General features: G+C 55.8%; 1 protein-coding gene and 1 non-coding gene across 2 annotated transcripts; both read right to left on the reverse strand.

Moving 5' to 3' along the window:
- Nucleotides 1–6,584: 6,584 nt before the first annotated feature.
- TRNAT-CGU lies at nt 6,585–6,656 on the reverse strand. Its single transcript has one exon. It is a non-coding gene; the product is annotated as a tRNA-Thr (tRNA).
- A 10,012-nt stretch (nt 6,657–16,668) lies between these two features.
- Nucleotides 16,669–54,019, reverse strand: RAB11FIP4 (RAB11 family interacting protein 4). The gene is made up of 13 exons (XM_040641024.1): nt 53,770–54,019; nt 33,209–33,429; nt 31,425–31,619; nt 30,739–30,873; nt 30,369–30,404; nt 29,015–29,114; nt 28,625–28,728; nt 27,376–27,516; nt 25,799–25,880; nt 25,136–25,273; nt 24,897–25,055; nt 23,645–23,788; nt 16,669–22,538 (listed from the first exon to the last, which is right to left on the reverse strand). The coding sequence occupies exons 1-13, from the start codon at nt 53,944–53,946 to the stop codon at nt 22,422–22,424; spliced, it is 1,749 nt and encodes a 582-aa protein (XP_040496958.1). The 5' UTR covers nt 53,947–54,019; the 3' UTR covers nt 16,669–22,421.
- Between the last annotated feature and the right edge of the window lie 15,843 nt (nt 54,020–69,862).

Genomic DNA, 69,862 nt, shown 5'->3' on the forward strand with positions numbered 1-69,862 from the left:
CGCATGGCCGTGGGGGGCACCTAATCCCATCAATGGAATCAAAGCTGGACTAGAAAGGAGATTCTGCAGAGCTGGGAGTTGGCGCAGCTCACAAGACCAAGTTAGATGCTGGGCCCTGGCCTCGTCCACTGGGGGTGACATCCCCCAAAAAGATCCCGAGCCAGTCCACAAGCAGACAGGGGCTGTCCTTGAGGGGGCCACGGTGGGAGGGTCAACCCAAGGACTGGGGAAGCTGGGCGGTGGGCTGGGGCTGGTCTGCATCTCACAGTTCCTCCAAGCTGTACTTGGAGCAAGGGCTTTCACCGCAACGCACCGGTGGCCCCAAGCCCGGCGCTCGTGTGTGTGAGACGGTTTCAGGTTGAAAAAAAAAAAAATGTGATGTGTATTTTTCAATGTCAGTGTCATGAATATTGTTGTCACAACAAAGCAGAAGATGGTTAAAGTGAACCAGCTCACAGCCAAGTATTCAGTCTAGACTCCTACAAGTGGTATCTGATACGGCCCAAACAGGGACAGCGGCATGCAAGTTAGTAAGTTAGAAAAACATCGCTTCCAGCCATCTTTACAGAAACACTGTCTATAGGCAGCGCCTTTCAAACTTCCAGTCATGCCCCGTGGTAGGAAATATCTATACCTACGTATGTATATAAAATGTCTCATGAAACAATTCTTACGCACTTGAAACAATTTTGTTATCCTTTTCTGTTCCACTTAAAAAAATTCTGCTCGCAAGCTGTTAAAATTTCTTTCACAATCCACTCATGGTTACCTCCTGCAATTTGAAAAATACTGCCTTCGAGAATGTGCCAAGATGAGAGAGCTCTCAGTGAGAAATTTCTAGGTGCCGAGACCCTGTGCTCCTCCTTACGTTCTCACACTGACACTCAGATGGGTATTATTATTGCCCATATTTTGCAGGTGAGATTACTTGTCAGGGTCACTACAGTAAGTACAGGCCTGAGACCAGCCCCTCTCCGCCCAATTCCTGCCTGGTCTGGCGCACTTTCCATCAGCTGCTCTGGGGAAACAGCTCAGAAAAGTCCAGCATCGGAGGCCATTCACACCACCTTTGCTCTTCTCCCAGTGTAGTCAGCCTCTCCAAGTCTGTTCGGTGTTTCCGCCCTTTTTGCCCCCCCCCCCCCAAACGACTCCTAGGAGTCAGGCTCTTTAGCAAGCCAGCCTCAGAGCCCTTGAGGGGCGTGGGGAGGGGAGGGCGTGATGTGACGTGGACAATCTTAAGGTCCCGGACTCTGACAGACTCCTGCGCACGATCTCTGTGGCTGGGCGGGATTAAACTGCCTTGCGGGCAAAATCCTGTAGAGCTGGAGACACCGCCCTTGTTCTCTCCCTCCTTCCCCATTCTAGATTCTTCCCAAGGTCTTCCTTAGCTGCCCTATTTTAAACCGCAGGCCCCTTCCCCATCACATGTTATCCCCCAACCTAGCTTTTTTCCCTTCCCATAGCCCTTTTCCCTCTAATGTGCCACATATTTTGCTCATTTGAGTATATATTCTGTCTCCCTGCTGATCTTTGCCTCCAACTTCCAGAATGTAAGCTCCACAGGGCTAGGAATTTCTGTCTCTTTCATACATTACTGTGTCCCAGTGCCGGGCACGTTATGCACACTCAGTAAATATTTGCCGAATGCCTTTCAGTCCTGCCTACACTGCCCTGAGAACCCGGCTTTGCTATTATTGGATGGGCTTGACTGCCCCAAACCCTCCCCAGGGGCCCCCTAGGGCCGAGCCACACAGAGTCACTCCACCCAACACTTACTGATTTCCCCAGTTTCCTCTCAAAGGGTGACGACATCCCCCAGGGGCAGGAGGGCCAACATTGACCGAGGCCTCCAATGCCCAAACCAGGCAAGGTATTTACTATCCACCTCATGTTGCAGTACTGATTCTCTGCTGAGAACACGAACACATGAACACTGGCCGGGTCCCCAGCAACACATAAAGCACTGTGACGTGGCAGGACCGGGGGGAAAAACCCCAATTTACTGATACAGAAACTGGGCTAGCAGAGAGGAAATGATTTACCCAAGGTCACTCTGTGCTGCGTTCTTTCTGCTCAGCTTCCTCCTCTGGACCATCCAGCCTATCAGATGCGACGTCCACAGTCCGGACAGCGCTGGCTTCTTTCCGGCTTCCTGCCATCAGTCAGAAAGAGCTCCGACACAAGGCACGGCCTATTTCGTTCAGGTGGCAATCTCCATGCATTTTGTTTTCCAGCCCAGAGGGCTCGGCCAGAGGGGAGAGACCCAGAGCTCAGGAGAAAGACAGGCTGGGCATCAAATCCTTACTGCTGAGAAGCCACCCTGGGGATCACTGGGCCTGTCAACATCTGGGGTCTGTTTCAGTTCCTTGTGCCTGTGCCACCTTCGATCAGTTATTCTCTGCCCCTGGGCCTCTGTGTCATCGCTAACAGAACTGGAGTGGGATTTTTTCTGGGGTTTCTCCCAGCTTGCCTATTCCTTAACTTTTTTCTTTTTTTTTTAATGTTGTTGACTTTCATTCATTCAGCCAACATATAAAGAGCCCCTTTATCTATCTAGGTCACTTGAGAAGACACAACGCTTGCCCACGAACAGCAGCAGAAGGGGAGATTCCCCAGAAAGGAGTCAATTCTTTCCAGGTGTAATAATAGGGCAGCAACGCCAAAGCAGTGCTTCAAGCTGGATTCGGTTTTCCCACGTGACCAGGTAGGGCAGAGGCAGGTGGTCGGACCCTCTGCTTGGGTTATACCTTCTGAACGTGACCCGAGGAGTGAAGCGGAGAGGGTGGGAAGTCAGGTTATGCAAGGAGCCCTACTGGCCCAGAGTCCCAGCCATCCCCCCACCCAGGGCTCTCTGAAAGGCTTTCAAAGCTAAGTGCCTAGACAATGTTAGAGCCCTTGGTCCAGAAGAGCTAGTAGTCGGTCTCCCGGGGATTCCAGCCATTGGCAGGGTGGGTTGGTGTCCTTCTTCTGCCTCTACAGCCTGAGTAGTCCGGTCAAGCCTCTGATTTTGTCCCTATGTGCTTTTCCTATTGATGGGGGTGAATATTAGACAGTGCAGTACCGGCTTGGCTCACAGGCCGGCAAAGAGACAGGCCATCTCCTGGGTACAGGTCAGGTAATAACGGAGATGACGTTTCCAAACGGATTTGTGCTCATTCTGTCGAAGAGCCTAATCTGTCTTATAAAGGTAGAGCTTTCTGGATGACCTCGAACAGATCACTGCCCTCTCTCTACCTGCTTCTGTGGCTATGAAATTAGAGGAGTGGATGTCATTTTCATTCCTAGCAGTCTGTGATTCCACATCGGTAACCTCTGTCTCCAAGAGTGGGGCTGGACAAGTGTTTGCTTATAAATACGGTTTTGTTTCTTAATTTGCAATTTCATTTTATGTGCAAGGTTGGAGGGGCCACAAGGGAAAGAAAAGTACCTACCCCTGCCTGGTTAGCTTCAGCCTAAATCATGGTATGGGAGTGTCAAAGGTGACTAAACGAGGACAGAAATACCCACGATCTTGCAGTGCTCTGGCAAACTCCTATTCATCCTCCAGAGCCCAGCCACAACGGCACCCTTCAGGGAAGACTTCCCCAACTCTCCAAATAGGGACCTCTCTTATGCCGGGCTCCATCTCTGTCCCAGGTGCTAAAAACCAAGATAGGAGTGAGGCACTGGACCAGCCCTCAGGGGCCTTCCAGCCATGGTGCGAGATATACAGAGAGGTCCCAGACAAGCAGCTGAGTCACTTATTACCTGGGAGAATCAGAGGGGTCTCAGAAGAGGGGATACCTGAGTCTCGCCAAAGAGCTGGAACCTGACTCTGATCCAGTGTCTGGATGTCGCTGCTCATTTGCAGGACACACCAAGGACGGAGGGGCGTGTTTAACGGCACCAAAAGTTTGCAGTTAGCAAAGTCCAGACTATGGGAAACCCTTCAAGTCAAACAGGCCAGCTTCCTCCTCTGATACATTTTAAGGAAACGAAAGGGAAGATAATACTAGTGATTGAAAAGCAAAAAGAGCTTAAGAGATACATCAATTTTAAAGATGAACAAAGTTAAACTATAGGGTATAAAGAGGCACAACTAGGTGATAGGTAAAAATGCAAGGAAGTGAATTCTATACAAGCGGGGAGTATGGTGACTTCTGGCTGTGGGGGCTGTGATTGAGTGAGGGCACAAAAATGAGGTTTCTGGGGTGCCTGGCAACATTCTCTGACCTGAGCGGTATTCTTCTTATAATTCATTAAGACATTGACCTGACGTGTGTGGCTTTCGAATCTGTGCTTTATTGTGCAGCAAAAGATGTAAAAATATCTCTCTCTAGGCTAGAATATTGGATTCAAACTGACAGCAGAAGGCAAAATAGATATACTTGCCAAATTCTGCTGTTAAGTTAAATTACATTCACGTACAGGGAGGAAGAGGCCTGACCTAAAGTAGTGTATATTTTTAAAATATCCTGGAGGTTTTAACTGCCCACAAATGGCCGTCTGCCTGCATGCCTCTCAAAGTGGAGAGAGCCAGAGGCCCTGTGTTCTGTTCTAGACCCTGGGGGGAGGATATAGGAGGAGGTCTGAGCAAGGGGAAACTGGCAGGCAATGAAACTGTCTCTGGACTAGTCTCTTCTGTGCTGCTTGTCACAATTAAAGAAGGGGACAGACAGACTAAAGTGTATCAAGAACGGAGGCCTTTGCAGCTCTCGTCCTGCCCATCAGGGGGGACTGACTGTAACTCTCTGGATGGGGGAGCCAGAGTCAGCTAGATCTCCTCATGAGGTCATGATGACCAACCCCACTGGGAAAGGGACTACTATTTTCCACCACGTTGGCAGCCATGAGAAAGATGGGTGGGACAGCCTTGAGGTCCCCTTGCTTCTGCAAGGTCTGGGCTCTGAGGCAGAAACCGTATTTCAGGCCACGAGGTATTTCGGAAACATCTCTTTCAAATTTCCAATTTTGCAACAAAGGAAGTTGAAGTATAGGGTATATCAGTGATTTAATAGAGGTCATGCCATAAACTCAACATAGGTATCTCTTTCTGCCTCGGCCCTCACGCTTTAAGCCAATGACTTACCCGCAGCCCACAGAGGTGGGTGTAGATACCCGTGGGCCTTCAAGGTAACCACAAGACCTCTGCTCCCATGCTCACCCTGGTACTTGGATCGGCCCCTCCTTCACTTCCATCTCCCCTCACCCACCTTAACCTGGGATCCGTACTTGACTCTTGCCTCTGTCCCTTTACCTTTAGGGGCCCATGTTTCTTCCAACATCTGTATGTTGATTTCTTCTGAACCTTGACCCTCTTTTATTGATTTCGGCTTGGTTCATCGCCCGCACCTGCAAGGGTGAAATTCTCCACTCCAGTGACTACAGAAAACCCAATGTCTAATCTTGGAGTTTCTTCTCATTACAAATCCAATTTAAGGGATAAGATTCAAGGCAATATCCAGTAATTTGGGACCTTTCCTCTTCCTATTTCTGAATATCTGGGATCTGTCTCAATTTGCATTTACTAACAATTCCATGATAACACTGAGTCCCTAGCTCAGCATTCCTTTCAAAAGCCAAGAGCATTTCTTCCACTTATTGGCATCTTAGGGAAAAGATCACTATATTTCCCTGCTCCCTGAGCCCTGCATCCCGTCTTCTGATAACTCTAGACATTACCTCAGAGGCTCTGCTGACATTCAATCCACCTGAACCTCCCCATGGTCAACTGTGTTGTGGGGCCTCTGAAAAGGTAATGTGATTTGGGGTCACATTCATAGAAGTATGGGATGCAGAATGAGGGAGGCGAAGTTCCAGTCATGAAACTATCTCTGGAGTAGTATTTTCAGTGCTGAGGATCACAATTAAAGAAGGGTTCAGACGGACTAGAGTGATTCGGGAATGAGAGGTCTCAACATCACGTCATATTAAATTGGGCTGTTTATCCTAGAGATGACTAGGGGAATGTCATAACCGGCTAGGGGCCAGGTTGAGAGGATCACACGGGCAGGCACCAGACTCAAACGGTCAGTTCACAAGGGCTGGGAAAGGACTAAGCGCCCACCCGTTGAGCGATGTGTTCGCTTCCTAAACAAGAAAGCAGGAGGTAAGCACCGGTGGATACCTCACCTTTCATGGAACACACAGAAGCCAGAAAACACTGCTCCAGAAATTCCAACGTCCTTTCTGGAAAGTTCTCCCACCCTTAAGACACGCAAACCCAGAGACACCGGAGCGCCCCTCCCCCGCTGGCGACATCACTGCCTAGCGTGGGCCCTCCCCTGGGGCCTCGGTGTCCCCACCGCTATCACAGGGATCCCAGAAGCGTCTCGGCCGGCGTCGTGCGGCGGGGCAAGAGGGCTGCGCGGGGCGGGGGCACGAAACGCGGGTCCTGACAGCGAAGCGCGGCGTGGAGGGGACCGAGCGCTGTGGCGAGCCACCGCGCTCTGGCCCGGCCTGCGCTCCTGACTGCGCAGCCTGGGGGAGGGGAAGGCCCGAGGACGGCCGAACTGAAGCTGGAAAAGTAAAAAATGCCTCGCAGTTAAGGGACGGCGCACGTGAGGACCACGGAGCCCCACAGCAAAGCCCCAACCTCAAGCCCCAGGCACGGACGGGGTTCGAACCCGCGATCTTCGGTTTACGAGACCGACGCCTTACCACTTGGCCACCGCGCCTGACAGCCGAGCGAGCGGTGGAAGCTCTCAGTGGAGGGTAGGCGGCGCAGGCGCGGGAAGGGCGGCGCCCCGCCTCCGGCCCCGCCCCCGCCCGCCCCTCCAGACCCGCCTTCCGAGACCCCGCTCTGCCCGACGCCCGGTCGGGTTCAGGGCGGGCCCAGGGCAGAGGCTAGGCGTCCGCTTCCTGCCGGAGGCTGGACCCGAACTCGCGGCACGCCGGCCCGGTCCCGCCCTCCTCCCGGGTCCCCGGGAGAACGGGGCAGAGGCCCGCCTGGGATTCGCTAGGGGCGGCTGCGACGGCGGGGCCGGGAGCCCAGACGGAGAAGAACCACGACCGGCGCCTGCCACGACGCGAGCCGAGGCGTAGACCGCGGCCGCGAGCGGGCCAGGGCCGGGCGGCCGCGCGCCGCCGTGTGCCCTTGGCCGGGTCTTTTCCGTGCGGTCTGCAGATTACGCGGGCAGCGGCGGAGGTTCGGGCCGAGCCCACCGGGAGCCGAGGGGGCAAGAAGGGCGGTGCAGGCATGGACGGGACTGGCCTTGGAGAAACGTGCAGGGAGCCGGGAGGGAGGAGGGCCAGGCTCCCGGGGCGAGGGGAGAGGACCCTCCCTCGCTGACTCCGCAGGAGCGGCGGCCTGCGCGAGGAAAACCTCCCCGGCCTGTTCACGCTCCGCCCTTGCCCTTCCACCCCTGGCACGGGAGACTCCGCGTAAGTATCTGTTTAGACGAGATGGCCTTGCTCCGGAGGAACCGACGGGGGCGCACCAGGAGATGCCCCCAGGGATATTCGTGGCGACAGTGCTCATGGGAGTGAACGGGAGGCCACCTGGACGGAGGAAGCTGATTGTGCCATGGAACAGTGGGTCACTTATTAAAAGGAATGACCTAGATTCAAAGGAATGATGGTCAGCGTAGGTAGTGCGCAGAAGCACATACGATTTTTAAAAAAGCAGGATATAGGACAATACTAACCATTTATTAAAGGGAAAGACGTACAAAGTAGGTAAGAGTAAAATATAAAGGAGACTGGCTGGGGATAGGGGACAAAAGGAACTTTGTTGGTGATGTTTGGTTTCTGTTCTATGAAAAGCCAAGAAGCTGAAATGGTGGGAATATGGGTGCTTATTATGATACTGTATACTTTTTTGTAGATCTTGCGTTTTGTTTAAATTAAAAGAAAAAAAGGAAATTAGGCCCCTTTGTCCTTGTTTGGCCTGTGGCCACAGCGTCTGTTTGGGAGAGGTGTGTGGGAGAAGAGCCCTTTTCCCAGGGCAGGACGGGGCCAACTGCCAGCCCCCGGGGTGTGGGGGGGGGGGACACAAATCAGGCTAATGGCAAGTTATAAGTTTGGTGTAGTCATTCCCATTGCTCACCCCACCACCGCCATTGCCAAAGTCATTCTTGCTTATTTATAGAACTTTTAAAAAAGTATAGATTGTGGCGATTTGGGGAAACCTAGGAAAGCTGTTTTTGTGTGTGCTAAAAAACATAGTTTACCATCTTGACCATTTAAAAATGTAGTGTCTACTCTCTGGACGTCGTTGTGCAACAAATGGAAGTTTCACGGAAACCCTACCCACTCACTGAACTCCCCTTCCCCAGCCTCTGCCCAGCCCCTGGCAACCACCATTCTAGGTACTGTGTTTCAGAGAGAAGCTGCTCCGGGTAGCTCGCCCAGGTGCAGTCCTACAGTATTTGTCTTTTTGTTCCTGGCTTATTTCACTTAGCATAATGCGCTCAAGTTTTACCCATGTTGTCACATGATATGATTTCCTTTTTTTTTTTTTAAGCTCGATATTTCGTTGTATTTTTTTTAATCCGTTCATCCCTCAATGAACATGTAATTTACTTTGACCTCTTTGCTTTTGTGAATTGTGCTGCAGTGGATACGGGTTTGCAAATAGGTCTTCAATTCTTTTGATATATAACCTAGAAGTGGGATTGCTGGATCCTATGGTAATTCTATTTTTAATTTTTCCAAGGAAACTCCATACTGTTTTCCATAGTGGCTGCACGGTGTTACATTCCCACCAGGAGTGCACGAGGGTTCAAATTTCTTCACATCTGTGCCAGTACTATTTTTTAACACTGGTCATCCTGGTGGGCATGTCGTACGTAGTATCTCATTGTGGTCGGATTTGCATTTTCCTGATCGTGATGTTGAGCATATTTTCATATGCTGGTTGCATATTTGTGTATCTTCTTTGAAGAAATGTCTATTCAAGTCCTTTGCCAATTTTTTTATTCTGGTTATTTTTTTTTTAATTGATGGGTTGTAGGAGTTCTTTGTATATCCTAGATATTAACCTCTTATCAGATACATGGTTGACTAATATTTTCTCCCATTCTGTAGGTTGATTTTTCACTCTGTTGATTGTTTCCTTTATGGTGCAGAAGTTTTAAGTTTGGTATAGTCATTCCTATTGGTCCGTTTTTGTTTTCATTGCCTGTGCTTTGATATCATATCCGAGAAGTCATTGCCAGCTCTGATGTCATGAAGCTTTTCCCCTGTTTTTTTTTTCCCCCAAGAGCTAGATCAATTCAGGTCATGTGTTTAGGTCTTTAATCCATTTTGAGTTAATTTTTGTATGTGGCATAAGGAAGCATCCAGCTTTCCCAACACCATTTGTTGAAGAAGCAGGAAAGTGTTTAAAAGCATCAAGAGGAGAATATAAAGGATCCGTAGTCACCACCAGAGAGAAGCACAGGGCCCACATTCTTGTGTGTATAGTACACACCGGAATTTACTTATTCTCGGATGCAGGTTTTTTTCTCACATTTTAACAAATTAGAAATTAGGATGACAACTGATTAGTTGATAGAGTCTTATAATTAATTGGTAGTATTTTTTCCCTTTTTAATGGCACATAAAATAGCTTTTTAAGTGGTGAATTGGATGCAATCAAGTATATAGAACCCAGAAGAGTCAGACTCCTGTTTTCACATTTGTAGATTTCATGGTGTCCTGGTTTTTCTCACTTACCGCTGTAGGATGAGCGTTTCCCATGTCCTTAGAAGTGGATCACTTTATCAACTCTGGTGCGAGATGTTGATCGTGAGGGAACCTGTGCATGGGGGAGGGGGTAATACGGGAACTCTCACTCACTTTTGCCGTGGATCTAAAACTGCTCTAAAAAGTAAAGTCTGGTTTATAAAAGTACCTTAAAAACAAAAAAGCCTAACCCCCTCTCTCACCCCCTACTCTGAGTCACAGCCAACCCTGGGCTGCCCTGGGGTTGCTCCTTGGTGGGGTCACTGTGGGTCTGTCCGGATCCACTTCTTAGCCGGCAGGCCTAGGAGCCTGGTTCTGTCTCCTTCCAGGAGCGAGCATCCGTAAGGACATGGTCTAACTTCTGTTTTCTAAACTTATGTACCATTTTTAAGACTGAGCTCTTGCATTGGCAGATATGCTGTGAAACTTAACCAAAAGGTTGAGAGCTGGCTCCAGAAACACAGAGCTCCTTAGCGGCAAAGATCAGGTCATCCCCACCTCCATATAGCACAACAGTAAAGGCATCCCGTCATTCATTCCTTTAACAAATCCTCACTGAGCACCTACTATGTGCTAGACCCTGTTCTCGGTGCTGGAGCTATTGCGGGAACTCAGCAGCACAGCCCTCTGCCCTCCTGGAGCTTCTATTCTTAAATAAGCAAACCATATACTCTATCAGACGGGGATAAGTACTAGGGAGAAAAATCAGCAGGGAAGAGGGATAGAATGTTCTGGAGGTGGGAGGGAGGGTTGTAATTTTAAATAGACGGGCATGATAGATTAAATGAAGTCTCCCATGCTTTGCTGCTTTCCCTTTCCAGAGGCAGAGTCTATGCCCCACCCCCTTTGGACATGCGCAGGCCGTCTGGCTTGCCTTGACTTGTAGAACATGGCAAAAGTGATGTTGAGTAAATACCCAAGCCTGGGTCTCAAGAGACCTTGCAGCTTCCTCCTGTGATATCTTAGAGCCCACCGGGGAAGGAAGGCAGTCTAGCTGATGGAGGAGGAGAGGCCATGACAGGTCTCCCCGCTGAAAGCCAGCACCCCCTGCTACAACATCAGTGCGGCCATCTGGGACCTTCCAGCCCAGCCGACCCTTCAGCTGAATGCAGCTCCGTGCACACCCAGCAGAGAAACTGCCACCCGAGCCACAGAATGGTGAAAATGATGACTGGCTCCTGCTGCAAGCCACCACGTTCTGAGGGGGCCTTGTTACCTAGCAGTGACAGTTCATTGATGCAACAGGTTACGTACAAGTAGGGTTGTGGGTTCTCGGTGTGTGGGCTGGTGCTTATTTGCATGGAGGAATTACAACTTGTAAGATGCTGGATGAATGTGGGAGGGGCCATGCCCAGGGTCCCCTCAGTGGGTAGTTAACCTGTTTCCTTAGTTACAAAATGGAAGAGTTCAGAGGCCCGCGTTAATTAAAACTTGAACACCTTCTTCATTATTCACTGCTGAAGTTAGCAGGGGGGTGAGATGCCACTTCATCTTCTTTCTTCACAGCAGCCTGACACTTCCCCTGGGTCAGGTTTCCTGCTCCCTTTGCCAGCACGAAAGCTCTAAATTTAAGGCTGCCGTTGATAGAGAAAGTCAACACGACTTGAAACCTTTTTAGAGAGAATAAGGCCACACGTGTAGACATTTAAATTAAGGCTGCTTTTCATACTTAGGGTTAGTGCGGTTGGGTCTTTTCCTCTCTCTCTCTTCACCTTCTCGGGGGTTAGTTCAATTCCCTTTCCCCGACTCCTCCACGTGTTAGTGGAACATTCGCTCAACAAGAGGTTTCAAGGGGCCTGTGGACTTTAAAGGAGCCAGGAGGGCTCACAGGTGGGTCATGGGCTGAAAACAAAACGCAGGCCCCCTCAGAAGCCCTAAAATGAGGCAGGAGCTGTAGTGAGTACCACTGGCCAGGCAGCTCCGGCCCCTGGGACCCGTTCTTTCCCTGAAGGTGAGCCTGCTGTCAGGGACACCCCGGCTCCTCCGTGGGACTCCTGCACATTAGAGATCTGCTTGGGGGAGGTCAGAGGACTGGCGGACCGAGTCATTCCCCAAGATGCTTGTGTGGATGCCTTTCGGGGAAGATGGATCCTGTGAGAAGGGGCCTGAGAGAGCGCAACCTCCCAAAGACCCGCTGTGTACTCCCCTACCTCAACCCAGGAGGCTGCAGATAAGACCCTTTTCGGGTTCTGGGGGCTGGCCGGGCAGTCCTGTGTCTCTGTGGTTAGATCGGGTGCTGGGATGGCTGGAAGGCCCACCGTGGCTCCCTCCCATGACAAGCACTTAGCCGGAGCTGCTGGGTTGGACCTCTATCCACCATGTGGCTTCTTGGGCTTCCTTATAGCATGGCAGCGGGGGGTGGGGTGGGGAGGCGCCCAAGAGGGTGCATCGGAGAAGAAGGAGACCGAAGTTTCCATGCAGCCTCGCAGGGCTAGCGCTGAGAAGCCCCAGGATACCACTTCTGCCACAAATGATGCATTTTTACACCGATTGATCAAAGTAGTCATAGGGACAGCCCAAAGTTGGGGGGAGGGGAAATCAACTCCACCTCTCAATAGGGGAGAGGCCTGCACGCAGGGAGGAAGTAAATCCATGGTGACTGTCTTTGGAGCCTTGACCACCCCTGTCATTCACTGACTGTGACTCTGAGTATAAACACTGATGGGCGCTCAGCCCTGGGGCTGGATCCTGCCGAGACGCAGAGAGATAGGAGGTGGATATCCTTTGCCTCCACCCCAGCCTCAAAAATCAGACTCATCTTGAGGGGTCTCTGCTGGGACAGATTGGACTCGATGCTCTCCCCATCTCCTTCCAGCTTGACTGCCTCCGGAGTGGACATTCACAACATGCCTCTCCCCTCACTCCGCCGAAACACACTCCCACCCACAACTTTGCAGGCCGGGGTACTGAGGTCTGGCCCAGACTGTGCCAGGGGCCAGCAGATGCCCGCTCTCAGTCCAGGGGTAGCCCGCTGGGCTGGATAAGCTGGGAAAGCCGGGCGCGGGCAGAGGGGCCAGTGGGGCTAGAATGCAGGGATGAGGATCTCACAGGCCCCCCGGGGCTTAGTGCCATCACACAGGCTGGAGAAAGTGTGCTCAGACTTCAGCGCCTTTGCCCTCTGGGTTTGGGCCTTTGAGGGGCTGTAGCATTTTTTTTTTTTTAACCCAGAGACCACACCAGTATCATGGAGCCCAAGTCAGAACCCATTATCAAGGAGCTGGGAGAGAAAGTGAGGGCCACACCAGGGATGGCAGGGGAGTGAGGGGAACTTCCTGCAGCCCCAGCCCAGCCATCTGGTTAGTTCCTGGAAGGACTGGTTTGAAGCCGACTTCCTGGCCCTCGAGGCCATAACCGTGCCCTATGGGGCTTGAGGCATCAGTGACCGTCAGCCCACTGTAAGGTAGGGCCCGGCTAGCCCGGCCGAGCCGCAGGGAGACGGGCATCCTTCCGTATACAAGCTCCCACCTCCGTGCACCTGCTCCCACGGCGCCCTTCACAGCCCCTCTGCTCCGAAGAGCTGGCGCCGGCTCCAGGGCTCCGCACCTATCCTTTCTTCCCGAAGCCCTTCCAGCCTGAAGCGACGCCTCCCTGCTCTGAGCAACCCGCTCCTCGGGCTAGTCGTGGAGTCCCGCTCTGGGAAGACTCTTCCCCTTACCAGCTGCCTGGGTGTAAACCCTGGGTGACTTGTGGCGAGTTAGGTCACCCGTGGTGGCTCAATTTCCTCATCTGTAAAATGGGGCTCACACTACCACCCCCCTCGCGGTGGCGGGGAGGATTCCATGCCCCAGAGCGCACCAATCACTTGGCACGCTTCCTGGCACACGGTAAGCCCCAAGCGCACGGAAGCCGGCAGGCACTACGTCGCCGTTGCCTCCTGCGGGCCGCGCACTGCATTAGGCACAGCGACGGGGAGAGATGATGCCAAATCCCGCTTCCCCAGGGCTGGAAAAACAGACGACCGCCGCCGCTGGCTAGCCGGCCCGACCCAACGAGAGCCCGCCTCCTCCTGCAGCGAGCGCCCCCTGCTGGCCGCAGGTCTCCGGGCTGCCGGCAGTGGCTGGCCTTGCACCTGCCGCCGGAGGGCCCCGGGCCGGCGGCGTGAAAGTGAGGAGCAGCGGGACTAGCTTTGCCCACCTTTGCACGTAGCTTAGTCATTTTCTGGAGAGAGGTTGGCTGGAGTAGACCCTCCCGGCCGTGAGGAGCCTGGCTCCCTTGCCCAAACGACCACGGACATCTGGCAATTCCACCTCGTCATCCCACTCAGCAAATAACAACCCAGGTCTTACCTGAGTCCTGGCTGCCTTCATCTCGCTCTTCCTCTCTCAGGCTGCTGCCTAGTCCCGCCGCTGTCCTCTGAAACTGGGCTCTGAGCAGCCCACTCCCCGGCTTAAGATCCTTCTGTAGTCGAGGCGGCCCTGTGCTCTGCTCGCTAGGTCTCTTCACCTGCTGTTCCCTCCCCGTGTTCCCCCCAGTCTCCCTCACCTGGCCTCCACTTCCTCCTCCTGGCCTCAATTGACTCCTCAAATGATCTCTGGGGGGGAGGGGGATTACACACCAGTGACCCTCACACCTGCCTGCCTGCCAGAATCACCTGGTGGGGGCTTTGGAAAAACGCTGGTGTCCAGCCCACGCCTTACCCCCTGAATCCAAACTGTTGGGCTGGGGCCTCTATCTGTGGGGTTTTCAACTCCCCCAGGTTATTCCAATATGCAGCCAGGATTGAGAACCTCCCATCCTCACATGCTGGAGGCTCCTGTGCCCTGAGGGTGAAGAGAGCAGATCTGTTTTGCTCAGTGTCCAAGTGCTGCCCCTGGGCCTACACCGTGTATCTGTCAGGTGCTAATGAAACCATTGGTTCACGGATTGACGAGATCCACCCTTGACCCCCCAGGCTCTGCACTGCCTCACCAGTCCCACCTCCCAGCCGGAGTACCCTGCAAGGGCTGTGCTTTCTACCCGCCTCCCCCACATGTGGTTCCTGGGTCCTGCAATCCTCCAGGGCTCCTCTAAAATACCCCTTCCTCAGGGAAGCCGGCCCTGATCCCCAACTGCCCACAATTCCCTTGCCCCTGATCCTGCAGCGCCCCCAGACCTTTCCCAGGTGCAGCTCATCGCCTGGGAGTCAGCTATGGCTGCCCTTCCCCACGAGGACGTAGGCCTCTGCTGTCTTTTCTATACCAACCCCTAGTGCCTAAATTGGTTGGTTGAGTGATTTCAGACCCAGATATTTTTTACCTCTTCAGGAGACTTTGGTCTGGGCCCAGACCACTCTAAAAGGTTCTAAATGAGGGCGCCTGGGTGACTCAGATGGTTGGGTGTGTGCCTTCGGCTCAGGTCATGATCCAGGGTTCCTGGGATCGACCCCCATGTCAGGCTCCCTGCTCATCGGGGAGTCTGCTTCTCCCTCTGCCCCTGCCCCCTGCTCATGCTCTCTCTCTCGCTCTCTCTCAAATGAATAAATAAAATCTTTAAAAAAAATTTTTTTTAAAGACTCTAAATGTGAGGGCCTAGTGAGTTTGGGATCGGACAACAATCCCTTTGCAGGAACTGTGTGACCTCTAGGGGGCGTAGGGCTGATGTTGTCTGAAATAGCGAAGACTGTCAGGAATGGTTCTCCAGGACAGCTGAGCAGGGACCCGTGAGGAGGGCATGACCAGTACACACAGCAGTGCTTGCTTCCACCTCTCTCCAGAAGAGCAAACGGAGTGGAATTGTGTCCCCCTAAAAGATGCAGCAGTCCTAAGCCCTGGTACCTGTGAATGTAGCTTTATTAGGAAATAGACTGTTTACAGATACGCGCATGTTAAGATGAGGTCTTCCTGGGTTAGGGTGGAGCCTAACCCAATGTCTGGTGTCCTTCTGTCTGGTGAAATTTGGACAGAGATACACAGAGGCAAGATGGACAGATGCTCAAGGGGGCTACCAGCTTCTGGAAAGGCCAGTGGTTGCTTCTGGATGGCTGGGTGGGAAAGGCAGAACCAGTCTCAAAAAAAAAAAAAAAAAAAGTAATGGCAAATAAGAAGGAATCTATTTCCGAAACTGGGGTGCAAGGCAAGCACTCGGGAATTGAAGACACCTGCCTGGCAGCAGAAGGGTCCTGGAAAGGGTTGAGAATAGGGTCGCCAGATAAAATGCAAGATGCCCAGTTAAATGTGAACTTCAGATATGGAATGAATACGTTTTTATTGTGTGGGACATATTTAAGCTGAAAAATTATCTGAAATTCAAATTTAATCGGGCATCCTGTATTTTTATTCACAGAATCTGGCAACTAAATTGGGAAGGAAAAAGGCACATTAGGAAGACGGAGGGAACAGAGATCCAGGACAAATTCCCAGTGTTGGGAAGGGACTTCCCTGTGGGCCCAGGAGGCCACGTAAATCCACTGAGTGGGGAGCTGCCTGCCGCCCAGGCAGACCCACCACACAAGGGGCTGTGTGGGGACGTGAAGGGACCTGGTCCTGCCTGTCCTGATGGCCAACAGGGACAGTAGGCTCCTCTCCAGGTGCTGGACCTGGGCAACCTGTGAATCCCTTCCCCACCCCTGGAATCCCATAGTCAGAGGAAGGGGCAGACAAAGAGAGGGCAGAAAGTTGGGGGGCTGGGCCACTCAACCTGGAGCCCCCTTGATGCTCCCAGGCTTAGCAGGACTCATGCTGTCAGGTTGGTCCGAAACCAAGCTTGAGGGGAGGACTTAGGCCTGTGACCCAGGGGAGTCACCGTGGCAGACATGGAGGAAGATGGCCCTGGGGCCGCATTAGAGTGACCAGAGCAAGCTGAGGCCCCCCCAGGAGGCCCTTGCTGGGAAAGGGAACATGGTCACGGCGAAGAACACGAAGATTTTGAACATCGTAGCCCTGGGGTGGAAATGGTGGTGCTACAGGGGCTTCGGGGATCGGCATCTCCTCCCTAGGGACCACAGGCCAAAACGAGGGTCTGCAGGGTGACCCCTGCTCTTCCCGAAGACGACGGTCTCCCCCTTTTCCACTCTCCCTCCCCCAACCACAGAAACTCACCATCAAGTCAGGCAAGAAAAGCAAACGGTTTATTTACACCTCGGTCTGTACATGAGAGCTCCTGAAGGAGCCTGCCTCGGACAGCCTGCTCCTTGGCTAGAAGCAGGGAGGAGGCGGAGAGCTCGAGGCCCTGGGACACAGCCTTGGGCCTCCCCCCTCTCCCTCCCCTGGGGCCTGGAGGTGGGTGGCGGTCTCACCCCAGCCTCGAAGCCCCTGGGGTGAGACTCAAGGAGACTCCCACAGAGTCAAAGCCGTCTAACCCACCCTTGGGCATGAGGCCACAGGTGTGGCTTAGCCAATCAGGGCCCCGGGGGACCCAGCCCGGCAAGCAGGAAGAGCTGGAATGAAGGGAGCTGGTAGGGTCCCGCGGAGGCCCAGGCTGCAGTCGGGGAATTAACGGCACTCGGGCCTGAGCACCTTGGGTGGAGGAGGAAGAGCTCGGCAGTTGTTCATGACGTGCTGGGGCAGCACCCGAAGCCTCTTCTTTCTGCCCAGTTGGAGACCAAGGCTTTTCGTTCGAGACACCAGGCAGCGGTGGTCCTGAAGGCAGCCCACTGCCAAGCGCTCGGAAGCCCCACTGCTGGAGCTTGCCCCGGGGCCAGGGCGCTGCTGCAGACCCATGCGTCCCTGCCCGGGCCGGGCCCGCAGCGAGGAAGGCGAGCCCAGCTTTCCAGAAATATTGACACCAATACGGGAAGAGGTTGGTGGGAGAAGGTGCTTTCCTTTCCTTTCCTGGTGTGCGAGGCTTCTAAACTAGCTGCAGGCTGCACGAGGGGCCAAGTGGGTCTGATCCCCCCAAGCCTAAGACCATAATGCAGACAGTTCTGTACAAAGTCACCAAATCTGCAAGGCTGAGGGAGCAGAGGGGAGGCAGAGCCTCTCCCAGTGGATCAACGTGCGGGAGGCCTGGCCTGGGAGCACACTGGGCGTGGCGGTGGAGGCACGCAGACACCAAGAGGGACACTATGTACACATTTACAGGGCTCGGGAAGGACCAGGGGAGACGAGAGGATGTAGAAATGGGGCCGTGGGGACATGGAAACTCCTGTACAATGGTGACAGGGAAGAAAAAAGGCACAAGGACAAGGACCCCAAACCATGCAGACAAAACACGGCCTGTGCAGCACAGCAAAGCAGAGGGCGCCCCCACCAGGCAGGAGATGCGACCCCTCCCAGGGGCCAGCAACAGGTGCAGTCTCCTCCTCACCCCCAGGGGCCCGGCAGGAGGCGCCGTCTCCCTCAGGCCGCAGCACTCAGGTCCTGTGAGGGCGGCCGTGGCATGCCATTCTCAGCCCCCCTCCTGCTGGGGGCTCAGGGCAGACAGCCCTCCCCCACAGCCCCAGGGAGAGAGGAGGAGCCTACAAGACCGGAGTGCTGAACGGCATCCCACTTCAGGGTCTATGCTTTTAGAAACCTTTCCAGAAGGTGGCTCATTTTCTCAGGTAGGCAGCAGAGTGCGGCAGAAGGGCCTTAGAGCTGTTCTGCCACGAGGCTAGGGCAGGCCCAGAAGGTCCCTAAGGTCAGTGGGTCAAGGGAAGGAACTGGCTTGAAGTCACCTGGGGGAACGTGGCCCCTCTGGCTTACGGCCCCTCAGCAGGCATGTCTCCGTCTCCACCAGCCTGAAGCATCGCCCTACAGGGGCGGCCCTAGTCCCAAAGGAGGAACAGCCAGGGAGGATGCCAACACTGAGTCCTCAACCTAAAACCCTCCTTAGTGCTTTCGGAGAGTCGCTGTGGACCTGCCAGGCAAACAGTCATTTCCTTGGCATGGAGACCCTCCCCAAACCTCCCCTGCTTTCAGGTTCGAATTTGCTAATGCATTGCACACACACAGCCACAGAGCACGAAAAGTGGGCTTAATTTCTCCCTAAGCCTCCAGGCCCCACTGGCCCCTGCGGGTTTCTGCTGGTTATGAAGCCCCTCACGGGAACAAAAGCACCAAAACGGTGCCCTCCTGACCACCGGACCCAGACCTGCCAGCAGACTAGTGCCCGGAGCCTCCGGGACCTGGGCCGGGATGCTGGTTTGCCTACTAACAGTGGAGGAGCTGGGGTGATGCTCCTCCGACCAGCCTGAAAACAGCTCAGAGGCAAAACCCACAAAGCCCAAGTCCCCCCCTGCTCAGCTGTGCAAGTAGAGGACTATTTCTGGGGCTGCCTCAGGGGGATGGCCCTTCCCCAACCCTTGACTCCGTCCTACTCTCACTCCAGAATGGGCCTGTGTGCGACGCCATGGGCACCAGGTGGAGACGTGCCCACTCAGGGCTGGGGGGGGAGGGGAACAGGTGGATATACCAGTTCCTGAAGGCATCTGGCCTCCCATCCTGGGGTGAGGGATCTGCTCACTTCTCACCATCCATCAAAGCCACCAGCACCCCCACTTAAAAGGTAGCACCTGGCTTAACCAACCAACAGCCATTTCCACCCCTGCTTTCTTCCATCCCTGACTAGGAACCTTCTAGTCTCCACCTTGGGCTCCACATCAGCGTGGCCTGGGGAGCTCTTTAAACATCTGGATGCCTGGGCCACACCCACACCAATTAAACTGGAATCTTGGGGTGGGGCGGCGCGGCGCGGCTCAGCCCAGTCAGCAGAATTTCAAAAATCTCCCCAGGTTATTCCAATGCACAGCCCAAGTGGAAAACCACTGTTTCGGATCCACGTGCCTTGGGAGGGTTCTCGAGCTGTGTGTGTAGTAAGGGAGAAATAAAAGGCAAAATAAAGGAATTTCCCTCTGACAATTCTCAGAATCTACAAACTTAAAATAATTTGTCTAACTGGGCCAATTCGAAGTTTAAAATACATGCCTTTTTTTTTTTACTAGAACTTTATAAAGCTCACTCACTGATTCGGCAGTTTGGCTCCCCGTTGAATGTAAGGATAGCCAAGTGCTGCATAAAATGTGGGTCTATTGTAGAAACCCCTCCGCGTGCCCCCAAAACACCTCTCGGCTTTGGAAGAGTTAATACCAATCCCCACTGGGTAGAGTCGCCAGGTTTAGCCACAACAAACACAAAACCAAACACACCCAGTTCTATTACAATCACCTGGGGAGTTCTTCGAACATTCCAGTAGCCGGGCCACACCCCGCACCAACAAAATCGGAACCTCTGGGGATTCCGCCCAGGTATCAGAACTTTTAAAATCTCTCCATTTTGAATGTGTCGCGAGTACTGCATGGAACATAACTTCTACTAGGAGTTAATGTTTTGTCTCTCTGACATGCACACCGTGCTCGGCATCCTGTGTACCCACCTGACAGCGGCAGGTAGACCAGACAACAGACAAAGGAGGGGGAAGCCCAGGAAGGGCGCGGGGTCTGCCCCACCTGCTCCCGTTAGGACCGCTCTGGAACCTTCACTGGGGCCATGGGGCTGGGACCCTGGCAGCAGGGGCCTCCCGCAGGCTAGCTTTCACGCGTGGAAGAGCAGTTAAAAACGCATGATCTTTAAAAGCCAACTAGAATGAACGCCTAGGTTTTAGAAGACGATTTTGGCCGAAGAAGGCTGGATTTCCCTTGAGCCCTGCGTGACATGGAGTTTAGTGTCATTTTAAAGTCAGCCCTCTCCCAGAGTCCCCAGGGACAGCACCAGGTCCCTAGGGGGGACTCAGGCTCAGACTCAGGCTTCCTGGGGGAGGCCGCTCCCGTGGCGCCCCCTTCAGGAAGGGGGCAGCAAAATATGGCAAGCTGACCCGTTTTTCCACCCCTTTTCAACAAAAGCAGAAATTCCTTCCCACAGTGACTGTGTAACCCAGGCCTCTGGGGCCTTCTCTGGAATTCCATATCAATGCAGCCAGAGAGCACAGAAAGTTTTACATATAAAATGCGCACTCCTGGGGCGAGTCCCCCACGGACCAGGACCTTGATCTGGCTGGCCTCCACAGGACTCCTTCCAATGTAAAATCCAGACCAAGGCCAAGTCATGATATGTCTTCTTTCTCTTCCTTTAATTCGGGGCCATTCCTGCCTATTAGCAAATCTTCAAGAGACCCACTCCTGCCTTCTTTCTACTGCTGCTGCTTCTCAGACGCCAGAGGAGCCCAAGGACACCAGCATCTTAGGGGCTTGAGACACTCTCAGAAGACCGACCCCTTGGCCCTCGTCTTCCTGGGGTGGGTGACCCCAAAGCCCTGGGTTGGACCAACACAGCCCCATTATCTGCAGCACGACACAAATCCCACACATAGGCTGAGAGAGAAATCACGCGATCCAACAACAGCAGAAGTTAACTGGCCTGGAGTGAAGCCTGGTCCCGGCCACAGCCCTGCCTTGGTGAACAGGCAACATGCATCCCAAGCCCCCAAGCCCCTCCTCACCTCCTACTGTCCTCTCTTCTCTGCGAACGCCCCCCCAGGCCCCTCCCCAACATGCCCAAACTTTCCTTTTTACACCAGAATTGCTCAAGGCAAGAGAAACTGCAGGGGGAAAAATAAGACCATACATGTTTATATATATTTGGATTGAAGAAATGAGTTGTAAGCCATGTACCACTGAGAGAAACTGGAAAACTCAAAGTACCCTATCTACTCCCAGCTGCCGAGAACAAAGGATCACATTAAAAATCCAAAATATGCATTTCCGCCACGTGCCACTGAGGATGGGGACTACGGTTTCCCGACAACGTCCCCAGCTCGGTCTCTCACCAGCACACATCGCTGGGCCCGAGAACGGAATGCAAGAGTGTTTTTAAAAGTTGGAACCCGGAGGCCTCGCCCACCCCCCCCACCCCGAGCCAAGCCCAGAGCTCAGACTCCCCAGGCCGTGCAGAGAATGGGCCTTGCTGCCCACTCCCTGCCGGCTGATGCCATGGAAACAGTCCCTCCGTGCTTCTCTTCTTGTAAAATGTAGCCAGAGGGAAGGAAACGAACCGGGATGGGAGCGCGCTCCTCTCTCAGAGCAGGTCTCTGGAGGCCCAATGCCAACATGTACTTTAGACACCCCTGGCCCCCCGTCTCCCTCCTTTGAATTCCTTCATTGTACACCCAAGTTAAATGCTGCTTATTTTTCACGGTCTTAAAACAGAAAGAGGTAGGTAAGCGGGGATGGAGAAGTGTACAGAGAACGCTAAAAATACCAAGAACTCTTAGAATAAAGGTGCCCCATGCCAGCTCCTCTGTGAGCCCGAGTCCTTTGGACACACAGTGCACGAGGATCGCGGGGCGGGGGGAGTGCTGCCAGCCGGGGAGGGGCTCCGGGACGGCCCCTTCGTCCTTTCAGAGCCTGAGCACCTAGGCTTCCAAGGTGGCCAGAGAGGTTGGGGAGGATGCAGCTGCCGCGCATTCGAGCTCCTGGGCAAGATCAGAAATTGGCTCCCACTCCCAGAGGGAACGGGGTGGGGTGAAAGAGCCCATCTCCCTAGAGCGTGTTTTCATCCTTCTCCCCAGAGGTAGAATCAGTTTTATCCAGTCTCTGAAACACAATCTTCCAGTTCTTGTTATTACAGGAACCTTGCCCCTCCCACCTCCAGGACCACCCGCCCTTGCACGAGGGCCACCCAGAGCGTGGACAGGAACGGGACAGATGTCATCCACCCCCACAGCCCCACGCTCACCCCTTGCTGCGTGCACGGCTTCCCCCACATACACACCAGTACACACGACATGGTGGCCAGGGATACATTTACAGTGTGTGTGTGTGTGTGTGTGTGTGTGTATGTGTGTGTGGCCCGGCTTGGGCGGCATCCTTAAGCAGGGTCTGCCCCTTGGTCCCAGGGTCCAGGGGTCTGAGGGTCCCTGAGGCCGCTCTGCAGCCAGCCCTCGTCTCAGTGTTTGATCTCGAGGATGGAGGGGTTGTGGTCCAGGATGGCAAGGATTATCTTGTCCATGTACTGCCTCAGCCGGAAGTTGATCTCCTCCTGCTCCTTCAGGGCTTCCATGAGCTGGAGGGAATAGGAGAGGCAGGTCAGAGGCCGGGCCCAGGCTCCGGTGCAGAGGGAGCCCAGACTCCCAGCTGTGAGCCGGTGCCCGACAACCGAGGGGCTCAGGAGACAATAGGCAAGGCAGGCCCCAGGACCAACCTCAGCACTCGGCTGCCAGAAACAAGCCAAAGCAGCGACAGCTCACACCTAAGGAGTGTGAGCTGTGCACACACCTGGGCCTCACCCCCAGGCATGTGGATTCAACTGGCCTGTGGAGGGACCCATGCAGGAGCAATTACTTGGTACAGGCTGTGAACACTGGCCAAAGACGTTTATGATCAAGATGACACCGAAACTCCCCCGGCCCTAAGACTCCTAAGGCTTCTAGCGGTTTCCTTTACCTGAAATGGCCCCCTCTCCGCCCCCGCCCCTGGCCCTGCCACTCCCCCTGTGCGGGTCCATTCCTGATGTGTCCTTTAGGATGAAATGCTGGCCCTGCCCCCAGGCTGGAGCCCTTTGAGACTAGGGGCCAGCTCTTATCTCTGTGTCCCAAGCACAGGAAAAGGGGTTCAGGGACTCGTTATGATTCATGTTAAAATGTTGCCAGGGCATCTTGGAGGCCTGGTCTTTCATAACCATACCCTGATGGGGCAGAAAGAATGGACTTTGGTTCTGGAGACCTGGGTGCTTCACTCCCCACAAGTTGGGTGATCTTGTGTCCTAGTTTCCCAATCTGTAATGGAAGCGTCCAGGAAGCCTTCCATCTGTCAGAAGATATACTCCAAGCAGGTGCTCAAGAAAGGCTGGGGTCCTTCCCCTCTCGGCTTGAGGGAGAGGAGCTCTAGCCTCTCCTGCCTACCTACTGATGGCAGCACGGCAGAAACACTGGCATGTTTCTGGCAGAGTGAAGACTCAAACTCCACTCCGTTCCCAAAGCCAGGCTTCCCCCGGCACATGCAGGAAATCAGAACGGATGGAAGTCCACCCACAGCCAGAGTCCCTCACGGCTCTGGTCTGCTCTTCCCGCTCGGGGTGGCCTGGGGCTTGTCATCACCGCACATGGGAGCGGGACAGGACTCACAGACGAGGGGCCGAGGCTCCAAAGCAAGAAGGACCGGGCACGTTACCTCATCGCGCGAGGCTGTGTCTATTTCTGCAGCCAGAGACTGGGCTTTGGTCTGGGTGGCAAAGAGGTTCTTTGCTTCATAAAGGCTGAGGCTCAGAATCTGTCCATTCAAGTCATCATTCTGGTCCCGCAGTTTGTGATTCTCCTGTGGAGCAGGACAAAGGCAACCTCAGCTCCCAGAAGCGTCCAGAACCCACCAGAACCCACTTCTTGGCATTCACTGTCTCCTGACTCCCACCAGTACCCTCCCCTCGTGTGTGCCATGGCCAACTCAAGATGCCCATAGATGACGTGGCCTCTGCCAGGCTTAGGGGGAAGGCCTGGGCCTAGGGAGGCCATGGGGTCCTGAGAAGGAGTTACAGGCCTGCTCAGGGGAAGTGAGTTTCCAGACAGGTGCAGGGCTCCTGGCTACCCTTCCTCCCCGGGGGTGGGTGAGCCCAAAAGGAGCTCCTGAGGCCCCATGTGGGGACACGGCCCATCGGGTGGCTCCTTTTCCAACACCAGCCCTCCATGCAGAGTGATGCTCTGGGGTCTCTGGGCTGGCAGGCGGGATCCAGGCTCCTCCCGGAGCTACGTTCAGGAATCCTGCTCCAGGAAAACTCTTTCCAGAGGCGTCTTTGCTCCTGAGTACAGGTGGCCCCCAGGTGGCCTGCCCAGACCCCACAGGCCAGCACCATGTGTTAGTGCTTGCCTCGAGTCTAACTAACTGCTCACACCTGGGACTTTGGGCACCCCGTCATGCATGAGGAAGGGCTGGGCTTTGGGGACTGCTGTGGGATGCTGATGAAGCCGACTCAGGGCTCTAACTTATGTAGCAGTTTCCCGCCCCCGGGGCCAGGCCAGGCTGCATGGGGGCTTCCCTCCCCAGCACTCCCTCGCTCGGTCTCTGCCCCGCCTGACCTCATTTCCCCCAACTGGTCTCCGATCATGGGGGTGCTCCCGGAAACCATTTGAAATGGAACCTTGGGCTCAGGGTCTGCTTCTGGGAGAACCCAACACAGCAAGACACCAATTTGCAACGGGGTAGGGTCTCGCTCTCCGCCCGATCACCAAGGAGAGCAGAGCGGGGTCTGTCTTTGTAAGGACTCCAAGGAAAGGCCCTGGGGTCTGCATCGGACGCAGCCCAGAGGAAGCCGCCTTGCTGAGCGGCGAGGTGGGGGCCGAGCAGCCCCGCTGGTCAGCGAAGGTGGCGCCGCAGCTCTTGGTCCCCAGAGGAGACCCACCCCGTGGGGACGGAGGCTCCGGGGGCCCACCTGCTTGAGCCGCTTGACCTCGTGCTCCAGCTCCACCTCGCGGGCCCTGGCGCTGAACTCGCCCAGGCTAGAGGACGAGCTGCGACCCCTGCCGGGCCGCTCGCAGTCCAGCTTGTACATCTGCAGGTGTTCCAGCTCCTTCCGCAAGTCCTCGATGAGCTGCGTGGGAGAGAGGCAGGCTGGTGGCGGCGGGGCTGCGGGAGGGAGCCCTGGTGCCCCCGTCTCTGGCCGGGACCCACCTCCTGCGTCGCCTCCCGTTCCTTCTGGAACTCCAGGCGGTTCTGCCGCAGCTTATCCATCATGCGCTTGTACAGGTCTGTCTCATCCTTCAGCCGCAGGCTTGTGTCCTCCAGCCGGTCGGACATGCGCTGCCGCTCCTGGGGGGTGGGGGAGGGACCGGTCAGGGCAGAGAGCTCCCAGAGAGGCTCGCTACGCCCTGGGGACTCGGAGGGGGTCTGCATTAGCCGCCTCGACCAAGGGGCAATCCGGCCAGCCCCCTGGACAAAGCCCCCTGAGTCACGGCTTAAAGAAACAGCCAGGTCCCTTAGGATTCTAGAAAGAAACACAGCTGAAAAATGGCCGGCCTCTGAGGTCCTTCAGTGGTGCTGGATGAAACCTGAATCAGGTGCAGCCGAACGGAAGCCAACCTCCTTCTCTCTTTTTTAGTATTGTTTTCCCCCATTATATAAGAAAATACATTCGCTCTAAAAAATTTTGGAAAATCAGAAATATAGGAAGACAAATTACTATTCATACTTTAGTCCCTGTGGTTGTTGCTGCTGTGAGGGCAATTCTATTAGAATTCCAGAAACTAGCAGCTAAAGGCCTTTGTGGCCAACATGGCCTCTCTGTGGATTCAGCTCAAGATTCGAGTCTGAGAGACGCCCAGACCTGCTGCTCACCTCATCCAGCTTCTCCGTCTGCGCCTTGAGCCGGGCCACTGTTGTTCTGAGCTCGGCATTTTCCTCCTCTAGCTGCTGCACCCTGGGGAAAGGAGAAAGACAAAAATGTCAGCAACCGAGGTGATCTTACGATAGACGGACAATTTGCAGCGATTCCCTGCTGCCTGGAGGAGGGAAGGGAGAAAGCAACAGAGAGAGAGCGAGAGAATATGAATAGTTATTTCAGATGATAGTACAGCTTTGAGCTTCCTGTCATCCCAGGCGAAATGGTAAAGACGCTGAACGATCATCCTTATGTTTTTGATAAAAGAAAACACTCATCTGTGAGCAAGAACATAGGATTCTTTTTGCACACATCCTTCGAGTCTGAAACAACACGGGGGATGTTTTTCTGCTAAACAGAGAGGAAGTCCTCCTGTGGCTGGCTGCGGCTGGCTGCGGCTGGCTGTGGCTGGCTGTGGCTGGCTGTGGCCGGGCCCTCCTGTTAGAACTCATACTCAGAAAGCGATGACAATATTTGCTTGTCTTTTTCCCCTCGGCATCTCCTCCAGGCTCTTCGCTCGGCTTGCCTGGCAGCCGCCTCAGACACATCTGTAGGCTCTGGTTCTGACGGTCCCAATCCTCTGTGTTAGTGTTCACAGGGGGCTATACCAACAGGATTCCACGAGCAGACAAAGCCCAGGTGCCCAGGTCATCATAAATGACCTGAGAAGAGGGCAGGGGAGCCGGGCTGTCAGTGGCACGAGAACAGCACAGGGCCATTTCTGCCACTGATGCCTACAGAACATTCCCTCTCCTTCGCACTTGTTACTTTCTTCCTGGAGCAATGGCCTCCTGGCCTCCACTGGGCAGCGGTCCTCTCTGCCAGGGACCCAGGTGGCCTCCAGGGGGCCTCGCTGGCCTGGGTCATTAGTGAGGGCAGGCCTAGGACGTCATCGCGGTCTTTACCTGCCTTCACGGTAGGTCACTCGGGGGCAGGAAGGGAGGGACGACAGATGAGGAAACGGAGATCCAGGAAGGGACACAGTAGGTCCAAAGTCATGGAGCTAAAGGGTAACAAACCCAGATTCCCAGGTCAATGCTCCTCTCTCTGCCGGCCTCAGCTTCCAACAGCTGTCCCTGCGGCCCAGAAGCCTGAAGAAAACCAGGCTCCGCTTTTCCATTTACCTTGGCCCCTGGGGCCCAGGGTCAGTGCACCCAGGTGTTCAGGGTCAGGGAGCATCTGACAGCAGGGGGAGCTCTGAGCTCGGACAGTAGGCCCAGCCCAGGAACAGGGGCAAGACCAGTTTTTCCACCTGTTCCCTTGTGGACAGACATGTGTGTTGTTTCCAGTTGCACCTAGTATGAACAACGCTACCAAGGTTCTGTTACGTCCTTCCTGGCACACAAGTCCAGGTGCTCAGGTACCAAGTGGAGAACTGTCAGAACAGGGGGCTTTCCTTCAGGCTCCGTGTTCCAGTCTGTACAGTGGGGATAGTGCCGCAGGCCTGGACAAGGAGTGGAGGGTGTGTCCCAGGGCAGATGGCTCTGGGCAGAGGCCCTGTCCCGCCGCCCAGCCATCCCTGGCAGGGGCCCACCTGGCGTTGAGCAGCTCGATCTCCGTGCTCTTCTCTCTCTCCAGCTTGCTGTAGGCCTCACGGTGCCGCCGCGCCTCCTCCTCCAGGGCCTGCTCAGCCACGGTCTCCTGATCTTTCACCATCTCCTCCAGCTCATGCACCCTGCGGAGAGGGGTATGCGTTCTGGTCCAGGGCCGGCTCTCGTGGCTGCTGTCTGCCCACCCCAACCTTGGCTGTGACTACGGGAGCCCCTGGCCCCAAGACCCCGGCTCAGTAACAGCCCCACTGGGGGAAGTGGCAGCCTGTTTGCCAGGCCTGGGGGTCAGCAGCTCCGCTGATGTGACTTCGGGGCACCATGGTATGTAAAGGGAGGTGGACCAGCCAAGCTCACCACCCAGGGGAGGACCTGGAGGTTGGTCCAGAAGGGAGCAAGGCTGCCCCGAGAAGGTGGCATTCCCAGGCCAGGCACGGGGAAGGATGGCAGGCCTCACCGTGGCCGCATGAAGCAGCCCTCGGGCCTCTGCTTCGCTTTCTGCTCTCCTCTTCCCTGGCCACTACCCTCTGGCCAGCAATTCAGCGACTGGCCACCTTGATTCCAAAAACAGGCAAGTGCTTAGATAATGGCCCTGAGCATGCCAGACCCAGGAAAGAGCGAGGTCCCACTGACAGCCTAGCTGGCAGAGCAGTGTGGGCACACTTCACTGGTAATAGTCCCTCCAGGAGGCTGACCTTCTGGGGGTGTCCAAGAGAACCCGTGTTTGGGCCCTACGAGGCTGAGGACCAGACCCCGGCTGGGGATCAGTTTAGCAAGCGTTATGCCGTCCCATAAGGACCACTACACTCTACGTCCGCTACGTCGCCACAGTCACGTTCAGCAGGCCTCCGCCTAGACCCTTCCACCAGCCTCTCCCTCTGCAGACCTTGTCCCCAGAAAGCGGAGGCAGTGTGTGTGGGGGGGTGTCAGACTCTCACCCTTGTTGGTGAGAGAAATAGGAGAGTGGATCCCACCTCCTGCCTTAGACCCACCCCCCTTAGGGCTGCAGACCTGTAGGTCAAGGTCAAGCTCCAACCCATTTCTGAGTCTCCAGAGACCAGTTCTGGGTGTCATGCAGGGGCAGGGCCACGCAGCAAGGGGCTGATGTATCAGAGCCTCTAGAGGGGAGGGACAAGACGTGTGGATGACCTCTCCCAGCTTTTCTCAGGGGCCCTCCCAACAGAGACCATCAGCTGTTCCCGAGCCACAGCTGGGGCCCTCCAAGCCAGCCCCAACCTGTGCACCAGCTGCGTGTTCTCCTGCTTCAGCTTGCTTTTCAGGTCCCCGTTGGTCAGGCTGTCATTCTCCAGTTCGGTCACCTTTTTTTCCAGGAAGCTCACCTGCAAGAGGGAGGCAGAGGTGGGGGTGGAGGAAACCTCTGAGTCCACAGGGCGGAGAAGCAGAAACCATGGGATGGATGGCCAGGCCCCCCAAGTGACTGTGCATGAAGGGTGGTGAGGGCGGGGGTGTGTGTGCCCACGTCATCGGGGCCGCCTACCCCCACCTCATCAGCAGCAAGGATAGGGTCTCCGCCTCCCAGGCCCCCAGATAGCTACTGGCGCGCTTCCCACGACCCCCAGGGGGCACGCACACATGAAGCCCGTCCTCCGGCCTCCCAGGCCCCACCTTCTCAGTGATGTCGTTGTCACAGGAGTCGATGCTGTCGCGGAACAGGTCCTCGGTGCTGCCGTCACTGCTACTGAAGTTACTGCTATGCATGAGCTGCCTGCACGGGGGTGGGGGAGCGGGGGGCTGCAGAGGCCAGCCCCCTGGGGACCGGGGTCCAGAGCAGCCTATGGGCTGAGAGGGGGCACCCCACCCACTACACTGGGGAGGGGGCCAGGAACCCATCCCAGGAGGCAGTCCGCATCCAGTCAGGGGAGGATTGCCTGACCTCTGAACTCAAGACATCACCCAGCTCAGAGGACAGCAGATGCGCGCTCCACCCCTCCAGAGGCTCTAGCAGATACGGCCAGTCCCCCATGGCTCTGCCCTGCTGCCTCACCTCCCTCTTCAGGCCGGCCTTCCAGCCAGCAACTACCCAGGGACCAGAGTGGGCACATGAGCCCCCACCTCCCCCCAGCTGCATAACCGCGCCGGAGGTAGACTGGCTCCTTGGTGCTGGCACAGGGTCCTCCTGAGACCTCCCGGCAAGACTCAACCCCCACCCACCAAACCCGCTCTGGCTGCACCTCTGGGGACCCGGGGAGACGGCAGAGGGAAGGAGGCCCGCCCAGACGGGGCGGGGCAGTGGGCCGGCGGGTCTGCAAACAGCAAGCACTTGCCTGGGGAACTCTTGCCAGAGGCAAAACCCAGTTACCATTCTCCAGAGGCTCCCGCTTCCCACTCCCTGCTAGGCAGCAGCCAGTGTCCCTGCCAACGGGCTCTCCTGCCCCAGCCCTGCTCCCGAGCCAGAGCCTGGGCGCTTGCCGGCAGCTCCCGGAGCCCCGGGCCAGTCTGCAGGAGAACCTGGATTCTGAGATCCAGGGCGGGATTCTGGAAGTCCCGGGAAGTCAGCTGTGCAGGATATAACCTGGAGCAAAGGGACCAGTTCCAACGGGGCACCCTCCTTCCTCCCCAGTCTCTGTGAGTGGGAAACCCAGGAGCTGCTGGTCCGGCTGCTGGCCCCACAGTGCAGGGAGGGCCACCAAGGGCTGTGAGATGGGCTGGGTCTCTTGGGGCATCCCCGCTGGGCCCACCTGAAGCTGTAACAGCTGGGGGTTGGGGTGAGGCCAACCGTGCCACCGCCAGGAAGGGCAAGGTGCGGGGCCGGGAGGAGTACGGCCCTTCTCTTTCAGAAGTAGACCTCTTCTGCGGGCTCTGCCTGCACTTCTGGGGCTCTTCACCCCCGCTGTGCGTTCAGCCACAGGCCGACACTGGCTGGGTCTGCGCTGTTGGCCCTGAGCTAGCCGCCTTGGCAGTAGGAGCACAGTTACGGGAGACAGTGTTCAACTCTGCCTCCCAAGGGGGGGGGGCTTACCTTCCAAAGGCTGTGCTAGAGATCTTCCGGTTAGGGCTAGAGAGAGAGAGAGAGAGAGGGCAGTCATTGAACAGAGGGGGCTCCAATCCACTCCTTACTCTGCCTTGGCTGCAAGACACGGAAGCGCAGCAGGGGGCTCTGTCCCACCCCCTGCAGGGAATTCACTAATCAGCTTGGTCCTGGGTAGAAGCACCTTGACTTTCTTGTTGCAGAAACACGCAAGCTCCCCAGAATCAATCCCACTCTGACAGTGCTCTCGTTGCCAAGACAGAGTGGGGCCACCTGGCCTGCGGCTTCCCCGACTCGGTCCCCTCGCCCTGCCCCGCTTAGCCCCAGCCTCCCATCCCTCTGTCGGGTCCTGGGGCCTCACCTGTTGGCCTTCAGGTTTTTCAGTCGGGCTTCCAAGTCATTCAGCAGGTTGATTTTCTTGCAACACTGAGAGCAGTAAACATCCAGCAATTCACTGTTGTAGGTGTGCCGCATTTTCCTAGGAGTCTGCCCCGCACTGATTCAGGAGAGAGAAAGAAATCACCTCCTGCTCGCCAGTCTGCTGCCCTACCTCATCCTGCTGAGCTTACTTTGCTGGATTCCGCAATACCGGTGGTGACCCTTGTGTGTGTGCGTTTAGGGGCAGAGGAAGGAGAAATACAGCAACAGATCTTCCCTCCCTCAATACTCTCAGAGAAGAAGCCGATGAACGGTACCCATTTCACAGAAATGGCAACTGAGACCTAATGTCAGAGAAAGCAACCACTAGGTGTGTGGGTCACCCAGAAGGTGTAGACGTCACCTAGAAGGACCCTTCAACACCGAGGTTCTACTAGGAAGCAAGACAACGAAGACCCCCGAGTCTGCAGCCTCCCAGGTGGGTTCATTCTGTTTCTTCTTCGAGACAGGAGGGACCCCCAACCAGAGTGCAGAGGCAGCACCCCCAAACCCCAGGGGCAGAACCCATGGAGCTTAGGACTCTGCCTTCTGAACCCTCCTGGGATGAGGTTGGGTTGGTTCTGCCACTTCTCCTTGTACCCCAAATGCCATTCCAGCCCCCGGGGCCACCTGGAAGACACTGAAGATCCCAGGTCCGAGTAGACGTTGGTCCTGGTCTCGTCGTCGGGGCAGGGACTGCTGGGGGTACAGTCTACGTCGTCCCCCTCCCCATAGTCTTCAAACTGCTCCTCGTTGCTGATGAGCGAGGTGGTGGAGTGTGTGGAGAGGTCTGACGTGGTCACGGACAGAGTGTGGCCCAGGGACCTGGGTGTCAGAGAAGGCTGGCCGTTAACGCAGCCCCGTCCGCAGCCCGTGCTGGGGAAACCGCCCAGCCTTCCTGGTGGTCAGTCCGTGCCCCAGAGATCTGAAGCCTCACTGAGTTTGTGCTTTTCAACCTGGTAATACACTCTGGGGACCTCGTCCTAAGGAAAACATCTCATCACAGAAACGGTTTCTGCACAAGAGATGTGCAAACCAATGCTTCTCCAGAGCAGCAAAACACTGCTTCCCGCCCAATGGNNNNCAGGAAGTCACAATAAATTATAATAACACATATATAAAATTATATATTCTATATCACTAATATGAGCAAATTAAATGATTAAGTTACAGTTGCAAAATTATAATATGGATTAGGAAACTAATGATCAAATTACAGCTTATCCAATTGTTGTTAGGTTTGTAAACAATACTAGCAATAATATGGAAAAATTACTATGAAATAAAAGTTACATATAAAAACTTAAGCTGGAGAAAGTAAAAGGTGTCTATAGAATAAGGAAAAACAGGGCATGAAACTATTTCCTTGGTCGCAGGGCTGGGGTCTGGGTGGCGGGACAAGGAGTAGCACAGCCATTCCCCTCCATTCTCCCTTTCCTCCCTTTTTCAAGTTCTGGTTAATTGGCTTGGACTCTAATAAGAAATGAGGTTTTAAAATAAATAACCGCGAGCTAGCAGGTGAGGCGCTCCTCCTGGTTTCCAGAGGGGACTTCTGGCTCAAAGAAGCCTCACTGCAAAGAACGTGGGTCAGAGACTCTAGGTCTCTCAGCGGTGACCCCCCTGGTGTGGCCTGTGACCGCGTCAGGGGCTGGCGGAGCCCTGCACGCAACCTGAGAAGGAAGCACAGCTTGTCCTCTGCCAAACAGACCTCCCTTTAGTTGTTGTGAGGTCGTGTCCACGTATCGTCACCCGTAAGGGACAATTTTTCTGACCTACTAGGGACTCCACGCTCCAGACTCAGCCCCCTGACCGGGTGACGAGAAGCAGGGAACCCGTTAAGGCAGTAATTCTCCACCCGTGCCCTAAAGCGATCCCGGTCTCTGAGAACCTCCACCCTGTTTTTTCAAAACTCACTTCTCTGCCCTGAGGTTCCTCAGCGCCTTGGGTGGAATTCCTCATCCCTCTCAGCTCTCTCTCCTAGACATCGTACTAAAACTCTCGGACCCTCCCTGCGGGCGGCCTCCGGGTGACTGGTCCCAAAAAAGGTGAATGACCAAGTGGCAAATGGTTAGCCAGAAGGTCAACAGGTCTGTGGTTCCTGACCACTTGTCCTTGGCGGTTGGTCCCAGTACCGCTGACGGACTGCTCCCGAGACGCAAAATGGACAAACAACTCCAAAGACCCCACCGAGAACAGCCTGACTCCCAGAGCCGCTTGGGTCTGAGAAGCCCTGCACTGAGAAAATGTATATGAAATTGCCTTCTTTTCTTTTTTTTTGAAGGTCAAAAATGATGAAGAATTGACAATTTCACACGGTTCTACTGATCCTGGGACCTCCTCCCTCCCCAAATCTCTGGGTTGTACATGACCCCACCGCTTTCTGATGCGTGGAGCTCCCGGCAGTTTAAACTCACTTGTCCTCTGGCAGGAACAGGCCCCCGAGCCCTCCGTCCTTCTCCTCGGCGACCGAGCCCTCCAGGCCCTGGGTGCTCTCCATGGGGCTGTCCATGTCTGACTCTGGGGGGCCCTCGGGTGGGGCCAGTGTCATAGCCTCCTCCTCGTCCTCGGGAAAGAAGCCGGGGTCCCTGGGGAGGAGCTCGCCATCAGCAAAGGTTGGGCCTGGCACCTCGCTGCCCTGGGAAAGACAGAGGGGGACGGTATGAGTGAGGCTGGCTCCCTGGGGCTCAGCAGACCTCATCAGACTGCAAGGACATCAGCAGGGCCAGGAACAGCAGAGGCTGGGCAACACGGAGGCCCAGATCCCAGGACCTTGAGAACAGGAACACCTGGCAGGTGACCAGTCTTGGACCTCTCACAATGGCTGCCTCATGAGAGCCCAGTGAGGAGCCACAACCCCAGGGACAGCCACCCATGGAGGAGGGGCCGGCTGCACTGCTCAGGATGCCTGGATAGCTCGTCAGGGTCCCCATCACAGTCTGCATAAGCAGCCCAATGCCTCTGTGATGGAGTTAAGGGCCGAGCCCTCATGAATGGCCCCCAGGAATGACGACCCCCGCCGAGCAGAGCTGGATGCAGCAAGGAATCTGCCCTCCATGACTCCGGGCATGTCAGGCGCCCTCTGTGAACCGCAGCTCTCTGCTCAGTAAATTGAGAATGACAATGGAATCTTACAGGATCACTGTGTCACTCGGGGGGACCTCAGTGAATAAATCCCGGCCACAAGACGTGGCTCCAGCCTGGGAGGGACAGTCTGCCGTGGCCCACCCCAGCCATGCTGGGGAGCGAGGACACGGGGCCCTTTGAACCTGAGCTTGGGGTTGGCCCCCAGTGCCCAGCACACGGCCCAGCGCCATGTCAGTGCGAGACAAATATCTGCTTGAGCCTTTTGCTAAAATCATGTTACAGAGTTAAGAGCTCTGGCTTTATTCGGAATGCACCTAGTCTGAGAGGCGGCCCTCTACAAACCCTTTCCTGGGGCTGCCACCTCCAAGGGGGGCCCGGCTTCCACCTGCTCCCCTCCGAGATGTCAAGGTACTCCTGGGGTTCTTGGGTGTGCTCCCCGGTGAGGGCCGGCAGAGCCCTGCGTGAGAGGCGCTCCCTGCAGCCCCACGACTGCAAGAGGTGTCACGGAACAAAGGCTGGGAAGGGCCTCCGGGCACCTCAGACAAGAACAGGCCCAGGCACACGCAAGGAAGGTGGTCAGTGACAGGCCTGGCTGGGCCTAGCTAGGAGGGCGCCGGCACCGGCTGCGGCTGGTGGTCTCTCCCCACCAAGACTTCCTGGCCTAAGTATAGACAGCGAGTACTGAGCTTGGTTCCTGCCTGTGCCTGACTCGGGCTAAGCATCGCACAGACTAATCAGGTCGGTATCAGGCAGCCAGGGCCCCGACTGTGGAGGCCAAGGGGCTGTGTCACAACCACCCCTAGTGCTCACACGGCCCTCTCCACCTCGATGTCACTCCCCCAACCCCACACTGCTGGGCTGCGGACCCTAAGCGAGGTCCCCTCATCGGCAAGCCCGACGCTGCGTCCCAGGAGAAACCAACATTTACCGAGCAGTCAGCAAGGTCTGGAGACAGAGGTGAGAACTGACACAGAATCTTCTGTGGGCTTATGACAACACTTCAGAAAGGTGACTCTTGGCCCCGTTCATGAGCAAGGGTGTTCACGAGCTCAGAGAGGAGCCTGCCAGAAGTCTTTTGGCCAGGAGGCAGAGGGCCACCTACCCCTGGCCACCGCCGGCTTGGTTCCGTTTATCAGGGAGGCAACCCACGCTTCATGCATTTTTCCATCTCACGGTGACAGTGAGAAGAGCGCGCATCACAGGAGCGTATTAGTAAGTGTGAAGCCCAAGCATTCCGGCCCATGCCGCCCGCTGCCCGCCCGCGGCAGGAAGCTCGCCGGGCTGTGCAGACACTGGAAGAGAAGCCAGGCAGGGGGGAGACCACCCAGGAGGAGAGCAGGCCTCCCAGAGGGGCGGTGCCTGTGCCCCCGTCCTTCGCCTGACTTCCGAGCCACAAAGGCGGAGGGAGGTCAGCGCTTGCCAGGACGGCCTGCCTTGGGGCTTACAAAAGAGTCCTTGGCCACTTTCAGTCTTCACAGCCCCATGAGTTGGGTCTCCTTGCCCCCCTTGTGGGGGGGTGGTGACTGGCCTGGAGCCCCATGGGAGTTGGTGGCAGGGCAGCACGGGACTGTGAACCACCAGTGCCTATCCTCTCCTCAAAGCACGGTCAGCAGGGGTCCCAAGGAGGCCACTGCCCACCACACTCCCAGGAGGCAGGCAGGGCACCAAGTGGAGACCAGGGGCCGAGCTCCTCAGGTGTCCGGCCTGGCCTGTGGGTGGCTAATTCGTGTCTGTCTCCTTGGACATGGAGATACAGAGGCCCGGTTTTTGCCAGGCACTCTGCCCAGAGACACCCAACTCACCAGACGGGCGTGGGGACCGCGGCCCCCCCTCACCAGATGTCCCAGATACACACTCCCGAAAGCGGGGCCGAGAGAAAAGAGTGGCCTGTCTCAGCCGTAGGTGGGGCAGGAAGGGTCAGGTGCCCCCACGGGGGTCACTCCCTGTCAACGAGACCACCACTTCCTCAGGCATAATCTTACCCTCTGCCCACACAAGGTGCCCATCTGTCCGGCCCTCCGCAGCTGAAAGCATGCGGTCCAGCTGTGACAGCAGCCCCGGAGAGTTCCGGGACGGGGTGAAGGACTTGTAGTCTTAGTCTGACACGTGGGGAAGATGAGGCTCAGAGTGGGCGGGGGCTGCCCCGGAACGTGCCAGCTACGGAAGCCAGGCTCTTGACATACCAAGTCAGGGCCCCTCAGTGCCCCCTCGTCACATAGACACACACACACACATGCACGCACACACGCACACACACTCTCAACATGCCAGCCTTTTCTCTTAAAATCAGCTGCCTCCCCACATGACACCTTTTCATTCAACCCACTGTTGCTTGCCCAAGGCAAGTTATAATTTTTAGGACTTCAAAACCATTTCTACTAGTTTCCCCCTAAATTCAAATAATATAAAGACCGCTCTAAGAAAAGTAACTAGATACCCTGGTTGGTCCAGACAGACAGTACTGGTTTGGCATTTGTCCTGGACAAAAGTGGCCCTGTCACCCCTGCTCCTTCCTCGGGAATGTCCTCACCCGGCCTCCCATTCCTCTGGGCCCTCTGGGGAAGGGCTTGGTGTAGCACCGGGCCTGGGAGCAAAGCTGCTAGAACTGGGCACAGCCTGCTCTGATCCCAAACACCTCAGGAAGGGAGGCAAAGCACGGGCAGTTGCTGGAAGGTGCTAGAAGGCCACTACTTATTGGCTTGGAGACTAGAAGTATGCCTTCCTCAAGAGGCTAGGCCTGGGGAATTACTGGAAACAAGGGTTTCTAGAGAGATCAGAGGCCTGCAGCTGGGAAAACAGGCCCTATCCAGCTGCTCTGGTGGGGCCAGTCTGCATCACCAGTGTACCCCTCCACATCCCCAGCCCGTCTCCACCTGGGACTGGATGCAGCTGGTCCTGGCTAGAAGTGGGAACCCAGAGGCACCTGGGGAAGCCCCCCTCCAGTGAGAGCAGCACTTACCCACCAGCGGGCCCCAAAGTCACCCCTTCCTCTGTAGGAAGTTGGCACAGGCTGAATTCAACGGCTGGTAAAAAAACATACCCATGGTGGGATAGGGCATCCCAGCCTCAGAGGGGCCAACAACGCCCCGCTGTCCACACTCCCAGAGGGGGGTGCGGCAGGGCCCAGACACGAGGACTTCATCTGGTCCTCCCCCGTTCCCCACCTGACCTTAGTGGGACGCCACCTCCAAGTCACAGACACCACTACTCCATTTTTGTGGCAGCTGGGGCACGGACTCCAAAGGACCCCACTTGCACATTCCCTGCGAGAAGGAAGGCCCTCAAGGGAGTAACCATGGGGATATCTGCGTCTGAGCCCCCAGCAGTCAGCCCCACAGGGGGCACGTGGCAGGTGAGCGGCGAGTAGCTGTGGCAGCACACTGCGCGGCAGAACGGGAAGCTGCGAAGAGCCTAACTGCGGCAACCCCGAGGCCTGGGTGCCCACCCGGCTTGCTCACCGGCCGCCGTGCCACCCCGGATGAGTTGTTCAGTCTCTGAGCCTCATCTAAAAACAGGGCTGGATAACCAGCTGGCCAGATTGCCAGAGAGAACCTACGTCGAACAGTGCTCATCCCTCACGGATGCTGGGAACATGGCAGAGAGGAGAGGGCGCAGAGTGCTGCTGGGAGCGAGCTGGGGAGGAGGACCGACTGGGTGCAAACCCCAGCTCCACCCCTCAGCTCTGCAACCTGGCCCGAACTTCCCGGGGCCTGTTTCCCCATCCGCAGAAGGCAGTTAACAGTCATCAGGAAACAAGTAGCACGCATGCTAAGCACACACGGAAAAGGGTCAATAAATCTGAGCTACTATGGTCTTCACTGTGTTGAAATAAGACAAGCAGGGGTGTCTCCAGGCCCAATGGCCTCTGTCCAGCCCTCTGGGATGCTATCCCGTTGACCCCCAGTGACACGCCAGGTGGAAGTCGGCTGGGTTCGAGCTTCTGGAAGCCTGAAGTTTGCAAGTTACAGAGGTGCAGGTGCCTCTCTTCTCCCCCCAGGTCCGTCTTCTACAGACTCTCTTGGAAGGTCTCTCTGCACGTGAATTACACACTTTAGTAAGTGTCAGGATGAGATACCGCCTGGGCAAGGGAGTCCAGGAGGCCCGGAGGCTCCAGCTCACCCACCCCCAGCCCTGGCAGTGGCTCTGCTTCCCAGGCGGGAACTCAGAGCCAAAGAACAGCTCTGTGGGGACAGGGCTGGGTAAAAATAGCTTCGATGGGCACATCCCAGCTTCTCTCGCAGCCAGGCACCAGCGGGCACACGTGGAACCCCACTGCAGGGAAGGTACTGGGCAGGGAGCGGGGAGGCGGTGGACACAAACCGAGCCTGGTGCAGGAGAGAAGCCAGGATGCTGTCTGGGTGAGGCTGAGCTGGTCTCTGGGGGAGTGCGGGGGGGGGGGGCGGGCAGGGGACGAACTCCCTTGTCACAATCCCAGCCAGTCCACTGCCCAGGAAGAGCGATAGGCCTGCTCACGGTCCCGCTGGCTCTTCCCCACAGGAAGCAGAAGATGAAGGAGCTAACTCGTGGCTGCCAAGGCCCCCAGGTCCAGAGAGAGGGGACGGGCTTACCTGGGCTGGGATCCCCGAGCCGCAGCGGCTCAGCCACCCGTCCAGGCACGGCAGCGGCGGAGTGAGTACGCGATCTGGGCTGCACCCGCCGCCTGTGGGTGGCTGCCAAGCCCTGCACGGAAGGAGGCCCTGCTCTGCAGGGCGGGTCGGTGCTCCACAGCGGCTGATAAGGTTCTGGCTCCCATGCCAGTCAAGGGGCGAGGGTGGGGTAAAGGGGGAGGTAAGTCTCCACACAGGGAGGCTGATGCCTAAGCCTCGACTTCGGAACAGAAGTAACCTTGGCTTGGATGCAAGGCCCGGCTGGTCCCCAACAAGGTCAAGGACAAACAAGGGAGCACCAGGTCACGAGCCATTAGAGTTCATTTATCGCCCGTCTTGGCCAGCCCTGGAGACTGACCGCATACTGTAAGATGAAAGCCCAAGCGTCCCACTCTGGTGGAGGAGGCCAACGTCAAGAAGACAGGACAGACTGCCACGTTCCTGTCCCCAGGGACCAGATCAGACAGTGGCCAGGAACCAGACCTCTGTCATGCACTTCCTTCCCTGGCCCCTGGACGGGCCTCCTAAGTCAGCCAGTTTTATAGATGGGAGAAGTGAGGCTCTCAGGAAGTCGTGGTTCGGTCCCGGGTCTGGCCTGCACTGGCCGTGGAACCTCAGGCTGATATTGAAGAGAAGAGAAAGAGAAACTACCGCTCGACTTTCTCAAGAGCTCCCAGGCCATTTGCATAGAGCAAAAGCACGAAGATAAGGAGTGGCTGCTACCGTACGCACCCCCACAGTGGAAGGGGTGTGGAAGCCCGCAGGGCCTTCTTTTCCCTGTTCTTAATCGCAACTCTTGCACTGTCTCTCCCCCCAGTCTCACACTTCCCCTCCCCCAACAGACGCGGCTGCTGCTAAGGGAGGGTCACAGGAGTGACACAGAAAGAGAGGGTATGATGTAGCTCCCAGAAAAACTCAGAAATGAGGGTGTCCGACAGCCCCCTGGCAGCTAACCTAAGACCCTAAGGGGTAAGCAAATTACAGGGGGCAGAGCAGAGGGGCTGAGCAGTAAGGGATCTGCTATTTCCCCAGGAAGGGGCTGGGAGGGGGAGTCTACAGCAGACCCTGGCAGCGTCCACCCAGGCACTGGCCGGAGGGGTCGGGTCTGGTCTGCCCCGCGTGGCCAGCCTGCCCCAAGGCTGTGGGGTCCGACGTAGCTGCCACTGGAGCCTGAGATCATTCAATGTCCACTGGGACCTTCTAACCAGCTCCCCCATGTCCAAGGTCACCCACCACTCTTCTGATCACAGCAACCTTCCAGGAGCCCGAGGCCGACGGGGAGAGGCGGGCTGCCCAAGCTCGCTGCCAGAGCTCACTTCTCACTGTAAGTCAGCCAGCGGGCACTCTGGCTCTGCCTGTCCATCTACAGACAATCTGTGGGCATGGGTGGCCCTCAAGTCCCGAAGACATGAGGGAAGGGCCAACAAGATCTGGTTTTCAAGCCTGTGAGGCTTTGGGCCAGACCCTGGACCCCACTGGAAACGCCCGTCACAGTGGGGTCATGCGTGCCATTGGGAGACCCCCAAGCCCTCTTTCCCCACCACCTCACTTCCATTCCAAGAACATGTTGAAGCATTTCAAAAGTCAGCAGTTAAAAATTAAAAATGTATTACTAAAACTCTAACGGAGAAAAAAAATGGAATAAACAATGCTTCGGTCAGCCAAAAGGCTACAGAAAAAAGGAGGAAAAGACCGAAGATCGTAACTCAACCAGTAAATGAAAACAGAATACACCACACTAATACACACCCCGTCAGACTAGATAAAAACACCGACGACACAATGCAAACGTTAGCGCACAGGCCAAAAGTAGAAGTAAAAGGATGACGGGTGACGGGGCGCCTGGCTGGCTCAGTGGGTAGAGCATGTGACTCTTGATCTCAGGGTCAGGAGTTCAAGCCCCACGCGGCGCACAGAGATTACTTTCAAATACAAGAACGAATAAAGGTGGAGATTTTAATTCATCTCTCTCGGTAACTGATGGAGCAGGCAAACAAAAGAATTAGAAGGGAGACGGAAGGTGTGAACCACGCAAACGAGACCCGATGCACATCGCACGCTGTCCCCAGCTGTAGAATAAACCATTGGAGGGCAGATTGAGGAACTGGAGGCTGGCACAGTACCAAAGAACCACTCGACGCCCTCCAAACACCCTCTATCCCCCCCAGTACCTCGACCGTGGAGAAAATAGGCTATTGTACCTTTAATACAGTGGTCAAACTTAGCATCACTAATTGGGAACACTGAGACGTGGCCTCCTGATGGGACACAAGATGAAGGACAGAGCCTCCCCTACTCAATTCGAATCAGGCCTTAAGATCTAACCCCTACTAGGGGCACCTGGGAGGCTCAGTTAGTTCTGCGCCTGCCTTCAGCTCAGGTCATGATCCCAGGGTCTTGGGACCGAGCCCCACGTCCTCGGGCTCCTTTAGTGGGGAGTCTGCTTCTGCCTCTGCTCCTCCCCTCTACTTGTGCTCGCTCTCTGGCTCTCTCACTCAAATAAATAAAATCTTTAAAAGGTGCATTTCTAACAAGTTCTTGGGTGATGCTGATGGTCCCAGGACCACACTGTGAGAACTGTTGTTTTAGATTAATCAAGAGACAGAATAGCTAAACGTTAACCTTGATTAGATCCCAGCTCAAACAAGTAAGCAAACCGCCACCTTGCTAGCAGGACCTACTGGGGTCAAAATGGAAGCTAGAGTACGGACTAGATATTGGGTGATATTAGAGAATGATGCTTGCTAATTGTGCTTGCCAATAATTATTTTTTTAATGATTTTTTATTATGTTAGTCACCATACAGTACATCCCCAGTTTCCGATGTAAGGCTCGATGATTCATTAGTTGCGTATAACACCCAGTGCACCATGCAATACGTGCCCTCCTTACTACCCATCACCGGTCTATCCCATTCCCCCACCCCCCTCCCCTCTGAAGTCCTCAGTTTGTTTCTCATAGTCCATAGTCTCTCATGTTTCATTCCCCCTTCTGATTACCCCCCTTTCTTTATCCCTTTCTTCCCCTACCGATCATCCTAGTTCTTATGTTCCATAGATGAGAGAAATCATATGATAGTTGGCTTTCTCTGCTTGACTTATTTCACTTAGCATTATCTCCTCCAGTGCCGTCCACATTGCAGCAAATGTTGAGAACTCGTTCTTTCTGATGGCTGAGTAATATTCCATTGTATATATTTGCCAATAATTATGAAGGAGAAATATCCTTAGTTTTGGTAACACCTTGCCTAATTTTCTTTCAAATGGTTTAGGGAAAAAAAGTTACATGGAGAGATAAAGCCAATATAGCCGCAGCACTGGAGGGCAACTGGGGTGTGTAAATCCTTGCTGGGGCTGTCTTCCCCCACAACCAGCTCCATCCTGGTCTGCTGGGGTTGCAGGGGCCAGTTTGGGCTCCACGTGAAACACTGTGGGGGTCCTCTTGTGTGGCTGAGGGAGACCTGGCCATGGAGGGGCTGGATGCTGGGCTCTGGAACCATGGGGGCTGGGAGGGGGTGCTTCAGGCAAAACCTTGGGGAGTTACACACATTTGGCGGCCCCACCCTCAACGGCTTCCCATAATTGGTTCTCACAGGTCTTACTTTTGTTTTTTCAGTATGGTAGCAGAAACATACATACATAAAACATGAAAGAGAGTTGCCCCAAACTTGCTGAACTGGTTAAGGAAAAGTGTAAAATCTCTGACAAGTTTAGCTCCATTTAAAAGGAATAGCCATTCTTAAAGGCGGCCAACACCCCAGAGACAGAGTCACAGGAACAGGGAGCCTGCTGGGCCGACACAACCCCAAGGGTCAAAAACCCCACGAGCTGAATGAGGAGGTTCCGAATGATCAGATCAGGTGGCAATGGTGGCTCAGGCTCTAGAAAGCAAACCGTGAGTCAGACACTGGAACCTTCCGAAGATAGCACTTGGCCAAGAGCCACCCCAGTGGGCCCATCATCAAGAGTGGGCCTGTGTCTGCGGGCCGAGCTGCCTCCCATCCCCTCCACTCAGGGCCCTCCCTAGATGCTGGGCTCTGCTCACAACCCGCGTTCTCCTCCCCTTGGAGGACGGCTCCAGAGAGCTTTCTGTTGTGGGATGAACTGTGTCCCGTCACCCCTCAAATTCACATGTTAAAGTCCCAACCCCAGTACCTTAGAGTGTGACTGTATTTGGACATAGCATCTGTAGAGAGGCAATTGTATTAAAATGAGGGCATCGTGGTGGGCCCTAATTCAATCGCCTGACATCCTTATGAAGCGTAGGAGATTAGGACACACACAGACACACACACACAAACCGTGTGAAGACAAAGGGAGAAGACGGCCATCTGCAGGCCAAGGGGAGAGGCCTCAGGAGAAATCAACCCTGCTGACGTCTGGATCCTGAGGGCTGGCCTCCAGAATTGTGAAAAAATTCATCTCCGTTGTTCAAGGCAGTCGGTCTGTGGTACTCAGTTGTTCGCCGGCCCCCACCTTTTCCTTCCCCCACTCGGAAGCCTGTATGGAGACCCTCGGCCCCACCGGGATTTGTCCCCCACCTTCCCACCCTGATCATAAAGGCGAATTCCTTCCAGGTCAATTCAGTTCAACCTCCAAAGAGAACTGCTGGATCTCTAGAACCTCGTCAAGAGACTGGGGCTTCATCTGTCTCCTCTCAAAAGAAACGTTGCCTTCTCTCTCATGCTCACTTTGAGAGACTGCCACTTCTAAAGCCGTATTCTGCCGAAGCTAAGTTTGGTGATCTGTAATGACCAGGATGATGTTTCATAAACACGCCACAGATAAATCTAAGTTCTCTCTAGTGTTCCCCCAATCCTACAGGTATCACATTTTAATTTTAAAGGAAAGCGTACATGGAGTTCAGCCAGAGACCTTTAAAACTGCAAAGGTGATTTCTGTTTGCCCGGAACTGTATTTAGTGTAGTTAGGATACAAATGTAGAAGTGATTTTACCTAAACAGTGACTGGTTTACAAGAGAAGAGACCAGCAGTTAGGCCTGGAACCACAGGCCCGTGCCCAGGCACAGCCCCGGAAACAGTCTCACCCGGGGCAGGCCACCTCTGTGGCCAGGAGCTCTCCGTAATTGAGCAAGATATTACCAGTTTCTCCATGCCAGACGGTATTTTGGGTGACTTGAAATCCAGAGCAGACTTCTTCCCTCCACTGTGGTCAGTTTGGGAAGGAGGGCCCTCACCACTCCTGGGACACGTGGGCACCTTGCTCGGCCGGGACCCCAGCCTCCCTCCGACACGGCCAGAACTGGAGCCCGCCTCCCCCTCCAAGGCCGGCTGTGCAGGGTCAGGCGGGTCCTGCAGCTGCATCTGGCGAAGTGACCCATCTCCAAGGAAAAAACCAGCGGGGAGGTGGCCCCAGGGTGAACTTCTGTTCCCGTAGGGACCAAGCCCTTGACGGGGTAGGGCGGTCCTAACAAAGCCCTGCGTCCCAGATCTGAGTGCCTCAGGAAACCTACCTCCTGAGCAGAAAGGATCCCAAGAGGCCATCTGGCCTAACCCCTGCCCCCAAACAGAGCCAACAGTCTTGGTTTTCAAGTGAGAGCGTGGACTTAAGAGGCAAACTGTTGGGGATTAGGAAAACAGAACTTAAATTGCTTCCACATCTGGAAACCAAGCCCAGCAGCCAGCCCCAAGAATTCCAGGCATGTCAGCTGATGGAGAAGCTGCAGGTCCATGGAGGTGTTTCCTGTGAGGCGAGTCCCCCCCACAAGCACCTACCCGAATCCACAAGACCAGTCTACACCAAGAGGCCGGCTGGGGGAAGGGGACCCCCGGGAGCACCCACCATGCGGCCAGTGTCTGCTCTGTGCTTTACCGAGGTGGTCTCACCTCCTTCCCCCAAAGTGCCTGCACGAAAATACGGTCTCCTCCTTACAGGTAAGGACCCGGTGTCCATGGAGTTGAATCCACCTCTCCCTGAGGTTATGCTGCGATTTTTCTCTACGGCCCTATTGTCACACAAAAAGGTAGAGCCACGTGAGCCTGACCCAGGAACCCCCGGACATCAATCACCCCACCTAAATTCCCAAAAAAGATTTCCCAAGTGCACGCTGGGAAGCAGCAGTTCCCACCCGGCCACTGGACCTGCTGCTCAGAAAACCACAGCCAGGGGTCGGGCAACTCAAATGTCAAAGGCGAGTAACAGGCTGCAAGTTGAAAGGGGCACACATCAAGGGCTCTCCTGGCTCTTTGAACGGGCAGCTATTTTGGGCTACAAATTATAGCTTTTAAAGATGTGGCTGTTTGAAGTGAGGGCTTAATTACTCACACAGTCAAGAGTTTGTGGGGCTCGCTTTGGGGGCTCCATGTTTTACCATCATGCCAAGGAGGGCATAGAGAGGAGCCTGGGATGGGCCGGCAGTGGCCCGGGCCAGCTCTGCTGGGTAGGGGGAGCAGTATTCCTTCAGGGGGCACCCTCAAACGAGGGGACGTGAACTTTCCAGGGAGAGGCCATGGTCTGCCTCAAGGACAGCACACCTGAACAGAGCTACCCGACCATCTAGAGCTGGGCCAGGGACCCACCTCACCCCCTTCTTTGCACAGAAACCCTCAGGTTGGGAAGGCCAAGCAGAGTGTGCCTGCGTTCACCCACAGCCAACGGCCAGAGCTTCCAGGGCAGACAGACTGGGATCAGGCAGGCCATGGACCAGGCAACTCCCCCGCCCCCTCCCACAGCCCCCCTGCCTTGACTTTTATAACCTTCAGGCACCTCCCATCAGCCCAGAGCCCCAGCAGTGCTCCCAGCAGGCTCCGTTCAGGTGCTCCCTCCTGTCCTGCCTCTGCCAGGTCCAGCTCCTCAGGCCGGGTGTCCTCAGGGCTGCTCGCTCACACCCAGGCTCACCAGAGCCTTGCTGGCCAGAGTGCAGCCACAGCCCGGGGAGGCGGAGCCAGCTCGGGTCCCTTCCCAGGCTGTCCCACAGTAGGAACAGGTGAGAGCTCTGGGTCTGACCATGGGGCTCAGAGGGCAGGAGGTGCCCAGAGTACAAGGCTATGGACCGTCCATCAAAGAACTCATGAGCTCCCCAGTGGCCACAAAACCAGGCCCTGTCTGAGTCCAGCACACACAGCCCCGGCCAGCTCATCTCATCCTCAGGACATGATCATGCCAATCCCCTCCCCTTGTACCCCAAGCTCTGGTCTCACGTGACCACCACCTCCACGCTTTGGCTCCTTATGCCCGACCCAACTCCTCCCCATGCCACGAAGGGCTATCCCTAAACAAGCCCGAGTCAGAAAGTCACTGTGTCCGGGAGGCCAGTCCTTCCCCTCCCTGCACACCTCCCCCAGCCCAGAACCGAGCAACCAGAGCCCTATAGCCATCCTAGGCACAAGCCCACGAGCACTTCTCTGCTCCCATGACTCTCTCCCCGGGACACTGCGCAAGGCGGCCTTATCTTCACCTCCCCAGCCCCTACCTACCACTTCAGGGAGAGAGGGATTACCCAAGGGGGAAATTTTCCCCTCCCAGCATTGGCACGACTGACCCACTGGTTCCCCCTGTCCCCAGTAAGGAGCTGTGTGGTAGCCTTGCTTCCTGGGGGGGATCCCAATGGGGCCACCACACCAGCTGGGACGGGCACTCTGTAACAAAGTTGTGCCCCAACCCCAGCCCTGTTTCTCTCAGGGCTGCTGAATTCATCATACCCCCTGTCACACACAAAGGACATGGGTCCACCCTTGTGCCAGAGCCCAAATAGCACATCATCAGGGAGGGGGCTGGGAACCCCGCCACCGTACACAAAACTGAGGGAGGTTGGCTGCCGGCTTTCATCAGGATCTCGAGAGAGGGAGAGACAGAGGGACCTGTGATGAGAACGAGGTTTGAAACCACCGCCTGCTCTGAGAGTTTCCCTCCAGCCAGCCTCTCTCGCTGAGGCCCTGGTTGGGGTGGCCCACTTTCAGCCGGGTATCCCCACGTGGCTGTCATCCAGCGCCTCACACTCAGCCCACTGCTCTCTCGGCGAGCAGCCCGCCTTGTCAACCTCACTCCCCAAAGGTGCGGAGGTCCTGGCCGCTCACCCCATTCCCTCCCCCAGGCTAGCCGGGCTGCCCGATGCATCCCGCTCACAGTGGTCCCTGTGCCTCCACCCCTGAAGTTCCCTGCCCCGAACTCCTCCGTCTGTGTCCCAGAGCCCTAAAGAAACATAAAGTGGTCTTACTCATTTGAGGAGGACCAGGACAGAATACATCTATTAAGCACTCAGTATGTACCGGGTACTTTTGTGCATCGACCACCATTCAGATGGGAAAATGCAGGCTCAGAGAGGTTAAGTAACCTGCAAAAGGTCACACAGCCAACAGGGATGGGATGTGAAAAGGTCTGATTTTAATGCATCACAAAGGGTACAGAAAAGACTGACTACTCTCGGTGATGGCAGTGTCCAACCTGGAGTGCTGGAACAGCCTCTCGGGTCGGGCCATGGAGGTCACAGGCACAGGAGGCAGCAAGGCAGGTGGCACCGAACGTGGGCTTGAGTGGAAGGCTGCAGGGACCACAGCACACGAGACCACGGATGACCGCCGGCGGAGGCTCCTGGGGCCTGTGCCACCCTAGCCACGAGGCAGAGCTCCCCCCCCCCATGGGGAGCGTCAAAGAGGCTGCATGTGGGGCGATTTTACAGAAAGGGAGAGGAGAGAGACTGGAAGGGGAATGGCTAAAAGGAAACACATGTGAAAACGAAAACTCGGGCAAAGTGGGAAGAGGAGAGAAAGGAAGGGAAGGAAGGAAACATCATAAAAGATGATGTTCAGGGATGAGAAACTGAGTCAAGAAGCCCTGATAATACCCCGCTCCCTCTGCTACCCCGGGAAGGCCAGTAACCCGCTCTCTGCCCTCACTTTCCCTCCTGGTCTAGTTGGAACAGGGCAGTGAGACCTCAGATGAGACCCAGCAAGAGAGAGACAGGGAAAGACGGCTTACACACCATCATGACAACTGTGGAGCCAGGATCCACATCTGACAGAGGAAGCACGTGAGGCTCAGAGAGGTTGCTCTTCTCCCCCAAGGTCACACAGCTGGTGCGCAGTAAAGCGGGAATCGGAGCCCAGGTCGGCCTGGGGTCCAACCTCATTCCCCTGAACCACATCATAGTGAGCGTCCCCTCACATGACCCTCCCAACACTACAAGTGGCTGTACTCCCTTCCTTGAAGAAAGCGGGCAGGTTACATAAGCTCTCTAGAGGTTACCTAGTTTCTGTGTTTCATTAAATCCAAGATGCCTTTGATTTTAAGATGCACTGTTATTCCACGTACACTGAGAAAGAAACAGTGCTGCCGATGAAACGACAGCACACCAGCGAATGGACAACACGTACCAGCTCGAGATGCTAAAACATGGGGGGGAAAGTGTCTTAGAATCTATGAAATACAGCGTGACTATAAGTGGGGAGTGGGGAGTCAGGCCCAGTTCCCTAGACTGTGTGCGGGACTTGGGGGATGGAGGACAACTCCTCGCGTGCACGTGCACACACACGTGCACACACACACGCCCGCCTGGCTGCTGCGAGATCCTTCTTTGCTAATAACCGATGCAATCTCGCAGATAATCACACAAAAATGTGCGGGCCAGACCTGCCTGTCAACGAGAACCCTCATTTGACCAGGAGGCTTTCATTCGAGGTTACTTAACATTAGCAGCGAGCAGGGCCCGGTCACCACTCACCTGCCTGCCGCCCGGCCTGCTCCGCCTCCGGGGAGCTGCAGACCGCGGAGCAGCCGAGCTAGACCAACAGGTAGTTTTGCTCCTTGCAACACGGCCAAGGGCAGTCACGCAACAGGGCCCGGAGGCTGACAGTCCGCACCTCTGTCTGGCCCCTCGCCCGATCTCCCGGGACCTGAGGGCGGCCAGAGTCTCAATGTTTTAATAAGACGCTGGGGGCCGGCAGTGGCAGCCGGGCACACTGCTCCAGGCTGGCTTTCTAGCCGGCACAGGCAGACAGACGGACAGGCCCTAGCTGCCGGCGAAGACAGGGTGGGCAGAGGGGCATCCTCCTCCCCTTGGCAGGGTAGGAAGGAAGGATCAGGTGCGCGGCCCCATACCAAGCCCCAGGGAGCTGCCTGTCACCTGGGGACGTGCCTGGCAGCTCACTCCCAGATCGCCACGCTGGGCGCCAGCCCGAGTCTGCATCTGCAGAGGCGGACCTGGTTTATCTAAAAAACACAGCGGCGGAGGAAGTGGCGTTGCCCTCCTCCTGTAAAGGCCCTCATATCCTGGAGTTTCTCCTCCACCACTTTCCTGCCTCTGCTCGGACGTCCCCCCTGCAAGAAATTCTGTTAGAAATTCTGTTAGGCGCGAAGGTTATCAGTCGCGAGAATCAAACCACCAGAAGCTTGCAGGGAAGCTTAGCTCCCTCAGATGCCAGGCAGGGTTCGAAGTGCTTCTCGTACATTTACGTGGGGATCCACAGAAGCACCTTCCGAGGGAGGGACTAGCATCGTCCTCCTTTTACCTAGGAGGACCGCGAGGCACAGAAAGGGTAAATAGTCGGAGATTCCGCAAGCAGCCACTGGCCGAGGCAGGATTTGAACACAGGCTGCCTGACTCCCTGGGCACCAGGCTATCCTGCCCTCTGGCTAACCACACGCACCAGGCGCCACCGAGCCCGAGTCAGAACCCACTCTGGGCTTGTCAGGTGGCAGGGGCTCATTTTACCTTCCCCAGCAGCCCACAGAGGCCCGGGAAGGTGAGGCGGCTTGCCTGACGTCCCAGACTGAGCAAGCCACAGAGCCAGGGCCTACACACATGTGTTTCCTGGCTCCAGAACATTTTTTTCTACTTGAAGAAAACAGGCACTGGGTGGCTGAGCCCGGGAGGGAGGCACCCGTGTTTGGAGGTGGGTGTCTCTCCAAGGAAAAGCAGTGAGCGGGCAGGAGACAGCAGCTCCTACTATCTCTCCAATCTGAAGAGGGAGACTGAAGTCAGGCAGAGAGTAGACCCTGCCCCCACCCCCGCCCTCCACCCCAAGTCCGCTGCAGACCACACGGGCTCCCGCAAGCACAGGTTCCCTTTTCACGCTGCAAGACTTGCAGAGCGCAGAGGACGGTGGGGGTGACGGCAGATGACTCAAGACAGCGAGAGCTCCCACCCACTCTCCCACACTCGAGTGCCGTGCGGGCCTTCCTCTTTCTGGTCCCTTAAAAGAGAAAGGCTCCCAGAAGCAGGGCCACCACTATTAGTAATAACTGCCACGGAGCTTTGTTTTCATGTGAATCGTGTTTACATTGCTGGGAAAGAACCCACTTGTCTGGGAAGATGAAACAGGTTGAATCAATTAAGAATATGGCCAACAGTCGGAAAACTTCCCATTTCTTGAAGGAAGTCGAGAAGCGGGGTTGGAAACATTGGTGTTACTAGTACCAGCCTGCCAGAGGGGGCCCGGGCCAGAGGTCACGCAGACCCCACAGCTCTGGACCTCCACGCAAAGCTCCAAGATGTACACATTTCTGGTTGCCCCCTTTTTCCCTGTGTGAACACACACACTCTCTCTCTCTGTCTCTCTGGGGGCCTAGGCTGGACAGAGATCAGACCCAAAGCTCCTGACCAGGTAGGCGAGTAGGCTGTTCAGAAGACCAGGGCCCAGACGTGCGCTGCCTGTGGAAGCGAAACGAAGGCTGGAGCACCTTGGGGCTTGGGGAGGCCGGGAGCCCAAGAAGGAGACAGGGGAGCGGGGGCAGCCGTGGGAACAGGGAGGTGGCCCTAGCGGCGCCCTCCTGCTGACACACCACCGTGCATCCATCACCAGGCAGGATCTGTGTGGTGGAAATAACACCCGGCAAGAACGGGTTCCACGCTCACAGGGACAGGCTTCTCCGACCTGAGCCAGGCTGCGAGCAGGAAAGTCCACAGCAGCAATGGCCACAGGCACACATTTCTCCAGAAATGCCTCAGTGCGGGATGCGGGGTGGCTCAGTCAGTTTAGCGGCTGCCTTCAGCTCAGATAGTGATCCCAGGGTCCTGGGATCGAGTCCTGCCTCGGACTCCCTGCTCAGCCGGGGAACCTGCTTCTCGCTCTCCCGGTCCCCCTGCTTGTGCGCTCTCTCTGTGTCAAATAAATAAGTAAAATCTTAAAAAAAAAAAAAAAAAGCCTCAGTGCCCAAATCGCTCAAAAGCAAGGGTCTGCAGAGGGCAGAGCAAGGGAGTGCGTTTTGTGCCCATGGATTTCTGATCTCGACTGTGTGCTGTTCGTCTCCTCCCATTCTCCTGGGGTCCAGGCACTCCCTTGGTGGCATGAGAGGCCCCCCCGATCCCTGTGAGCCAGTGCCCCTGCCCCTGCCTTGATCCCTCCCCCATCGAAGCAGCCTCCCTCATCAGCCGTGGTACCACCTCAGGGCTTTTGCAGGGGCGGCTCCCTCAGCCTGAACCTCTTTAGTCAAGAGGCCACCTTCTCATCGAGGGCTTCCTGCCCACTCTAAATCCACAGCACCCACTGCCCTGCTTGCAGCCCGGCCGCCACCGTCCCCCCCCTCCCCCCGCCAGCCGCCACGCTCTGCACGAAGGCACGGACTGCTGCTGCTGTTTGCTGCTGGACCCGAGCACCCAGCACCGAGTCTGATGGAGGCAGTGCACGTGCTGGACAACGTGCTGGGCGGGGGCAGACCCGGCAGCGGGAAGACCCAAGCAGTCTTCCTCCTTGGAAAGGCCAGTGATGTGACACCTTCGATGCCCCGTTCCTGAGTCAAGAGTGAACACAGCAGACCCAGAGGAAAACAGAGCCCACCCCCAGGGGTTCTCCACGGCTGGCGAAGCCAAGGCACTGACGGAGCCCCACTGCCAACACCAGGCAGCAGGCAGACCAGATAAAGATGCTTTCTTTTCAAAATGCACTGAGCCCTATGCCAAGAGACAGAGAGCAGGGCCAGAGAGTGGGCACCCTGTGCCCAGACCGTCCCTCCCCCATCCAAGGTCCTGAGATGTCTACCTTCCAGGAATCACTCACCTGATATTTTATTGGGAGCCTTTCCCACCCCCTCCACCTCCACCCCCTCCACCTCTACCTCCACCCTACCCACAGCTAAAATGTATAAACTGAAGTAAAATTGTAAGCCAGATCAGCTGTGAAACATCCCTTAGCATAAAAGGCCAGCTCAGAAGAGGGACTGCCAGCCCTAGGGAAGGAAGTTTCTAGTCACCTGGAGGGGAACGGGGGCGGGGGGGGGTGCAGGAGGGTGGAGAGACAGGAGGACTCCAGAAGGGCTGAAGAGAAAGTCCTAGACCTGGGGGACGCTTATCCCACCGGTAGGGCAGGGGGTAGCAGGTCACAAAGGGGCCAGTGTGCTGAGGGAGGGGAAGAGCGCTCTAAAGAGAGGGAAGGATGGGCGAGTGTGGGGGCCAGGGGAATATCCACTAGGAACTTCTCGGGCTGCAGCCCAGAGCCTCCCCAAGGCAAGCTGCTTCGGGCGATTTCTTCTTTTCTTCCCTTACTTGACAAAAGGTCCTTTTAAAGGTAGTCTCTCCTGCTGGTCTTCCTTGGGGCAAAGGTCGTATCTCCCGCTGGCTCACCTGGCCTGGCTACTCAGGTCCCTCCCTAGGCACAGTCTTATCTCTGCTGGCCTTAGTCGGGCACCCCACCCCCTCCACCAAAGCCCGGGTCCCCCAAATAACAAAGCTGTTCCCCAAGAGGCATTCCCCAAGCCATGATGCCTGCTGCAAGTCCTAAGTTCTTCCCTGGCTTCCCCCATTCCTCCAGGCCACGCACCCCTCCAGTGAAGTCACAGGGACCTCAGAGACAACCCAGATCACAGTGCCTAAGGGCTCAGGGCAGTTGGGCAGGGAACAATTCGGCCCAGGTTTTCAGTCTCCCTACAGCCTGCAAACACCTTAGGGGCAGGGAAGTGTTGCTGTATACTAGCTCCTGGGCACAGAAGCGGCATTTCATGGATGCCAGCTGAGCAGGGTCAGGTTTGGGCCAGTCTATCTGGGTAAGCTGGTGCCTGGCTTAAGGCAAGACCCCAGTCAATGGCAGTGACCCAAGGGCTCCACCAAGGCTGAGTTGGATAGTCACAGGGAGACAGAGATCCCTACAGCAAAGATCTGATATACGCATAACAGGTCACCTCCCTCCCTTTGAGATTACCTTTTCCCTAACCTGGCAGCCACATTTCACCAGGGGAAGGACCTGGGGATGCCCCACCCCTTTCTCTGGAACCCAGACTATTAGCACCTGCCTCCACCAAGAGAAGAGAGGGGTTTGGTGGACCATCAGAAACCAACCCAGGGGTTTGCCAAGGCAAAAAGTGCAGGCTGAGCGCAGGAATCCGGCCCCCTCACAATCCTTTGAGGAGGCGGCCTGTAAATAAGACGAGGAACACTGGCTTGTCTCTCAGGGCGAGAGATCTGTCACCTACAGTCATCTGTGGGAGCGCAGGGCTGGGGAGAAAGATACATGGAGAAAGAGGTACACTGGAGGGTGTGCACAGATGAGAAGGACCACCGGGCTGAGTCCCGACCGGGTTTCCATAGCACAGACACGGCTGGTTCTCCAGAGCCTGCTCCGCCAAGACCTCAGAGACGCTAGTCGCCTGCAGAGAAGCGGCCGTGACAACCGCAACTACTACGTGCAGGCTCTCGGGGCCGGAGGGCAAAGAGCTGGGACTCCGCACACACCTCCGGCCTCGGCGACGTCTCGGCGGGAAAGGGCCAGGGCCCCGTCCCCAAGCCCCGGACGAGGCTGGCTCTCCCTTTTGCCCGGCAGAGCCCCCTCGGAGAGGCGAGGGAACCCGGGAACAGGCTCGGTGCAGCCGCCAAGAGATACGGAAAAACTTCGCCCGCGCACAGCCCCCTCCGGGACTCGCCGGAGCCAAGGGCCGGGAGCTGGGACAACACCGGCGCCGGAGGGGCAGGCGCGCTGGGAGCGGAGGTGGGACGCGGAGGCGGGGGGTCCCGAGGAAGGCATCCAGGCAAACCAGCCCCCTGCCCAGCCCATGAGATCCCTCTAAAAATACTTTCGGAAACTGCGCGGAAGAAGCGGCCCCTTCTCCCGGCGCCCCGGGGCTAGCCCTGCCCACCCCGCACCTGGGAGCCGGCAGAGGGCCCGAAGGGGGCAGCGCGGACAGAGGCTTCTCTTCTGTGGCCCAGTGCGCGGGGACGCAGGTAACCCGACCTCCCCGACCAGGGCGGAGAGGGCGGACACTCCCGGGGCGGGAGCAGGGCGCCCAGGCTGCGGGCAAAGTTCCGCGCTCCGGCAACTTCCCTGACTCCGGGACGGCGGGCCCGGCCAGGTGCGCGTCGCCGGTGCCCCGCGAGCCCGAGCCCCTCGGCCGCCGCTTACCTGGCCCCCGGGGGCAGGCGGGGTGCGCATCCCCCGTCCGGCGACGAGTCGGTGCGCTGCGGAGGGGCGAGGAGCGGGGGGGAGCGGGCTGGCGGGCTGGGCAGGGACGCGCCGGGCAGCGCGGAGAGCGCAGAGAGGATCCCCGCCGCGCCGCGGCCGCTCGTTAGCTTTCCGCATCAGTTGAAGGCGCCGGCCCCGCCCCCACCCGCGCCCGTTGCCGGGAGACCCGCGTGGGCCGAAGGGCTCTTTGTATCAAAGCTGCCGTGACATCACAAGGCGCCCGGGCTCGGGGATCGAAGGGGCGGGGCCTCGCGCCGGGGGCGGGGCCGGAGGAGGAAGCCGGGTCTGGGAACCCGAGCCGCGGGGGGCGGGGCCCAGGTAACCCCGCCCCCTAAGGTAGGGGCAGGTGGCCGGGGCGGTGCCGACCAATGGCGGCGCGGCCGCGGGGCACTACCCACCCGAGCGGGCGCCTCGGGAGGTGGGGCTCGCCTGGGCCCGCCCGAGCCCGCGCCGCGAGGTTACTGTAGCCCGGGTTTGCGCGGCCCGGGCCCTGGATTCCAGGAGACCGAGTCTGTGAGCTCGCGAGCCTGCCGGGCGGGCGCTGCCGCTGCAGCTGCCGGGTCCAGGCTACTCTCACTGTTTGCGGTCACCGTACCGCGAATTCCGCCCGGCGCTTCCGCGCTCACAATTGCGGACCCGAAGAAAGACCTGCCAGACCCCCAGACCCCTCGCCCACCACCACCACCAGTCTGCGTCTGGTGGCTCCCAAATTGGTTCTCATCCCGAATCCCACTCACAACTTTCCCAATCTTTTCGTCGTAAAAGGAGAAAGTTGTATTTATAACCAGCCCGGGAATACGAAGAACCAAGCGGCAACAAGAACTAAAAACATAAAAAAGAAAGTACCCCTGTGTTGAATCCTAATAAATATAATTTAAGTAAAAAATGCGCCCCTCCCCCTTAACTCTTCACTATGCTCTGGATGAAAGAAGGCAAAAATGTAAAGCAACAAATAATGCGGATGTTTCCCTTTGATTCCATGTTGCGTTGTGCAACTGAGCTTAAGGGTTGGGGGATGGATCTTCCCAATTGTCTCAGGCCAACATGAAGGCCCCTTTGCCTTCCCTGAGTCCTCACTGCCCAACAAGGTGGAGTTTGAACATTGCAGGGCCTGTCGGCAGCTGGGTGCATTGGTCCAGCTCTATCAACAACACACACACACACACACACACACATACACACACACAGATATTCAGCTTTTCTGCCTCCTTCTCTCTGGCTCTTTGCTCTCAACTTCCTTCTCCCCCATATCTCTCCTGCAAATAAATTGCCAGCTGCCTCTCTGTCTACCAGGGGCCTGTCTCTGAGGCAAAGCATTCCACGGAGGCTCTGAGACCTACAGGGGACTCTTCAAAAAGGACAGCATTAGCTCGAGGAGGGCCTCCTGGCAAAGGCTTTGTGCCAGGGGAGGCTAGAGCAGTGGGGGTGAGGTGGAAACTCCACCACTGGCCCTCTCCTCTGTGCTTATGCCTTGCAGTCCAGAGATCTCTGCGGGTGCCACAGACTAGTTCTTGCCCTTGCTGGTGTCCACTCCCACAGTCCCTAACACGCAGAAGTGCTGCAGTGTGTCATAAAGAGCACTGCCTTTGGAATCACACAGACTTGGGTTTCAATCCTATTTGCCGGCTGTGAGTCCTAGGACGGGTTATGCAACCCTTCTGAGGCTTGGTGTCCTTATCTGTAAAATGGGAATGGCACAATCTTCCTCGTGAGCTGTTGTGCACCCTGGCAGAGGGTACACTTAATTTTAGTCACTCATCAAAGGTGTGGTGCCTGAATGAGCCCACGCACGCGTGGGTGCCCTGGGCCTCCTCTGCCGCCGCAGCTCCACCCGGAGACCCGGGCTCAGTGGCTTCCTGTGAGGTTTTAGGGTGTAGCTGAATCCAGGGGGTTCTGTCTCAGTTTCCCCTCTTCCCTTCTGAGTCTCATGGTGACCCTACGGCTATGGGGAACCAGAAAGCAGGTCATGTGAGAGGACCACCCAGAACTGGGGAAGGGAAGCAGAAACCTCAGATGATCGGCGCTTTTCTAGGTCCTAGCTTTCTTCTGGCAAAAGTCGTGAAGAAAAGCAGACCTTGTCAAGCACCCTCCACCCCGCCCTCGTTAGGGGTAGCGCGATCGCCATTTTCAAGGGCTCTGTGGAGGGCGCGGTGCCCGTGGTCCCAATTTATTCTTCGCAAAGGTGTGGTGGAGGGGGCAGCATTTCCAGGTATTTGTCCCAAAGAGCAGTGTGACCGAGAGGAGGGTCACAGGATGCTAGCACTGAACGCTTCTGAGTCTGAAGCCTGCCTCATTCTGCAGCTGACCATGGCCAAGTCATTCACTGTTTCTGAGCACCAGCTGGCACCTCTACGGAATGGAAACACGACCTTTCCTCTTCCAGTTGTGAGGTTTGAATGAAATGATAAAATAAGTGTCTAGTTCAATGTGTCCTGTGCTATAGGCACTCACTAAATAGTAGCTTCTCGTTATTACCAGGAGCATGAATGAGCCCCAGTCTGATTCAGGGATTCAGGAGCCAAGGGTCATATCTTGGCTTTACCACCTTGTAAAAGGTCAGCTGGATAAGCCTAGGCAAGTTTAATTTCCGGTCTGTTTCCTCACCTGCAAATTGGAGATAATAATAGTATGTATTTCAGGATTATCGTGAGGACCAAAATAACCAGGACCCATACACACAATACTCAGAACAGTCCCGGCACATAGCAGGTGCTCCATAAACCGTAGCCATTTCCAATGACCATATGACAAGAGGCGGGGAAGGACTGAGGTGAGGATTAGAACCTGAAGCAGCTTGCAGGATGATTTAGAACGCTGACATTTTTTTGGAGGGAGGGGAGAGGGAGAGAGAGAGAATCCCAAGCAGGCTCCATGCCCAGCGCGGAGCCTGTCTCAGGACTCGATCTCACGACCCTGCGATCATGACCTGAGCCGAAATCAGGAGTCAGGCACCCAACTGACTGAGCCACCCCAGGTGCCCTAAGAACCCTGACTTTTGGGAGAGGCCCTGACATCTTCCACAGGGTTCAGGGAGGAAGGCTGACTAGTCTTCTGAAATGGGATGTGGGAACTGAGGGTTCCAGCCCAGGCTAGGGCTCCCAGAGGACTCAGTGTTTTTCATTCAGATGGGGGCTGGGCTGGGAGAGAATCATGAGGGAAATACAGTCCTGCCTTCTGAGCATAGCCCCACCTATAGGGCTGGGAGCTAGGAGGATCTCGCGTTAGCTACCCTGGTTCCTTACCACAGCTATGTTTTAGATGTTACAGAATCAGACCGTTTTAAGCTAGGAAGGCTCTCTGGAGAAACATCCAATGTGCTCTGCCCCCATTTTATGGATGGGAAGAGGGAGGCTCAGAGAAGGCTAGGAATTTGTCCAAACCACACACAGAGGTATCAGATGAGCAGGGACTGAAACTCGGGCTCCTGGCTGCCTGTGTAGGGCCCTCGACTTCCTGCCTCTGCTCTGGCAGGGGTGCCTTACTGACGGGGCGATGACCGGCAGGGCATGGGGAGTGATGGACAGTTGCTACCCTCAGCTGGTGCTGGGAGTCTCCTAAGGGGTCAGGAGAACGCTGTTGTTAAAAACAGAAACCCTCTCCCAGGGAATGTATCCGAGGATCACGTTCAGGGGACAAGTCGCTCTGACTCATTCTGTTTATGTCCTGAAACTTCTGCCATAGTTGATGTGAGAGTACTCCCGTGATGTCAAATGCCAAAGCCAGAGAGAAGCGGATAGAATGCTGACAAGCCGGAGCTGCTAGCCTGCAGAAACTGATGGGGGTGAGCCAGGTGAGGGAAGAGAATCTAGTAAGTTCTCTCTGTACCACAGCTATCTATCCGCCTTGTGTACTTCTGCTGTCACCAGGCGGGAGCTAGCGCGACATCAGATGGTGTAAAGAGGCAGCATTCTGTACGTGTTTGGGGCCATATGGAAGGACCGGCTGAACATATATGACATAATTATGATAGGAAAAGAGCTCTCCGAACATTACCCAGTGTTGACGTTAGCCTAGCAACCGAGGCCAACCGACATTAGCCAAATGAACAACAAGAAAACAGCTACACAAATAATAGCAGGGCTGAAAAAAAGCATTCGCGCGGCGGGTCCAGTGGTTCTCAAACTTGGTTCCTTGGAACCTGCAGGTTTCTCTGGAGATCCTGCAAAAGGAGGGGGTTCTCCAGGTGAGCCAGAATAGCTCCACTTGCAGCCACTTTCCATGTGGACTTCCACATAAGATTTCAGATAGACAAAGAGTCCCGTGGCTTTAATGTTGTTTCAAGTCACTAGCCTAATATAACCAGTCATTCCCCAAACAGGGCAACAAGCCCCTGAGGCGGAAGATGGCTTCTCTCTTCACCATGGCACAGCCATCCGCAGAACCGGGAGTCGAGCTGGCTCTCATGACTCTCGGACTGGTGCTAAGATGGACATTAGTCACCCACCACGACCTGGTCACACACACTGGACGTGACTTCTGCCCAAACAGTTGCACCAGCTACTGTTCTTGGCGTGGACAAGCCCTCCGCGTAGCCAGCTCAGACTCCGCCCCAAACACCTGTCTTCCCTCCCCTCCTCTTTAGATGGCCCTTGGTCTGATGGGAAAGCGTCAGCCCCAACCCTTAAGTCTCAGCTTGCCCCTCCAGGGGACAAATTCAACCTTTGACAACGACGATGACCTAAGCAGTGGCTTTGGAAAGAGAAGCAGGTACTAAGGAAGCAGGCAGAACCCTGGGATTGCAGAGGGCTCTTGATCCCCAAGGAAGATGTTCCCCATCTGCCATCTAGAAACAACAGGAGCAACCCCTGAGTCCCGGAGCCCTGTCACTCTGGCAGGGGACTGGCCAGGGGGCCTGCATTGTGCCTGGGAAGAGGAGGGCATCATGGACCTTTCCTTCCTCTGGGAAGATGGGATTCAGACAGCATGTGGCTAAGGTCCTTTCCCATCCTACAACTCTGGGCTAGCCCAGGAGCAGATCTTGGACCCAGGTGCATGCCTTGGACACAGGAGCCCCTTTGCACTGGCAAACAGCTCAGGGTGGGTGACTGTCCTTTGGCCAGGACGCCTGCAGCACTCTGCCCCAGGCCTGTTTTTCCTTATAATGTCTGGCTGGATGCTATGCAGATGGGGTGGGACTGGGTCTTACTGACTCGCCCCAGCTCAGTGTTCAGTGTTCAGTGTTCAGAGAGGCCAAGCTCTATTTTTGTCAACCTGTGCACATGTGAACAATGGGTTTTCTTACTCATGCAAACCCAATAGGAGGGGAAAATGGTGAGAAAACCCAAGTTTCCTCTGACTCATTTGGCCATCTGAGGGGAGGAGATGGCAGGGGAGGAGGAAATCAGACCAGGTCCTCTTTGACTTGGATTGGGTGACGGCAAGGAGGAACAATTTCCCCTTCCTTCACCCTCGGTAACATCAGGTGGCCGCAAACTCCAGAGAGCACGAACACCGCTCCTCTCCGACACACGCCTCCCCCGCCCTCCCCACCTCCTCCAGGCCCAGGCAGCCATGGCGGTGACTTTTACACGTTGGTGGTAAAGCAGTGGTTCCCAAAGTGCACCCTAGACTCATTTGGGGGATTTAAAAAAAGGTCAATGCCTGGGTTGTAACCGAATCCAAATGCCTACGGTGGGAGCCAGGGGTTAACAGTTTTTAAAAATCGCAGGTGTTTCCAAGGCAAGCAAGTTTGGGAACTACTTTGCTAAAGGTGGGCGGACCACCATGGGAGCCAGGGCCACCACAGGTGGAGGCATCACTTGTCCGTCTGGCCGTCCATCCATCCATCCATCCATCCACAAGTATTCAGTGAAGATCTCTCTGTGTGGACCCTGTTCTAGGTCTTGGAGACAAAGCTGTGAATAATCAAGTCACGGTTCTTGTGGAGCTCACATTCTCCTGGGGCAGTCAGCCCAGAAACCAATAAATGAATCAAGGATACATATGACACAGGCTCCGAAGAAAAACCAAAGCAGGGTAAGAGATCAGACAGACGTTGGGGACAGGGGTCCGTTTTCATCCTGGATTTAGGCACCAGATTTGCGGTGCTGCAGAGCTGCAGCCCTGCTCCCCGTCCCGGACTTCCTCCCGCTGTCTGGCTAAAAGAGCTCTCCCTTGACAATCCTCGAGGTCCTGCCTCCTGCCCCTCGCAGGGCCTCCTGCCTGGCTCTTTCCCTGAAGCAGTGTCTTCAGGGCGGGGCCTGGCATCCTCTGCACCCAGGGCTCCTGACTCCTCCAACTCTGTGCCAGCAACAACACCTGACTCAGGGCAGCACCAGGCCAGGGATCCATCAGGCATTGTTTATTAACAAGTGACGGAGGGATTTGAGGCTTGTGGGTGTGTGAGAGGTCCCGTGGAACAGTGGAGAGAACCCTAAACTCAGGGTCAGTAGACCTGGATTAGAGGCCTGGCCCTGCTGCTTCCTGGCAAAGGGCAAGTCATTTCATCTTGCCAAGCCCTGATATCCTCTTCGGTCAAGTGGGGAAAGTGTGACCAACGTTGTAAGACTGGGATCTGCATTAAGAAAGGTCAAGGGGCAGGGCCCCTGGGCGGCTCAGTCAGTTAAGCATCTGCCTTTGGCTCAGGACATGATCTCAGGGTCCTGGGATCCAGCCCCACATTGGGCTCTTTGCTCAGAGGGGAGCCTGCTTCTCCCTCTCCCTCTGTTTTTCATTCCTCCTGCTTGTTCTCTCTCTCTCTGTCAAATATATAAATAAAATCTTTTTTAAAAAAGGGTCAAACAAACAAGAAAAGAAGTATCACAATATATAAAACTTATTCATGTAAATATTTGGGAAATTAAGACGTGATCATGGCTTCTCTAATATATGAATTTCACGAAGAGTTTTTGCAGAACTTGGAAAGAAAAGAAAATGTCAAAGACTTTTGGAAAGTGTTTTGCAAATATGAGGACTTTTTAGAAATTCTCATCATCTAGGCCTGTATAGACATGAAATCGCAGTGCATTAAAGCTGGAAGGGATCCGGGAAACAGGCCGAGAGAGACAAAATGACTTGCCCACAGTTACAAGGCTTGTTAATGGCAGAGAATCCACACTGACCCCAGAAAGGGGGGGTGGTTGGGAGGAGACTGGGGATGATGTTTTAGTATCTTCCCTTGACAAACTCCTATTCATCCTTCAAAACCCCACTCAGGTGAGACCTGTCAAGTGAAGCCTTCTCTGTCTCTTCCAGTGAGAATTAATTACTCCTTGGCTTCATCATCTCCATCCTTCAAACACAAGCTCTGCTACTGTGGGGAACACACTGTGTTGTTGGGATTGGCCTCCTCTCAGGCCCCCTACACCTCCCAAATTCCTGAGAAAAGGGTCCACGTCCCTAGAGTCTTTGGACTCCAGCTGCTAACAAGTCTGGCACATAGTAGGCACTTGAGGGATGTCTGAGGCCCTCGATGGGACTGAGGGTCCCTGACACATAAATGATAGAGAGCTGAGGGCCAGATTAGTCACGAATTCGCAGGAATATTTTCTGAAGCTCCTGAGATGGGCATTTACAAGGAGAGAAAAAAAGGGAAGCAAGAAAGGCCTTAATGAAGATCCAGTTGCCCTCTTCCCAGAATGTACCAGATTCAGGCTCTGAAGAGACACTCCTCTGCCTAACGCAAGCCCCGAAACCAAAGAGAGATCATTTCCCTTCTGCTTATGATTAGAACAACGACCAGTTACTGAAGATCTACTGTGCACCAGTCACTTCATTTCTTCTCCTTTATTCCAGTCCGACCGTCTGTGGATAGAGGTTACTGCACCCGTATTACAAAGGAGGAAGCCCAAGGCTCAGGAGAGTTAAGTGGCGTGGCCAGGGTGGCCAAGCCAGGATTTGCACTCAGATCTGCTGGCCCATGTCCAGGCCTCCCTGCTGGGCCTCTCTTACTGGGCAACCAGCTTACTGACAGCAACTAGACTCGTCTGGAAGGCAGCAGAAACTAATTAATAAGGATGATGAAAGTCTGTGAGCAAGTAAGGGCCTCACCCCTCCCTCCGTCGTCCTCGGGGAGGCACGTGCTGTCCAGCTCGACAGTATTTTCATCGGTTGCAGCCCACGCCAGGCCTCTGCTGTTCCCCGCACGTACTTCTGAGATACCCGCCGGGGAGAGGCTTGCCTCTGAGGGCGGATGCAGCCTGCCTGCCCCACGGAGTGTGTTAGGGTGGAGGGCTGGGCACCCCTCTGCTGCTCACTTGGCCACTGTCTCCGGCCCCAGTTCGAAACCAGGGAGAGACACCCTGGCCTGTCCCTGGGGGCCACCAGCTGACAGGAGCGGGATGGATGGGCCCGGGCTCCTGGGGAGATGGAGGGAAGAAGTTTGTTGCTTCCAAAAATGTGTTTGGTGGAGTCCCTACCCTACTCTGATAGCAAGAAAGGGCTTTGTGGCCAAATCAACTGGTGAAATTCTTCACTCCTCCCCAGGGATGTCTCAGAGCACGTTGGCATGAGAGAAACCAGTCTAGCTCTGTGGTAACCCCCGGTTTCTTCAGGCGCTCCAGCTCTGGACAGGACCCCTTGTCACTGAACGTCTCCCAACACCAGGGACTCAGTATTGTAAGGCATACACTTGGGAAAACAACGTACCGGGCTCCCAGCACACAGCCGCACAGAATAACTAAATGTTACTTCATTTTATTAATAGCAAACGCCTACATAGCGCTTACTATGTACCAGGCTCTGTTCCATGTGCTTCACACGATATTAACTCATTCAGTCCTCACAGCAACTCTAGGAGGCAAGGATTATCCCCATTTCACAGACAGGGAAACTGAGGCTCGGAGAGGTTAGTCAAGGACATACACCTAGTAAGTGGAGAGCCAGGATTCCAACCCAGGCAGCTGGCTCCAGAGACTGTTCACCTCACCATGACGCTATGAAGGAAGCAAGGCTCAGGTCTCTACACTCACTTCCCCAAAGTAACCAGAGTGGGACCGAAACCATTCATTCATTCACGGGTGTATTCATTTGCTCAAACATTTACTAAGCAGACACTGCAGGCCCAGGCACCGGGCCAGCCCCCCGGAGATAGAACAAGGCGCAGTCCTGCCTGGAGCTGTGGCCGCCTGTCCCGGCCTCTCTGCCCCGGGGCTGCTGCTCTCTTCTCCACCGAGACGGACACCTAGGCCTGGGCACCAAGCCGGCTGCCCTTCTGGTCACGTGCCCGTGCACACCCACGTGCTTGCTGGTGTGGAGCCCGCCGGAGAGGCCCTGCACTCGAGATGTGGGGTGCAGAGGCTGCCTCGGCTATCCTGGCAGCCCACAGACGGTGGGTCAGGGAACACCCGGTCCTGCGCCCAGCCCAGGCTCCTTCCTCGGCCCCACAGCCTGGCACTCGACTGCCTCCCTTACCGGGTCACCCCACATGCCCCGCCGGCAGCCTGCCCACCTCCTGCCTTCAGCAGCTCTCCAGCCGAGGCCCTCGGAGCCCCCTCGCCACGGTCACCGCCCCTCCTCCCAGTCCTGTGGGAGCCCTGCCTCCCTGCTCCCAGACTGCCGTCGGGCCCCACACAAGGGACCCTTCAGGATGGCGGTAATTCATCTCCGGACGTTAGCCCGCTCCTGAGAGGAGAGTAACTTTTAGGCAAGGATGGTGGGGGGTGAAGACAGCTTCCCCTCTTTCTTCAGTCAGGGTGGCACACACAGAAGGCCTTGTAATTCCACTTTAAAAGCAAACACAGTCCCCCCCAATTATCTCCTAAATTATCTCGGTGATGCTGGAATGAAAGCCACCGAAAACCCACAAAAAACCAGCTGCCCCGTAAATGACAGAAGCAGAGCTGTGGGTTCTCCACTATGAGAAGGCAGGGAGTGGGCAGCCCGGTCCCGGGGGTGGTTCCTGGAGGGCCTGGGGCCAGCAGCTCGCTGGGACCTGCCCAGGGTGGGCCCCACCGTGCCTGCATAAACAGGCAGCCACAGCAGCAGACAGACCGACCGGCGGGAGCTGGTCTCAGGCACACATGCCTCCTTTGTGGCCCCCCTTTCAGGGCTGGGCTGGGTAGAGGGAAACCGAAGGCGCCTGGCCCCATGACACTGAGCCAGGGTGTTCCTCCCACTCAGAGGAAAACCACAGCCCTGCAGAGCTCTGTGGCCGCGGGGATGGGCAGCTGAAGGAGCTGCTGTATTCAGGTAGACCCTGGAGAAGCCTGAGCCCAGAGGAGGCCCCTGGAGGGAGGGAGAGAGGCTGCTCCCAGGGGGCCCTAAAAAAGAAACCTTTCTTCCAGGCCAGGCCCCCTGCCATCCCCACTAGACCACAAGGCCACATTCATAGGAGCGAAGTGCTCTGGTGCCTAGCCAGCCCAGGTTCCAGCCCCAGCTCCGCTCCGCGTGTCCCCTAGCTCACAGACAGTGCTCTCGCTATTCCCAGGTACCACGGGAACACTGAGTCCGCAAATGCTGACCCACTGCTCCTCCTAAGGGTTAAGTTCAAGGACCTCTGATTACAACATCGGGAACCTCTGATTACAACAGTTCCGTCAACCAAGCAATACACAAGCAGGTTTATTTAAAGGCATATTATTATTTTTTTTAAGATTTTATTTATTTGAGAGAGAGTGAGAGAAAGCATGAGTGGGGGGAGGGGCAGAAGGAGAAGCAGACCCCTTGCTGAGCAAGGAACCCTAAGAGCTTGATCCCAGGACCCTGGGATCCCGACCTGAGCCCAAGGCAGCTGCTTAATCGACTGAGCCACTCAGGCACCCTTAAACGCCCGTTATTTAAAATACGCTGTTGATTAACAATGAACTTACAGCGGACAGTTTTGTCATTCATGCCTGAATAAAGCTTATCCAACATGTATTTTCTCCAAAAGGCACATCACCACTTTCTTGCCCTCAGGAACAATAGACAGCCCTTCACCACATTGGGGGTCATTTTAAATGATGACATCACCACCACCACCCCCAAAAAAACCCAAATACGAAACATGACACTAAAAAGACTGCTTAAAGGAAGCTTGTTTCAGTCTGAGCTAAAATGACAAGGCAGAGGGATGTCTTCGACCTGAGCGGCCAACCCACATTTTCAACACTCCGAGCGTGTGTGCACATGGTCAGGGAGACGCTGCGTACTGACGGGGGACTACAGGTAACTGTAGCAAGGAGGCAACTTTGCAGAGTCCGCTGTGTCTGCCTTAGAGCGTCTTGGAGGGCGCGCTAACCGGAACACTGCACGAGGAAGGTTAGCACAGCAAGAGCTCAGTACACGTTGGCACAGTTGCTACTCCGATGACGCGGGACGTACGTACCAAGTCTTGACGCCCTTACTGTTCCCTCTGCTCGGAATGTCTTTCCTTGCACTTTCCCCATCTAGTGAAGCCCAGAGCCCAGGGTTTCGGTTCACCTCAGGGCTGGGTGAACCACACCGCTGCCATTTGCCAGCTGGAAGCCCTCAGGCCAGGCTGGTACTCCCTTCTCCCCACCCCCACCCTCCTTCTCACTGTGTGAGATAGAAGCGACCAGAAGAGAGCTGCGTCCGGTCCCCTCCACCAGCTCTGCACACTCGCCAGGTGCTTGGGCGGCCTTCCTTCCGCCCCGATGCTTGGCGCACAGATGGACCCTTCTACTCGGTCCGGGACCCTCTCCTCACAGGTTCTTTGCTCCTAGCCACACCCAGGCCACTTTCTGCATCATCAGTGGCTCCTTCTCTACTAGTTCAGCTCCTTTCCCGACGATGCCCTGGCCTTGAAAATCCCTCGCTAAACACCACAGGTGCAAACGAATATACCAGCGGCTCCTTGTCTCACCTGAACTCTCACATGGCCCTGAACCCAGCGGGTCTCCCCTTGAAGCGGTTTCCTAGTACAGCCTCCAGCACGCGCTGCCTCCTGGCTTCCTCCAAGCCTCCCGGTCGTGACTCAGTTGGCGTTGCTGGCTCCCGCACCCTTCCTCGGCCCTAAATGTTGCACCTTCTGTGCTTCAGCCCTCTCTCCTTGTGGCCCTAACTCGTGGCTTCAAATCCCGTCAAAAGCTGGTGACCCCCAAACGTCCACGTCCAGCCTGGCCCACTCCCCTGACCTCCAAGCCACTGTACCCAATTGCCTGTGGACGAGGTTTGTTGGGAATGTTTTAGGGACCAGCCGCTCGAGGGTGTGAGGGAAGCAGGAAGGGACAGAGGGAGAGAGGGGCTGGGATGCCCTGTGACGAGGCCTCAGCCAATCCCACAGGCACTCTGGAGCCAGAATGGCCCCTAAAAGAAAGCAAGACGGCAAAACCCCTGTGTCCCCACAGCGACCGGTCGTGGGATGCAGGCTGCCTCCGAGAAAAGTGTGTGACCTCAGGCCAGGCAGCCCCCTGGCCCCTGGGGAAGGTCAGCTGCAGGCAGCACCTGGGCAGATGGGCGAGATCTGCCAACCCAGGAGGGGTCTGGACACACCCCACGTTGGGTGCATGGCTTCAGCTGAACCTTCCAGTAGCATCTCAAGTGAAGTGTCTGCAACTGGACTGCTGAGTTTCCCTCCATACCGGCTGCCTCCCTCAGGATTGTCTCCTCCACCTCCACGCCCCCCCCCCATTGAAGGGCACCAACAGTCACCCGGGAGCTCTGGTGGCCACGAAGAGAACCCCAGGCTAGTCCTTGATGATCCTCTTCCCTCCACCCCACGTTAGCAAGTACCTGGCAGCTCCAGCCTGGTCCACCGTCTCACCATCTGCCTGTCACCATCCCCAACCAAGCTGCCACCACCTCTTCCCTGGACGAATGCACAGCCACCTAAGTGATGGGCCCAATTCCAGGTCTTGTCACATCCCAGCGGACAACCTTGCCCTGGCCTCAGGTCAGGATAAGCTCCAAACTTCTCCCCTGTGCTCTCAGGCCCCTGGGCCACACCCTCCCTCCAGCCTCCCTCCAGCCTGGCCTCTGCATCACTAGTCACCTGCACCTGCTAGCTTGCCAGCCCCCACACGGCCAAGCTCCATGCCCCCCTGCACGTGCCCCTGTCCCTCACTTCCGACAGGCTGGCTCCCGGCCCCTCCTGAGAGCTCCCCATCCCTCTGCGGCACTCTGCTTCATTCCCTTCGGGGCACTTCCGTCTTCGCATGCGTTACTGACTTTTCCCCCTTAGGACAGAAGTTCTTCAGGGGAAAGGACTTTGTCTTTCTGTTGGCAGCTGGATCCCTGGTACCCCACACCTAGTTGTGGAATGAGTGCGTGGCTGAGCTGCGTCAGTAAACTGGGGTTCGCGCTGGGGTGGGTGTGGGCACTGGAGGTGGAGGGCGTCGGGCGCTTTCACGGTGATGACCACAGCTCAGCTTTTAAGGCCCAGTGGGCGTCGGAGAGCTCCCTGCCCTTGCCCGGCCCCCCAGGGCAGCATCAGCGGGCTCCGCGGACGGCTGGAACATTCACCACGTGGCACCGCCCGGCGGTTCTTTGTGGTGTCTGCCTGTCTCCGAAGGCTGAGCGCCTCCAGAAGCACCGCGTCCTATCTCCGCTCGCCCTGGCCCTGCCCTGGCCCAGTGCGGCCGGGAGCCAAGGTCTGGGGAACTGACCTCAGGTAAACAAAGTCTTCCCTGCTTCATGACTTGGAGTTCCAGGGCTCCAGGCAAGGCACCCCACCACCTGGCAGGCCTACCTGCTTTGGGACACAAGTCCCGGCCCCACCCGCTGGGCCTGCTGTCAGCTTTGGCCCTGGGTGAGGGGCTCGTCAGCTGGACGGGAACAGCGGCGACTTTCATCGTCACACCTGACACCGAGACCTCGGCCAGCTGCTAATGTCAACACCAGACTGTCACCCAGCGCCTCCAGCCTGGCTCAGCAGCTCCTGTCAGAACCTGCCGAGGGCCGAGGGCGCGGCCCTCTCTCTCCTCTCTGACTTTGAGTCTGGGCTGCACCACTCGCCCCCTGGGTGACCTTGGGCAGCCTGTTGAAGAGCTGAGCCTCAGTTCCGTTAGCTGTAAAGTGGGGACGGTAAGAGGAGCTCTCTCACGAGTATCTCTGGTTGGGGGGCTTGAGTGGGGTAAGGTCTCTCACGTGCTTGGTTCCCATGATCTCCATACATGTACGCTGTTATTATATTCCGGCAGAATATTAAATCCTGGACACTTTTCAAAATCTCCCCTTTCCCACAGACATACTCTCAACACATTTGCTTCAACTTTTAACAAGGGCTAATAGAAATATGAAAACTTTCTGTATTTAAAAACAATAAAATTCGGCACCTGGGTGGCTCAGTTGGTTAAGTGTCTGCGTTCAGCTCAGGTCATGATCCCAGGGTCCTGGAATCGAGTCCTGCGTCAGGCTCCCTGCTCAGCGGGGAGTCTGCTTCTCCCTCTCCCTCTCCCCCCTCACTGTGCTCTCTCGAGCGTGTGTGCTCTCTCGCAAAAATAAATAAAATCTTTAAAAGAAAACAATAGAATTGATTTTAAAAAATAAAACTTCTACAGAAAACTCCATCTACTATGTGGTCCATTGTCTCCTCTATATTGACCTTCCCCACAAACTCCTGTCCGTTTCAGGGATGAGTCCTCATTAGTTAACGTGCTTCTCTGAGCCTGCAGGTTCACATCTCTGAAATGCAGATAAAAGTTGTCTACCACACAAGAGTGTTACGAGGACCACACAATAAACAGGTTCCAAGCACCTAGCAAAGTGAGTGGCACATAGTAGGTGCTTAAGAAGCGGAAGTTCCCATCCTACCCCACACCAGCCCACCTGCTATGTAACTCCTTCCCTCCATCAGATTAGAAGAGCTATGTATCACCATTCCCCCTTCTGCCAAGCCTGGGATAAGCTTATATCCCCACTGTGGTTTTCTGGGTCCCCTACTTGGGTCCTCCTGCTTCCCTACTTGTTTTTTCAACTCTGACCTTTGCCTTAATGGTTTGAGTGCATCTTGTACCTCTCATTGAGAGTTCCTCCAGGCCCCCAAGGTATTAAGCCACAGAGCATTTCGCCCTTCCAGGAATAAGTGAGTCAAGTGGGTAGACCAGATAGCCGGGCAAAGACTGGTGTCTATGGCTGTGGGGGCTGGGTGTGTGTGGCTGCAAACAACAATACATGTGCATAAGGATGCCAAGAGGGCTTTCCAAGTCTGGGAGGCTGACTGCTCTTGGACTCTGATGCCCCAGGGAGGTCACAACGATTTTGATAGTAGCGGTAGTGTGACCTCTGAGAAGGTCACAGGTCACACGAGCCTACAAGGGCATCTCTGCCTGTATCAGCCACGTGGTGTAGTTGAAAGAGCTTGAAGGCAGTCCGGTGAGGTTTGAATCCCAGCTCTACCACTTAGCACTCACGTCAGCTCAGGTAAAAGCACATCCCCACCCAGTCTCCATTGCCTCCTCTCTGAGCTGTCCAGAGGACCCAATGAGACAACGTATGTTTAGCATCTCGTTGGACCTGGTAGTTGATCAATGCTGCTCTGCCAGATTGCTTCATAGACAGACATGCAGAAAGCAGAATAACAAGCATCCTTTCCTTTTCTTCAGTGCCTCAGGAGAGGTCTGTCCTCATATCCCAAGTCAAAATGATTTCCCAGCTCTCACACCAGCACCATTCCCTTTGGAAGTACCTCTTTGTGTGAGGAACTGATGGCCTGGTTACCCTTCCCAGACTGAAAGCTCTAGGAGGGACCATCTGACCCCAGACCTCAGCACAGCCCCCGAGCGAGCGAACGGATGAAGGTGTCAGGAGCTGACATGGCGCTTGGTGCTACCAGCGTAGCCCTGCCTTCACCTAATGCTCATGACGGCCCTGGCGGGGAAGCGGAGTGAAAGTCACCACTTCCGAGGGGTTGACTCTGTGCCAGGCACTGTTCTGGGACCGCTACAAATCTCAGCTCCTTGAGCCCTTCACAGACCTATCAGGTGGATATGTACGCGTCTGCATTTTCCGTGAAGCTTAAACTTCTAGGACACTTACGTGCTCCAGAGGGGCCCTGCAGTGTTCACAGGGTCATGTGTCTTGTAAAATTTACAAAAATAGGATACGTTGGAGATCTTTTATCTTGAAGATGACTTTACACACTGTAAAAGCTTCAGGCCCCACAGAATCGGCGGCCACCAAGTATGTACTACTCTTCCCATTTCACAGATGAGAA

Source organism: Ursus maritimus, unplaced genomic scaffold (assembly GCF_017311325.1).
Source record: "Ursus maritimus isolate PB19 unplaced genomic scaffold, ASM1731132v1 scaffold_24, whole genome shotgun sequence".
In the NCBI taxonomy this organism is placed as follows: domain Eukaryota; kingdom Metazoa; phylum Chordata; class Mammalia; order Carnivora; family Ursidae; genus Ursus; species Ursus maritimus.

What these genes read in the sequence shown, in the direction of transcription:
- RAB11FIP4 (XM_040641024.1), bottom strand. Translation starts at nt 53,946, where the DNA reads ATGCGGAAAGCTAACGAGCGGCCGCGGCGCGGCGGGGATCCTCTCTGC. An exon ending in ATCGAGCTGCTCAACGCCAG is followed by an intron (nt 25,881 to 27,375) that starts GTGGGCCCCTGC and finishes TCCTTTCCCCAG; the next exon opens with GGTGCAGCAGCTAGAGGAGG. An exon ending in AGGTCAAGCGGCTCAAGCAG is followed by an intron (nt 23,789 to 24,896) that starts GTGGGCCCCCGG and finishes CCTGCTCCACAG; the next exon opens with GAGAATCACAAACTGCGGGA.